Raw genomic sequence first — 72,089 nt, 5'->3', positions numbered from 1 at the left:
AGGACCACAGTCTTATGTAATACAAACATCTATCTGAATTATTCAAGTAACAAATTCAGTCATTCTTATTTACCCTTGAAGCTCATACTTTGCTCAAATCAATTAGTGCCCTTAGATAGATAATAGTCCCTTATTATTGTGGAGACATCTTCTCTCTATGACACATTGCGTTTTTAACCTCAATAAACTGTTTATTAAGTGGCAACGCAGAAAATAACCATGATTGCCTCTGGGTCAATTAGTGCTGCATTGAAGTGTCTCTCTCTGTGAAATATGGTCTGAGGAGCACAGGGCTTCTGGCCACTCCTCTTTACGTGTTTCCCCATCCTCTAGATCTTTGGAAAGTAGAGCAATTACACTCCTGGCAAAGGCTGTTTAAGACATTCACAGTCTTAAAATTGGTCTATATCTATGTAAGCAATCAGTGGATACAAAATTTGAAATTATTAAAACACCACTTCTTAGCCTCACAGTATGTAACTTGGGAAGTATCTAGAAGTCACACATCATCTAGTTTGTTTTAGAGTTAAGGCCCTCTGTTCACACCATGTATAGAATTTATCTTTAGTTATAGGTACATACATAAGAAAAAGAGATGTGTTTCAACAAGAGTATATAGTACACTGAGTTTTCTATATCAAGAAGGTGGGAATGGGAAAACAACATTGTGAGGGCTTTAAAGCTAATAGGAAAGAGAATGTAGTGTAAATTTTTATTTTTGCTTTGAATTTTTTCCTAAGCTATGTAAAATAATTAATTCATGTATTCAGTCCTTCTCTATTCATTTATTGAATTATTCAATAAATATCCAGCCATATCATATGCTGTGCTAAACTCTTCAGGACGCACGGGAAGCTTTGTATCCTAAAAATTGGTCACAATGTCTGACTCTCAAACACCTGTTCATCTCTTAGGTAGAGCTGGTATGTCACATTCTATGGAAACCAATGCAGTGTTCCTGCAAGCAAAGTGAAATGTTTCTACTGGCATGCTTTCTTATATAACTTTCAGTTTGACCTTTATTGTGTCATATTTTAATATTTATCCCATAACTTTCCTTTTTCTCATCTTAAACTCCCTGAACCTAGGGTATTTGTCTTGTTTATTGATGTACATCCAGCTCTAAGTACAGAGACATCTACATAGAACACTCTGGGGCATTTTACAGACTCAATACTTTACACCTGCATCATTGAACCTTTACAATCACTGATCGTATATACTGTGTTCCCTTCCATTGTTAGCAGTGAGTAAAATGTCTGAGAGGTATGAAATGTGACATAAGAACTTTACTGCACACAAGAGTGGAAGCAGAGAAACCACTTAAGATGTGGTTGCAATAATCTATGTGGGAAACAACGGATCAGGGCTGAAGTAATGCAGAGCCTCACCCTAATACTGGGATCCTGCCCTGAAATATTCTTCTTTAGAGCCCTCAGATCTTAGATTGAAGTAGTGAGTAATGGTCACGGGATTTATGTAGAGTTTCTTTCCAAGCATGTTCTTCTGTTTGATTCTCAATTTTTCCATACATAAAACAATCACATTAGAAAATATGACATATTTTTCCTTCTCCACCTCTTTGACCCACATTATTTAGTCAGTAATCAAAGTGTTTTGACTCCTCCAAATAATAAGTGATTTCACTCATTTCCTTTTATTTTTCTGAGAACTTCTTTAGTTTATATCATTGTACATTCTTTATATTCAGATACTTTTAATTTTTTATTTTTTTTAAATTTTTTGTATTATTTTTCAAATTCTTTTAAGTTATTACAGAGTACTGAGCAGAGTTCTGTGTGTTATGCAGTAGGTGTTTGTTGGTTATCTATTTGGAATATAGCCATGTGTACATGTCAATTCCAAACTGCCAGTCCATGCTTCCTTTGCCTCCACTGTGCCCCGCTGGAAACCATGTTTTTAAAAAACTTTATTTTTAGTACTATCTCACTTTCACCAATTTTCCCTTTCTTAATTCAAAGACAATATTTTTTTTCTGTGAACTGGATAAAATCATGCATTTTTCTCCTTAGTTCCCTTCACTGGTCTCCTTGGTCCACATGACTGTATTGTGTACCATGATAGAGACTGAAAAGCGACTAACAAACTTAATTCTCCTTCACTTCTTTTTTTTCCCCCTAGTAGCCCAGATGTGTTTCCCGTATCTCCTGCCACTTGCATGACCACATGGTTCAGTTCTTGGAGAAGAAATAAGAGAGAACACAAAATGTGGAGATTCACTCACTTACTTAAAAGAACATCTCCCGGAATATCACCCCTCCGCATTTTGGTTGGATAGCCCTGGAATGACCCCAGAAACCATGGAAGTCACCAGTGAAAAATGCCAAAGCCACCTGTCCCAGAATGATTCTTTACAGTGGAGCACCCTAATACTGGGATCCTGCACTGGAATAGTCTTCTTTAGAGCCCTCAGATCTTAGAACTGTAGGAGTTTCCTACCTTTAGTAGAGTTGAATCAAATTAGTACAGATGCATTGCTTTTTTTCTCCTCTGCATCTACATAAATTATCTAAGAAGTTTCTTCACCCTCATCCTCCACATTCCACAGGGTCACTGAATACCACATGACTGCACTCACCTGGCAACAGGTAACTGATTCAACAGCGTGTGTTATACCACACATGGTTCAACCAGACCATTCCCTGCAACTGTTTATGAACCAAGAGAAAGTGTTTCTCCCTCTGTGTCTGTACTTGTAATATTTTTTAAACCTGGGAATTGTTTTGCATCTCTCCTGCAGTACTGAATGGAGGAAAGATTGAACTCAGACCTCAGGAAGATAGAGGAGAATCAAACAGATGTGTAAACAAGTCTGTGTCTATTTTCATCTTTCTGTTTTCCGTATCAGCGAGGTAATGACTCTGACACACAGACAAGACAAACATGGGTAGTAAATTATATTTTAACATCTTATTTGTTTTACATCACAAGGTTAGAATGATCCTACAATTTCAGGAGACTGAACATTTTGAACCCAATTTACAAACTCAGAATTTTTGATGTAGTTCTTCAACAGTTTGGGCTCCTGTTTGCAAAACTTTGACATTCCTTGGCCAGTATTTATAAGCTCTTCCGTTAACAATTCTGTGGAGAATAATATTTCTTAAGTGACTGAAATATCCCAAGGACTACTCTGAGACTTAAGGATGGTGCACAGATACACACGTTGTTTCTACAGTAGGACTAATATCACAAGATTTAAAGAGAATGTAAATGTAAGTACATACGGATTTCCCAGGCAAAATAGTAAATTATATCTCACTTTGGCAAAAAATGACCACATTTCTGTTTTCTGATGTCACACATTTTATTTGACATACATTCTGTATTGTTTCAATAAAGTTATTTGTTTCAAAATTGTTTCTATAAAGCTATATATTTGCAGTAAAGCTATGTATTTGTGATAAATTTGTGCGTCCATTCATCTCTACAGGTGACATATTTTCACGTGAATTCAATTACCTTATATTGGTTTTTCTCCTGTACACCTAAGCATTTGCATTTTACGTTCCTACATTATATTGTTTATCTCTGTCCTTTGAGATGTGATTAGCTGCATGTGGGTGCATGTGGCTCTGTGTGCATGTATCATCGGGAAGAGGGAAAGTCAGAGAAGAATAGGAAAAAATAGCAAAAAGAGGATAACCTGTAGCTCCAATTTGTCTGTTAATCCCAACAGGATGAATTCAGTCAGCGAAGTATAATTTTTTCTAGCCACTTATTACAGATAACTTATGCTTAAACTTACATTAGGTGTAAATATTTCATTGTCCAAAGCTTACAGGAAATAGTGGAAATATGAATGAGGTTAGTGACTAACACATAGAGAAAAAACCCTAGCATAATAGAGCATAGTTAATAAAGCAACTGAAGTAAGAGGAAAATTGGTGGACAAGTGAATAAGCATTGGATTTTATTAAGCATTTGTCTGTATCAAATCAGGGTTGAGAGATTCACAAATGACGGGTCTAAGTCCATATATTTCACTTCAGTATTTTGGGAAATGTAACATCTGTGTTCTATTCTTTCTCTTCTAGCTCACATCCAAAATGCAAAGTACAGGACTTTCTTTGCTGAAGTTCCTCTCATTTTCTGAACAGGTATTGAGTTGAAATAAAATGCATGTTTTTCTCATAAAAACAGCTCTTGCTATTCTTCAGCTCCACAATTCATGCATCACCATATGGAAACCACTTTTGTGTTCTCCAAGTAGAAAAATAGCCCATTTCAAATAACCATTATTTTGACATCTATCACATATTTAAGAATGATTTTGTAGTGTTTTAAAGTGAACCAAACAAAAACTGTTCTCGTTACAAACACACTATCAAATTAATGTCATATAGTAGCAGACACTGTACCTGTCCACTGCAGTGAATGACAGCACCAAGTACTTATTGCATTCTTCTCAGTACTAATGTGTCTAGTCTATTTTTTCATTAGAATCCCTGATAATTTAATTGAGTCACAAAAATAAAAAGAAGACAATTTTCATAATTTAAAAGAAATGTAAAGCAGTGGAAAATTGAAGTACCTCATTGTGAAAATTCAAGACACCCTCTGAGCATATACACATTGATATCCTTTTATTTTGTTGTCCTTCAAGGGGGCTTGAGAATCATGAGGACTGGATTATAGGTTTTAATTGTGGAGTCAATCCTTTAAAGGCAGAAACTCATCTCCAAAGTAATTAAAATACAGTCACACGCAGGAGGATGGAATCAACACTAGTGGAACCTTCATCATAATGTGGTTCCTGATCTCTGTGTTATTTTTTAAAGTTTTTGTCATAGTTAAGAAAATAATTGGCTATTTAATTGCCTCTTTCTTTGTAGTTTTACCTTATTCCAAATGGCTACATAACCTACTATCAAATTATTTTCGTCCCCTGCTTGTGTGTGTGTGTGTGTGTGTACATCTCCCCTGATCCAGGTGATTGTAACTTTCAATCCAGCTCTGTTCTTGAGTGAAATAAATTAGAAGGAGAACGTAACTACTAACTACATGCTTACGGGAATATTCATTTGACAAAGTTGAACTACACTGACCACAAAGGGCCCTAGATGGTTGAGCTGGATGACAACTTTGTGACAGGTTGTGAGGTCTGCTTTGCCACATCCCTGATGACGTGACCATCACAGCTTCTATCAGGTGCAGCTTCAGCAGCAAGTGCAAGGGAACGGCCTGGGGAATTTCCCTCCACAAACTGGAAGGATGGTTATCATCTTAGCAAGCCCTGAATCTTACCAAATTCCTCCAGAATTCTACTGAGCCACTCCCATTCCACTTCCATATCAATGCTTACATTTAATATTGAGATTAACTTTAATGCATTTTAATTGGTAATTGATAGAAGATGTCCATAATCAGGATATGCATGAGCCTATGATAAAGACTGTGTCAACTTCAGCCATTAAATACTGGCTTTAGAACTAAATCTTGATTAAATTTTTCCGTAGCTGAATGCGTGTGCATGTGGCTTTGTGGGTATGAATCAGTCTGGGAAGAGAGAAAATGAGGGAAGAATAGGAAATTTTTGAGAAGAAAATAAGGGAATAGAAGAAAAGCTGTTGTAATTGGTACATTCCAACCAGACAGCAGTTTTCTACATAGAACACATTACACAAGTCCATCCTTATTCTTTCATGAATATGGTTATGTTTGCAGGGATAAAGGAAATGGATGTTGGTATGTTTACTGTTGCAACTTGAACAATGTTGCTGAATTTTGATTTAAGCATCTCCCCAGGAAATAATTCAATAAAATAAAAGTCTATTTTACATTTAAAACATTTTAACGCATGTGATATATATCATTCCCTTACAAACCATAAATGGTGAAAAAGAATGCATCAGAAAATAATATACTGATAATTACAAACAAACTACACAATGACTTTCACGTGACATTGTAACTTTTGTCTTTATATAAGTATACTTATTACTTTATTTTCCCTAACAGAAGTTCCTTTACAAACAAGCCCAATTTTTAAAAACGTTGGGGAAATATACAATAATTAGATGAAAGCCCATGGTCTTACATAAGTATGGTAAATTATATCCAATTTGATGCATGTATTAACAAAACATGATTACATAGATTACGTTGTAATGAAAATAAGCTTGATCCAGCTTTTGAACATTCAGTACACACTGTATTTATTTCAGAAAATTAACTAACCACAGAAATGAAGGAACCATTTTTCTAGTAATTACATTCCATAAAGCTTTCTTTACTTTCTTATTCCTGAGGCTATAGATCAGAGGATTCAACATGGGGATCGCCACTGTGTAGAACACAGAAGCCACTTTGTCTTGAGTCAGGGAGTAGCTGGAAGAAGGTCTCAGGTAAGTATAGATGGAGGTAGAATAGAACAGAATGATAGCTGTCAGGTGAGAGGCAGACGTTGAGAATGCTTTGTTCATCCGCTCTCCTGAACGCATAGGAAAGATGCAGACAAGATTGTAGGAGTAGGAGGTGAGAATCACCAGCAGAGTCCCAACTATATTCACACCAGCAAAAATGGACACGATGCTTTCATTCAGGTGTATGTCAGAACATGAGAGCTTAAAAGGTGGGGGGCAGTCACAGAAGAAGTGATGGATGACACTGGAACTGCAGAATGGCAAGCTGCTTACATAATGTGTGAACCACGGAGTTCAACAGTCCTGCTGCAAACCCCCTGATGCCATTTTTAGGCAGACTGTTCTGGACATGATCAAGGAGTAAAGGAGAGGGTTGCATATGGCCATGTAACAGTCATAGGCCATTAACCCAAGAAGGATGCATTCAGTTGTGCCCAAGGCTATAAAGAAGTACATCTGCAGAAAGCAGCCAGCAAAGGAGATGGTTCTCTTCTCTGATGACAAATCTGCCAGCATCCTTGGAGTGACGGTGGTTGTAAAACAAACGTCCACAAAGGACAAATTAGCCAGGAAGAAATATATGGGTGTGTGAAGTCGGAAATCAGTCCTGATTAAGAGGATCATCCCAACATTCTCCACAACTGTAAGTGTGTAAATCACAGAAAAAGGCAAAAACGGGATAACCTGTAGCTCAAGTGTATCTGCTAATCCCAACAGAATGAATTCAGTCAGTCATGTATAATTTTTTCTGGCCATTTATTACTAATATAGTATGGTTAAACTTACATTAGGTGTAAACATTTTCCCCTTTAAAGTTTACAGGAAATGGGAGAAATGCTAATGAAGTTAGTCATACTTAAAAGAAAAGAAATTAGGACAAGAGAGTACAGTATATAGAGTAACTAAAGCAAGAGGAAAATTAGTGGACAAATGAATAAGCACTGAAATTTACTAAGCAGATGTCTATGTTGTATCTGGGTTGAAGGAATTTCAAATCACTAGTCTAAGTCAACACATTTCACTTCAGTTTCTGCAAATGCAACATCTTTCTATTCTTTCTCTTCTAGCCCACAACCAAAATGCAAAATACAGCACTATCCTTGCTAAAATCGCTCCCATTCTCTGAGCAGGTATGTGAGTTTAACTCAATTGCACTTGTTTCTTCTCCTTAGGACTACTCTGTGTATTCTTCAACTCCAAAGTTCATGCATTGCCACTGGGAAATCGCTTTTATGTTTCCCATGCAGCAAAAACAGCCCATTTAAAATTATCAATATTTTGACATCTATCATATTCTTAAAAATGATTTTAATACTGTTTAAAAGTGAACCAAACAACTGTACTCATTACAAAGACACTATCAAAATGATACCAAGCAGTACCACACACTGTACCTGTCCATGGCAGAGAATTATAGCACTAAGTACTTAATAGCATCTGTCCTAGGACTAAACTGTCTAGTCTATTATGTTCTCTTTTATTAGAATCCCTAATAACCCAGTTGAGGAACAAAAATGAAAAGACAACTTTCAAGTTTTAAATGAAATGAAAAGCAGTGAAAATTGGAATAACCTCTTTGTAAAAAATTGACACACCTTGTAAATATACACACCTTGCTGCTCTTTTATTTTGCTTCCCTTAAAAGAGGTTGGGTAACCATGGGGACTGGATTATATGTTTTGACTGTGGTGTCAATCCTCTAAAGGCATGAGATCTAGTCTCAAAAATAATTAAAATAAGATCACATGTGAGTGAATGGAATTAAACATGATGTAGGTCTGGCAACCTAAGGTGATCATTGATCTTTGTGTTACTTCAGATATTTTGCCACTGTTTAAAAATTATTAATTTTATTTGGCTATTTAATTTTCTTTTTGTAGTTTTGCTTATTCCAAAAGGGTACATAGCCCACTACCACATTATTCTTCTGCGTGTGTATGTGTTTCCCCCTCCCCTTGCTTCAGTGAGTTTAACCTTCAATCCAGCTCTGTTCTTGTGTGAAAGAAATGAGAAGGGGACACTAACTTCAACCCTTTTTTAAAGAAATACTCTACCCTGAGTAAGACAATATATAAGAAAACATAACTTATTTCTTTAAGATTTCATAATTGTATAATTGCATTTGTTAAAATATTGCATGATTCTGATCTTACAAGGAGATTAAACTACAGATTTTACATATCAAATACATGTCACAAAGAGAAATAAATCCCATTGGATGTCCACATGAAGGGAGAGTCAGTTTGCACAGAGAAATAAATAAATTGTGGCAACATTTTGTGAGGTCAGTCTCCCAAGGCAATAGAAATAAAAGAAAAATAAACAAATGTGCCTAATAAAATTTATAAGCTTTTGCCAGTAAAGGAAACCATAAACAAAATTAAAAGACAACTTGTGGACTGGGTGAAAATTTTTGCAAACAATGCAACCGACAAGGGCTTATTTTCCAAAATATACAAAGAGCCCATGAAATTCAACAACGTAAAAAACAAACAATCTAATCCAAAAATGGACAGAAGACATAAATAAATATTTCTCCAAAGAGGATATACAGATTGCCAACAGGAGCATGAAAAGATGCTTAAAAATGCTAACTATTAGAGAAATATAAATCAAAACTACGAGGTATCACCTCACACCAGTCAAAATGGGCGTCATTAAAAAAATCTACAGGGACTTCCCTGGTGGCACAATGGTTAAAAATCTGCCTGTCATTGCAGGGACATGGGTTCGATTCCTGGTCCGGAAAGATCCACATGCCACGGAGCAACTAAGCCCAGGGAACATGACTACTGAGCCTGTGATCTAGAGCCTGCAAGCTGAGCCACAACTATTGAGCCTGGGCTCCACAAATATTGAAGCCCACACACCCTAGAGCCCACAAACCGCAAGAATAGTACCACCACTTGCTGCAACCCTGGTACATTGTTGATGGCAGTGTAAACTGGAACAACCACTATGGAAAAGGGTATGGAGGTATCTTAAAAACCTCAAAATAGAGTTGCCATATGATCAAGCAATTCTACTCCTGCACATATATTCAGACAAAATTATTATTTGAAAAGATACACACACCCCTATGTTCATAGCAGCACTATTTATAATAGCCAAGACAAGGAAACAAACTAAATATCCACGGACAGATGAATGTAAAGGAAGATGTGCTACATGCATACAAGAAGATGTGCTCAGCTGTATAAAAGAATGAAATGATGACATCTGCAGCAATTTGGATGGACCTAAAGATCATCATACTAAGTGAAGTAAGTCAGAATGAGGAAGACAAAAATCCTATATCACTTATAAGTGGAATCTAAAATTTGGTACAAATTAACTTATTTACAAAACAGAAACAGACTCACAAACATAGAAAACAAATTTATGGTTACCAAAGGGGACAGAGAGCTCTGGGGGGTGGGATCAATTTGGAGTTTGGGATTAGCAGATATAAACTATTGTATATAAAATAGATAACGAACAAGTTCTGACTGCATATCAGCAAAGAAATACACACACACACACACACACACCCTCCTATATATATATAACCAGCAAGGTTCTACTATAAATATATACATATATGTGGAACTATAGTCAATATCCTGTAATAAGCCATAATGGAAAAGAATAGGAAAAAGTATGTATAACTGGATTACTTTGCTGTCCATCGGAAAATAAAGCAACATAATAAATCAACTATGCTTCAATTAAAAAAAATTAGTAGCTGGTATTGGAAAAAACCTGACGACGTGTGAATTGTCAAACCTGAGTTACAGATTTTCCATGCTTTGTAGATGTTAAAGCAGGACTTAAACAACGAGACTAGATGAATCACTTCACCTAAGTATACATTCTGTTCTAGCTCATATACCATGTCCAAAAGCAGCATAAGAGGTCAGACAGTAACAGTCCAGGTTTTAAGCTGGTTTCCGCTGCTTTTAGACAAGTCAATTTTTAATGTCATTTTATTTGTTTGTAAAATGAGGATCATTTATACTATTTTTCCATAACTTTACAAGGAGGCTGTATATTCAATTGGAACAGTCTAAGGGTACTGTTCAATTAGTATCAGGGACTCCCAAGACCACATCACATATACAAGGCTGAGGAGACAAGGATTAACCCATTCCTGTCACTTGTGTCTTTGTCTTTTCACCTCTGACTTATTTAACAAGTAATTCTTTCTCCTGACTTATGAGTGTGCTCTTAATCCTTTCTTGTTTAAAATGTGTCTCAAATTTTTGGTTTGATAGTGACACTTTCACTATAATGAAATGATAAATTTTGTTTAGGCAGTAATATTCTGGCCCTATATACTGAAAGGAGATCAGCTAAAATTTAACAGGATCTAGTCTAACGTGGGGTCCTCAGATACCAGAGCCTGTGAATTTTCACGGGACCCATGGTAGTAAATATAGTGTATATGTAGGAAATGCAGTATATATAGGCATGCTTTAGAGTTGAAGAAAATATTCGGTAGGACTGGCATATTGCTTAAATTATTTTAGCAGCATTGTTTATTTTTAATGCTTTGATAATTAAACTAATTTTAATAGTGTATAGCATAATAGTGTGTGGAGACTGTAATGAGTACAAAACAAATTTTATGAAGTGATGTTTTTGAGTCTTAGGACAATTCATATCAGGAGGAGTTTTTTCAGGGCCACCATAACATCTTTGTTTCTCAGACAGTATATCACAGGGTTAAACATTGGTGTGACAATGGTGTAAAAAAGAGAAAGAAATTTGTCCATTCCTATTGAATGACTGGAATTCGGTCTTAAATATGTAATGAGTCCTGATCCAAAGAATAAAGACACAACCATGAGATGAGAAGAACAGGTGGAGAAGGCCTTGGCTCGCCCAGTGGCTGAAGTCAGCTTCAGGATGGTCTCAATTATTCTCACATAAGATCCAAGAATCAACATGAAAGGAATAGTAACAACTAGAAGAGCAATTACATAAATCAATATATCAATCATAAAAGTGTCCCCACAGGCAAGTTTAAGCACTGGTGGTACATCACAGAAAAAGTGATTCAACTGGTTAGAGCCACAGAAGGGAAGAGAGAAGACCTGGTAGGTAAAGCCTGTGTGGACTGGAATTCCACTGACCCAACAGCCAGCTGCCAGTTGGACACACAGCCTCCTGTTCATGAGGAGAGGGTAGAGTAATGGGTGGCAAATGGCCACATACCTGTCATAAGCCATTGCAGTCAAAAGCAAGCACTCAATGCTCCAAACACCAGAAAGAAATACATTTGAGCAGCACAGGCCAGAAAGGATATATTTCTTGTTTGTCTGCAAAGATCCACTAATAATCTAGGGACAGTGACTGATACATAACATATTTCCAAGGAAGAAAAGTTCCCCAGGAAAAAGTACATGGGGGTCTGAAGGGAAGGCTCTGTCTTGGTTATTATGATGATGAGGCTATTTCCCATCAGAATAATCATGTAGATGATCAAAAATACCCCAAAAAGTAATCCTTGGAGGTCAGGAATATCTGAGAAACCGAGCAAGATGAAACCCACCAATGTAGTCCTGTTCCATGGCAGGGAATTCTGTCCCCTGGATCCCATCTGTGAACAGAAGATTGAGAAGTCACTCCACTTGGCTCAGTCCAGCAGCAAAATGGGAAGTAACAGATTGATGATTTCAAATCCAGTGTCACAGGATAATCAGTATGTTTGTTTTTTATTTGTGGAAATATATTTTACATTCAATATTCTAAAATTCTACAGTGTGAAAACAGAAAACAGAAAAATCTATTCTTCCTGCTCATGTTAAAATTATGGGTATATGAAAAACACAGAAAAACAAACAATAAAAAAAGAGCACTATGTCAGGTAGCCTAGTCTCAGTCTAGGAACTTCTCTAGGTTATTTGGGACATTTTCTAACGAGAACTGCCTTTTTATTCCTGATCAATTTGGTCTGTTTTTTATTTGTAATTTTTTTCTGCCGAGAACTCTCTAAGTTGTAATTTATTTATGTGATTATTTCATGTTTGGCTTGAGGTCTCCCCTGTGAGCTGCATCTCAGGTAACCAAAGGGCAAGGTGATCAGTAAGGCTCTACTGTCAGGCCCAGTTCAGTCCAGCCTGGGCCACTCACTATGTGGGAAAGAGACTTAGACACTGACCAGAAAGAAAAGACATATGTCCTTGTTTCCATCATGCATATTCCATGTGATATAGCATAGAAATTTATAGCAGAAATAAAATAGCATGGCAAGTCTTATGTTCACCTGAATTTAGAATATCAGAGAGAGAAGATTTTGATGTAATTTGTCCTCAACCCCACAATAGCCCCCAACATTCTTAGTAATCTACTTACATTTCTAATCTGGGGCCTTTACTAGTAATTACATAATTTTAAGTCCTTTATGGAATAATTAAACAAGAATAAGGAAAAAGAACATGAGTAAAAGGATATGATCCCAGAGATCACATACCCGACACCAGACCAAATGTAAAGTTAGCCTTTGTGTACCTCTTCTTCTACCTCTAAAGAAGTATGTCTGAACATATATAATATATTGTGAACATATAAAACATTGTGAATATATGGTATGTATTATGAATATATGTACATTGTATAATATCTATCCTAATTATAGATATCTGAATAACTATCATAAAGCAAGGTGCTAAATGCAGTGTAGACTTAGCCCAAACAGCTCAATTCATAATTAAGCATTTTTGGACCAAGTAAGTGCCATCTCTCCTCCACTGTACTGGGTCCTAGACATCAGTTCTGTGATTTCCACCCAGCATCATTAATGCTAAGTAGTGACTTGTTTCACAGATTATCACCTTCTCCCAATCCATTGTCATGAGTTTTGAACTTTCTCCCTCATTCCCAAACTCCAAGTGTGTCTTCACTTGCTACAGAATACAGCCTCCCTTCCTTCTTTGAAGACCCCCTCTTCCTTCTCAGAAACCCCAAATAGATGTAGAAACTGACAATTTCTACTTTGAGTCTTTGTTCTCACTGATCTCAAACTTTTCCCTTCTTATTGCAGTGAATTCTCTTTAATTTTGTGATTCATGTTTCACAGCAAACTATAAAGGCAAAGCTTCCTCCTGGCTCATCTCTGTGTACAGCTCAGAAATGTCAAGAGAAGGGACCAAGGGCCTGAGAAGTTTTAGATTCAAATAGTATGTTGTTCAAACTCAGCCCTAGTGTGTTCCTCTAAATCTTCTCTCACACCTCTCTCTTTGGTTTTTCTGTTTTCTTCTCTTTCTTTTTTCTTTCTGTTTTTACATTTGATAATTACTTTCTTATTTTAAATCTTCTCAGTCTTTCAAGACTTTTTATCTATATATCTACAATCTAACAATCTACTACATATATACATAAATATATATATGTATATATATAGTTTTTCTTCAGGACTGACACCTTATGAAAACCAGCTGGAAGGGAATTGAATTTTCAGCCATACAGACATGTTTGACCGAATGTATCAGGCAGTAAATTCATGCATAACTTGTTACACATATTGTAGTCTATTATGGTTGAATAAAACATGTTGTTAAATACAAACTATGCTAAATACAAAAGACACAAATGGTAAGTAATATGATCTTGATTTCTGCCATTGCAGAGCTTAGCAACTAGTGGTGAAGTCAGACCTGTAAGTCAGGTAGTGCAGGACAGTGTGCAGGCTATGTAGAGAGTAAAATAAGGTGTTATCAGAGCACCAGATAAATGCTCAAGAAGAGATGCTGAACCTAAGCCTTCATAAGATCTTAGGTTAACACAGAATCATTGTTATCTTTATTTACAAAAATAGCAAAATATTTTTATAGGAGAAAAACACCCTCATGTCCTTATTCAATTGTGTATTCTGAAGATTAGTCAGGTGCTCACATGAGTGAGTGGCTTATAAATATTCCCCAACAGAAAATTGCATAAATGAAGATTTTCCACTGACCTCAGCAATCATACTATGTTTAACTAGATTCAAGTACGCACTAACCAAAGGATCGGGCCATTGAGTGATTTAACAAGGACATTACATAATTTAACTGATTTTTTTTTTTTGAATTTTGCTGATCTTTTATCCTTCCCTAGAGTAGCCTTTTCTCAATCTCAGAGAGAAAAGAATGTACAGAGTAGCATTTTGGAGGAATATTGAGTTAAAATTAACTGATAATTTTCTGCTGGGTGGGTATATACCATCAGTAATTTCTAGAGAAAAAAACACTCTAATTTACCAGGCTTTTATTTTTAGTTTTTTTTTTTTTTTTTTTTTTTTTACCCTCTCATCTGTGCCAGTCTGACAGTTGTACTTGGAATACATAGGAGAAGTAGATTTCATTATAGAAATAGAAACAAAATTAAATTTAATTGTCTAAATGAAATCCTATTTAATATCTGATAGCATCCCCAAATATAACCTTCTTTGATTATTTTCTTTTTCTGAACTTGATCTAGTCTCTCTATTAACAATTAGTGGCATGTTGGCAGTTCTAACATGGGAACTTCAGTCCTTCCTTTACCAATGTCTCTATTTTAGCAGGAACTATCATAACTATGGAAAGTAGAGAGGCTTTGTTATTTTTAACTATGTTTTTATGGTTATCAGTTTTTATACATTTATTATGGGCTAACCACTCTATTGACTTTGTGTTACCCTATTTATTGCAATCTGAATGAAATAGACTATTATTCACATTTTGCATAAAGAGCCAGAGGCATAGAGACTTTAAGTATCTTGTGCAGTGTCAAAAACTAGTATGTGACTTTGGTGATTTCAATTCATCAGTGTAATGCCAGAGTTCATATTCTTAATTAAAGCTTAATAGACTTCTTGGAATATTCAAGAGGAAATACTGTTTTGAATTTAATATTCTTAATAATATTATTAATAAAATGAAGTAATATAAACTTCTTCACAGTAGCAAATTGATTTCATGTCTATTTTACATCTCACAGACTGTTTAAAAGCAAAAGAAAATTCTTATAAACTCTGTATGTTTCAAGTTCAGAAGATTTATCTTATTAATGAATGAGATTCGATGAAAGTGCTTTTTCTTTTCTTAGGACATTCGATTCTTTTTTTTACATTTTTTTTTCTTATTAGTAATGCATGTATAGCTATACATGCAACCCCAATCTCCCAATTCATCCCACCCCACCCCAGTCCCCCCACTTTCCCCCTTTGGTGTCCATATGTTTGTTCTCTACATCTGTGTCTCTATTTGTGCCTTGCAAATGGGTTGATCTGAACAATTTTTCTAGATTCCGCATGTATGTGTTACTATACAATATTTATTTTTCTCTTTCTGACTTACTTTACTCTGTATGACAATCTCTAGGTCCATCTACGTCTCTACACGTGTCCCAATTTCATTCCTTTTTATGGCTGAGTAATAATCCATTGTATATATGTACCATCTTCTTTATCCATTCTTCTGTTGTTGGACATGTAGGTTGCTTCCATGACATGGTTATTGTAAACAGTGTTGCAATAAACATTGGGGTGCATGTGTATTTTTAAATTATGGTTTTCTCTGGGTATATGCCCAGGAGTGGGATTGCTGGGTCATATGGTAATTCCATTTTTAGTTTTTTAAGGTACCTCCATCCTGTTCTCCATAGTGGTTGTACCAATTTACTTTCCCAACAACAATGCAAGAGGGTTCCCTTTTCTCCACACTCTCTGCAGCATTTATTGCTAGTAGATTTTCTGATGGTGCCCATTCTAACTGGTGTGAGGTGATACCTCATTGTAGTTTTGATGTGCATTTCTCCAATAATTAGTGATGTTGAGCAGCTAGGACTTTTGATTCGTGAATTAAAAGAATACACTACAATAAAACAAGCAGGTTAAAATAATTACTGCTTACCTTTTTATATTATGGAGAAATCACTATGAGTTACTCTTTTACAAGGACCACGGTCTTATGTAATATAAACATCTATTTGAATTATTCAAGTAATACATTCTGCCATTCTTATTTTCCCTTGAAGCTCATACTTTGCTGAAATCAATCAGTTCACTTAGATAGATAATAGCCCCTTATTATTGTGGAGATATCTTCTCTCCGTGACACATTGCATTTTATACTCAATAAACTGTTTATCAAGTGACAACATAGAAAATAACCACGGCTCCCTCTGGGTCAATTAGTGCTGCATTGAAGTGTCTCTCTCTGTGGAATATGGTCTGAGGAGCACCAGCCTCCTAGCCACTCCTCTCTACCTATCTCCCCAACCTCTAGATCTTGGGAAAGTGAAGAAATTCCCCTCCTGGGAAAGGCTGTTTAAGACATTCACAGTCTTAAAATTGGTCAATATCTATGTATGCAATCAGTGGAATCAAAATTTGAAATTATTAAAATGCCATTTCTTAACCTCACAGTGTGTAACTTGCAAAGCATCTAGAATTCATGCATCATCTAGTTTGTTTCTGAGATAAGCCCTCTGTTCACACCATGTATAGAATTTATCTTTAGTTACAGGTACATACATAAGAAAATGAGATGAGTTTGAACAAGACTATATAGTACACTGAGTTGTCTATATCAAGCAGGTGGGAATGGGAAGAAGATATTGTGAAGGCTTTAAAACCAATAGGAAAGAGAATGTAGTGTAAATTTTTATTTTTGCTTTGAATCTTTGCTAAGCCATGTAAAGTAATTAATTCATGCATTCAGCCCATCTCTATTCACTTATCAAAGCATTCACTAAATATGCAGCCATATCAGGTGCTGTGCTATACTCTTCAGGAAGCACAGGTAGCTTTGTATCCTATAAATTGGTCACAATGTCTGACAGTCAAACACCTGTTCATCTCTCAGGTAGAGCTGGTATGTCATATCCTATGAAAAGTAACATGTTATTTCTACGAGTTAAACATATCTACTGGCATGCTTTCTTATATAACTTCCAGTTTGAACTTTATAGTGTTATATCTTAATATTTATCCCATAATTTGCCTTTCTCTCTGGTCTTAAACTCCTTGAACCTAGGGTATTTGTCTTGTTTATTGATGCACATCCAGCTCTAAGTACAGAGACATCTACATAGAACACTCTGGGGCATTTTACAGACTCAATACTTTACACCTGCATCATCGAACCTTTGCAATCACTGATCATATGTACTGTGTTCCCTTCCATTGTTAGCAGTGAGTAAAATGTCTGGAAGATATGGAATGTGACATAAGAACTTTACTGCACACAAGAGTGGAAGCAGAGAAACCACTTAAGATGTGGTTGCAAAAATCTATATGGGAAACGATGGAACAGGGCTGAAGTGGTGCATATACTGTGAGAAGTGGTCACAGGATTTATGTAGTTTCTTTCCAAGCATGTTCTTCTGTTTGATTCTCATGTTTACCATACATAAAATCAGCCACATTAGAAAATATGACATATTCACTGTTCTCCATCTTTTTTGACCTACATTATTTACACTGACTAGTCATCAAATTATTCTGACTCTTCCAAATATTAACTAATTTCACTCATTTTCTTCTATTTTTCTGGGGATTTCTTTAGTTAACACCCTTGTAGTCATTTTATATTGAAATAATTTTTATTTTTTTATTTTTATTTTTTTATGTTTTTCTACTTTTTTTCAAATATTTTCCCATCTAGGTTATTACAGAATACTGAGCAGAGTTCCCTATGCTATACAGTAGGTCCTTGTTGGTTATCTATTTTAAATATAGCAGTGTGTATATGTCAATCCCAACCTCAAAGTCTCTCTCTCCCTATCACGCTTCTCCCCTGATAACCACAATTTTCTAAAAAACTTTAGTTTCATTACTATTTCACTTTTCTCAATCTTCTCTTTCTAAATTCAAAGACAATGTTTTTTTCCGTGAAGTAGATAAAATCATGCATTTTCCTCCTTAATTCCTTTCACTGCTCTCCTTGGTCCCCATGATTGTATCATGCACCCTGTTAGAGACTGAAAAGCGATGAACAAACCCAGTTCTCCTTCGTTTTTTTTTTTCTGTAGTAGCCCAGATGTGTTTCCCATATCTCTTTCCACTTGCATGACCATGTGACTCAGTTCTTGGCAATGAAATAGGAGAGAACACAAAACGTGGAGATTTGCTCACTTGCTTAACAGAACATCTCCCAGAATATCACCCCTCCGCATTTTGGTTGGATAGCCCTGGAATGACCCCAGAAACCATGGAAGTCACCAGTGGAAAATGTCAAAGCCACCTGTCCCTGAATGATTCTTTACAGTGTTTACCCTAATACTGGGATCCTGCCCTGGAATATTCTTCTTTAGAACCCTCAGATCTTAGAATTATAGGAGTTTCCTACCTTTAATAGAGTTGAACCAAATTAGTACAGATGCATTGCTTTTCTTCTCCTCTCCCTCTGCATAAATTATCTAAGTTTCTTCACCTTCATCCCCCACATTCCACAGGGTCATTGTATAGCACCTGACTGCACTCACTTGGCAACAGGTGATTGATTCCACAGTACGTGTTATACCAAATATGGTTCAACAAGTCCATTTCCTGCAACTGTTTGAGTAAGAACCAAGAGAAAGTGTTTCTCCATTTGTGTCTGTAGTTGTATTTTTTTCTTAAACCCAGGAATTGTTTTGCATCTTTCCCTCAGTACTGTATGGACAGAAGGTTGAACTCAGACCTCAGGGAGATAGAGGAGAATCAAACAGATGTGGAAGAAAGTCCATGTCTATTTTCATCTTTCTGTTTGCTGTATCAGCAAGGTAATGACTCTGACATACAGACAACACAAACATGGCTAGTAAATTATATTTTAACATCTTACTTTTTTTACATCACAATTTAAAATGATCCTACAATTTCAGTAGGTTGAACATTTTGAGCCCAGTTTACAAACTCAGTTTTTGATCTAGCTCTTCATCAGGTCGGTCTCCTGTTTCCAAAACTTTGACATTCCTTGGCCAGTATTTGTAAGCTCTTCCGTTAACAATTCTGTGGAGAATAATATTTCTTAAGTGACTGAAATATCCCAAGGACTACTCTGAGATTTAAGGATGGTGCATGGGTACATGAATGTTTCCACAGTAGGACTAATATCACAGCATTTAAAGAGAATGTTAACATAGGTACATACCAATTTCCCAGCCAAAGCAGTAAATTATATCTTGGTTTCACGACAAATGACCACATATCTGTTTTCTTATTATTTTTTAAAATGTATTTATTTATTGACTGTGTTGGGTCTTCCTACTTTGCATGGGCTTTCTCTAGTTGCAGCGAGTGGGGGCTATTCTTCATTGAGGTGCACAGGCTTCTCATTTTGGTGGTTTCTCTTGTTTCAGAGCACGGGCTGTAGGTGCTCTGGCTTCAGCAGTTGCAGCCACAGGCTCAGTAGTTGCAGTATGCAGGCCCTAGAGTGCAGAGCCTGTGGGCTTCAGTAGTTGTGGCTCTCAGGCTCTAGAGTGCAGGCTCAGTAGTTGTGGCACACGGGCTTAATTCCTTAGTGTCAGGGATTGAACCCGTGTCCCCTGCATTGGCAGATGGATTTTTAACTGCTGTGCCACCAGGAAAGTCCTACAACTATATACTTGCAGAAGGTGGTAACACTAAACATTCAAGTGAAGTAAAAGACACGGAAAATTAGAGAAACAGGAAACAAAGGAGATAATATAGCAAAGAGACACAAAGAAACTATATTCATAAAGGGAGATTTGAATAAATATTGTCAGATTGTAAAGAAAGAGAAGGATAAAATCACACTCAATATAATATCTAAAAGTCTCTTCATGCTTCTGCAACTTAAATGTATTTTGAGTTAAAGAAAATAAATATTATGAACGTGTTTTGCATGTGTTTTGAAAAATAAGCAATAACATACAATAATTTTAAAGATATTTTTTACAAGAAATTACAGGTTAAAATAATCAAAATTTATGTAAGAATCACACATTCAATTAATTAAAAATGACCAGTATCATTAGGAGCTAAGAGCTCCCAATGTTGGAAATATTTGCAGACTTCGTAAATGAGCTCAATTAAATAGAGAAGGCTATAAAAACAAATCTGAAAATAACTGTATTTCATCCCCCACTCAATGTTTCTATTCCTAAGTTTTACTAGAAATTAAAGCATTTACTGGAAAGAGTAGAATACCAATATTTTCTAGTTAATTATTTGAATCCCATAAATACCAAGGCAGGGAAAGCAGAAAGAGACCAGCCAAAGAACAACCAGCTAGTACAGAATAATGTAGCTGAACCACTCAATGAAGGAGTGAACCTTCTCTGAGATCAACCTGATCAACCTGCTGCAGGGCCTCCAGGGCCAGACAACCACTTTGAACTGAAAGCATGGCCTAAGGGTGCACAGACAACACGTATGTGCACATGAATATTCTTCAACTACATGGACCAGAGGGCCATGGATGCTTCAGCTGGAAAACCTTTTGTGACAGGTCCTTAGGTCTGCTTTGCCACATCCCAGATGAATTGAAAATCACAGCCTCTATCAAGTGCAACTTCAGCAACAACTGCAAGGGAAGGGCCATGGGGAGTTTCCCTCCAAAAATTATGTGAGCCTGTTGTTCTAGCAAGCCCTGAACCAAGTTATTTTGCTAATAAGCCAATTCCCATTCCACCTTCATATTAATGGTTAGCTTTAATATTAAAATTAACTTTAATTTTTTTTTATTGTTAATTGATAGAAGAGTTCCATAAGCAGGAAATTCATGAGCATATTGCAAACAATATGTGTCAGTTACCCTCATTTAATATTAATATCTACCTGCTTTAGAACTATGTGTGGATTAAACTCTGCAGTAGCTGAATCTGTGTGCATGTGGCTTTTTGTGTGTGTTTATCATCTGGGAGCAAGAAAGCAAGAGAAGAATAGGAAATTTTTGAGAAAGAAAGAAAGGAATAGAAGAAAAGCTGTTGCAAGTGGTGAATTCTAATCAGCAGTTTTCTACATGGCACTCTTTTACACAAATTCATAGTTATTCTTTAATGAATATGTATGTGTTCGCAGGAATAACAGAAATAAAATATCAGGAGTTTACTGTTAAATTAAAACCATACTCCTGAATTTTGATTAAAGCATGTCCCCAGAAAATCATTCCATAAAATAAAACAAGCATCTCCTTAAAACATGTTGGCGTATGTGATATATAATGATCTCTTACAAATCATAAATGGTGAAAAATTATACATTAGAAAAAAACAACTGATAATTACAAGTACTCTACATGGCTAGTTTCATGTGACATTATCACTTTTGTCTCTAAATATCCAATCCCTTTATTTCCCTAACCACAATTACTTTAAAATAAGCACTAAATTTGACAACTCAATGTAAATATAAAATGATTAGATGAAGTTCCATAATTTCATATTCATTTGATAACAGTTTATAACTAATGGGATACATGTACTTGAGTATTAATAGAATATGATTAATTAGAAAATATTCTAATGAAAAATGGTAAACTTGATCCAGACTTTGAAACTTCAGTACTTACTCAATTCAGTTAAGAAACCTAAGCCAACAATCACAGAATAGAAGGGATCCTTTTCCTAGTATTTACATTCCATAAAGCCTTCTTTACTTCCTTATTCCTGAGGCTGTAGATCAGAGGATTCAACATGGGGATCACCACCATGTAGAACACAGAAGCCACTTTGTCCTGATTCAAGGAGTAGTTGGAAGTAGGTCTCAGATAAGTATAGATGGAGGTGGAATAGAACAGAATGATAGCTGTCAGGTGAGAGGCACATGTTGAGAATGCCTTGCGCCTCCCCTCCCCTGAATGCATATGAAAGATGGAGAAGAGAATGTAGAAGTAGGAGGTGAGAATCACCAGCAGAGCCCCCACCATATTCACACCAGCAAAAATGGAAAAGATGCTTTCATTCAGGTGTATGTCAGAACATGAGAGCTTAAAAAGTGGGGGGGGGGGGGCTGTAACAGAAAAAGTGATGGATGGCATTGGAAATGCAGAACGGCAAGCTGCTTACATAACTTGTGTTAACAATGGAGTTCAACAGTCCTGCTGCAAAAGCCCCTGCTGCCATTTTTAGGCAGACAGTCCTGGACATGATCAAGGAGTAAAGGAGAGGGTTGCATATGGCCACGTAACGGCCATAGGCCATTAACCCAAAAAGGATGCATTCAGTTTTGCCCAAGCCTATAAAGTACATCTGCAGAAAACAGCCAGCAAAGGAGATGGTTTTCTTCTCTGATTAAAAAATCTACCAGCATCTTTGGGGTGATGGTGGATGAATAACAAATGTCCACAAAGGACAGGTTAGCCAGGAAGAAATGCATGGGTGTGTGAAGTCAGGGATCAGTCCTGATTAAGGGGATCATCCCAACATTCCCCACAACTGTAAGCATGTAAATCACAGAAAAAAGCAAAAAGAGGATAACTTGTATCTCCAATGAGTCTGTTAATCCCAAGAGGATGAACTCAGTCAGTGAAGTATAATTTTTTCTAGCCATTTATTACAAATATAGTATGCTTAAGCTTACATTAGGTGTAAATATTTCACTGTCCAAATTTTACAGAAAGTAATAGAAATTTTACTGAGGTTAGTGACGTATTAGAAAAAAAGACCTAGGATAATAGAGCATGGTAAATAGAGGATCTGAATTAGGAGGAAAATAGTGGACAAATGAATAAGCATTGGAATTTGTTAAGCCATTGTCTGTATTGAACCTGGGTTGAGGGTTCCACAAATCACTGGTCTAAGTCCACATATTTCACTTCAGTTTTTTGCAAATGCAACATCTATGTTCTATTCTCTCTTCTAGCCCACATCCAAAATGCAAAGTACAAAACTGTCCCTGCTGAAGTCTCTCCCATTCTCTGCAAAGGTATGTGAGTTTAACTCAAGTGCATTATTTTCATATCAAGGTGACTCTCTATATTCTTCAGCCTCAAAATTCATGCATTGCCACCCAGAAATCACTTTTGTTTTGTCTAAGCAGCAAAAATAGCTGATTTCAAATAACCAATATTTTGACATCTGTCATATTCTTAAGAATGATTTTGTAGTTTTTAAAAGTAAACCAAACAACTGCTTTCATTACAAAGCGCACTGTCAAATTACTGCCATGTAGTAGCACACACTGTACCTGTCCACTGCAGTGAATTATATCACCAAGTACTTAATAGCATCCTTCCCAGGACTAACTTGTCTAGTCTATTATTTTCTTTTTTATTAGAATCCCTCATAATGCAATTGAAACACAAATATTTAAAAAAGACAATTTTCATATTTTAAATGAAATTAAAGCAGTGAAATTTTGAATTACCTCTTTGTAAATATTTGAGACACCTTCTGAGTATACACACATTACTGCCCTTTTATTTTGTTTTCCTTGAAGAAGTTTGGGTAACCACGGGGACTAGATTATAGATTTAATTGTTAGTCAATCCTCTAAAGGCAGAAACTCTATTCTCAAATGTAATTAAAATATGATCACATGCAGGTTGATGGAATCAAACACTATGTGGACTTGCATCATAACGTGGTTACTGATCTCTGTGTTACTTTAAAGTTTACTAAAGTTAAAAAAACTTTTAATTGGCTATTTAGTTTCCTCTTTCTTTGTAATTTTATCTTATTTCAAAAGGGTACACAAGCCACTGTCAAATTATTATTTTTCCCTTGTGTGTGTGTGTGTACACATCTTTGTGTGAATGTGTGTGTATGTAAACCTCCACTTGTCTGGGTGAATTTACCTTCATCTCAATGCCATTCTTGAGTGAAATAAATTAGAAAGAGGTCCTAACTACTAACTTCATGCCTACACGAATATTCATCTGGGCAAGGTGAACTACGTGGGTCACAAAGGGTCCTACAGGGTTGAGCTGGATGACAACTTTGTGTCAAGTCATGAGGTCTGCTTTGCCACATCTCAAATGACTTGAACATCACAGCTTCTATCAGGTGCAACTTCAGCAACAAATGTAAGGGAAGAGCCATGGGGAACTTCCCTCCAAAAACTACAAGTTTAGTTACCATCTTAGCAAGACGTGAACCCCACTCAGTTTCCTCCAGAGTTCTAAGTCACTTCCATTCCACCTCCATATTAATGCTTACCTTTAATATTCAGATTAACTTTAATGGATTTTTACTGGTGTTTGACAGAAGATTTCCCTAGGCAGGAAGCCCATGAGCCTACTATACAGAATATGTGTGGGTTTCATCCGTTAAACATTGATCCACCTGCTTTGGAACGATGCCCTGATTCAGCTCTGAGACAGCTGCACATGTGGACATGTGGCTTTCTGTATATGTGTCAGTCTGGTAGAGAGAAAGCCAAAGAAGAATAGGACATTTTTGAGACATAAAGAAGGGAATAGAAGAAAAGCTGTTTTATTTGGTGCATTCTAACCAAACAGCAGTTTTCTAAGTAGAACACTTTTAAACAAATTCATACTTATTCTTTAGTGAATATGTATGTGTTTGCCAGGATAAAGGAAATAAAAGTTGGGGAGTTTACTATTGCAATTAAAATCATGTTACTGAATTTGATTTAAGCATCTGCCCAGGAAATAATTCAATAAAATAAAATGGAAATCTATTTTGAAATTAAAACATTTGACACATGATATATAACAACTTTTACAAATCATAAATGGTGAAAAATAATGCATCAGAAAAATAAATGAAAAATTAAAAATATACTTCAAAGCTGGTTCCATGTGATATTGTAATTTTGTCCCTATATACTTAGTCCTTTATTTCCCTAATCAAAATTTCATTACAGATAAACCCTATTTTAGGGGCCCAGTGGAAATACAATGACTACATGAAAGTTCCACTCTCTTACTGAAGTTTGATAAATTATTTCTATTAGATATATGTACTCTAGTATTAACAGAAAATTATTGTATAGAAAAGGAGCTAATGAAAATGTCTGACCAACTTTTGAAATTTTAATACATGTTCTATTTAGTTTTGAAAATGAACCAAATCATCACAAAAATAAAGGAACCCTTTTCCTAGTACTTATATTCCATAAAGCTTTCTTTACATCCTTATTCCTGAGACTGTAGATCAGAGGATTCAACATGGGGATCACCACTGTGTAGAACACAGAAGCCACTTTGTCTTGAGTCAGGGAGTAGCTGGAAGTAGGTCTCAGGTAAGTATAGATGGAGGTGGAATAGAATAGAATGATAGCAGTCAGGTGAGAGGCACACGTTGAGAAAGCTTTGCGCCTCCCCTCCCCTGAATGCGTACGAAAGATGCAGAAGAGAATGTAGGAGTAGGAGGTAAGGATCACCAGCAGGCTTCCAACTATATTCACACCAGCAAAAAGTGGACAAGATGGTTTCATACAGGCGTGTGTCAGAACATGAGAGCCTAATAATTGGAGGGCAGTCACAGAAGAAGTGATGGATGACATTGGAACTGCAGAATGGGAAGCTGCTTATACAACTTGTTTGAAACATGGAGTTCAACAGTCCTGCTGCAAAAGCCCCTGCTGTCATCTTTAGGCAGACAGTCCTGGACATGATCAAGGAGTAAAGGAGAGGGTTGCATATGGCCACATAACGGTCACGGGCCATTAACCCAAAAAGGATGCATTCAGCTGTGGCCAAGGCAATAAAGAAATACATCTGCAGAAAGCAGCCAGCAAAGGAGATGGTTTTCTTCTCTGATTAAAAAATCTACCAGCATCTTTGGGGTGATGGTGGATGAATAACAAATGTCCACAAAGGACAGGTTAGCCAGGAAGAAATACATGGGTGTGTGAAGTCGGGGATCAGTCTTGATTAAGAGGATCATCCCAACATTCCCCACAACTGTAAGCGTGTAAATCACAGAAAAAAGCAAAAAGAGGATAACCTGTATCTCCAATGAGTCTGTTAATCCCAGCAGGATGAATTCAGTCAGCGAAGTACAATTTTTTCTGGCCATTTATTACAAATTTAGTATGCAGAAACTTACATTATGTGTAACTATTTCAAAACGTACTGAAAATAGTAGAAATATTAATAGCCATACATGAAAAATAAAAAAAAAACTAAGTAGAGTAACTGAAGTAAAAGGAAATTAGTGGACAAATGAATAAGCATTGGAATTTGTTAAGCCATTGTCTGTATTGAACCTGGGTTGAGGGTTCCACAAATTATTGGTCTGAGTCCACATATTTCACTTCAGTTTTCTTGCAGATGCAACACCTATGTTCTATTCTTTCTCTTCTAGCCCACATGAAAAATATGGAACTATCCTTGCTGAAGTCTCTCCCATTCTCTGAGCAGGTATTTGAGTTTAACTCAAATGCATTTTTTTTCACTTCAAGATGACTTTCTATATTCTTCAACTCCAAATTTCATGCATTGCCACTCGGAAATCACGTTTGTGTACTCCAAGCAGCAAAAATGGCTTATTTCAAATAACCAGTATTTTGACATTATTGTAGTCTTTAGAATGATTTTGCAGTGTTTTAAAGTAAACCAAACAACTATTTTCATTAAAAAGCAAGCTATCAAATTACTGCCATGTAGTAGCACACACTGTACCTGTCGACAGCAGTGAGTGACAACACCAAGTACTTAATAGCATCCTTCACAGTACTAACTTACCTAGTCTGTTACTTTCTTTTTGATTAGAATCCCTTATAACTCACCTGAAGCACAAAAATAAAAATAAAAAAAAGGAAAATTGTTGTGTTTTAAATGAAATGAAAAGCAATGAAAATTGAATTGTCTCTTTGTAAAAATTTGAGACACCTCTTGAATACATACACATTGCTGCCCTTTTATTTTGTTTTCCTTAAAGAGGGCTGAGTAACATGGCGACTAGATTACAGGTTTTAATTGTGGAATCAGTCCTCTACAGGCAGAAACTCCAGTCTCAGAAGTAATTAAATATGATCACACTCAGATGCAATCAAACACTATGTGAAACTTGCATCATTACTTTGTTACTGATCTTTGTGTTACTTTAATGTTTTCTGTCAAAATTCAAAATATATTAATTTTAATTGGTTATTTAGTTGCCTCCTTTTTGTAGCTTTAACTTGATACAAAAGGGTACATAGCACACTATCACCTTAAGAGTGTGAGTCAAAAATTATCCGCACTCTGGCTGTAGAATTTACAAAAGTTTTAATATAACCTGAATGTGGATAATTTTTGTCTCACCCTCATATTATTCTTCCCTTTGTGTGTGTGTGTGTGTTTATTCATCCCCTTTCCTGGGGGACTTTAAGCTTCAATCCAGTTCAGTTCTTGAGTGAAATAAATGAGAAGGGGACACTAACTACATCCATTGTTTAAAGAAATACTCTACCCTGAGCAAGTAAGACAATACATAAGAAAATATAACTTGTTTATGATTTCAGAATTGCATTTGTTTGTTGTAATTGTCTATGAGTCTGATCTTACAAGGAGATTAAACTACAGATTTTCCATATCAAATAGAGAAGACACAGATGAAATAAACCACATTAGGTGTCCATATGAAAGGAGAGTTTATTTGCATAGAGAAATAAATAAATCTTAGCAGCCTTTTCTTCCGTTAGTCTCCCAAGGCAATAGAAATAAAAGCAATAATAAATGAATGGGACCTAATGGAACTTAAAATCTTTTGCACAGGAAAGGAAACCATAAACGAGGTGAAAAGACAGCCTACTGACTGGGTGAAAATTTTTGTAGACAATGCAATGGACAAGGGCTTAATTTTGAAAACACAAACAGCCCATAAAACTCAATAACAAAAACAACAAAAACCCAACCCAAAATGGACAGAAGATCTAAATAGACATTTTTCCAAAAAAGACATATAGATGACCAATAGGCACATGAAAAGATCCTCAATATTGTTAATTATTAGAGAAATGCAAATCAAAACTACAATGAGTTATCACCTCACACTGGTCAGGATGGCCATCATTAAAAGTCTACAAATAATAAATGCTGGAGAGGGTGTGGAGAAAAGGGAACCATCCTACATTGTAGGTGGGGATGTAAATTAGTACAGCCACTATGGAAAAGAGTATGGAGTTTCCTTTAAAAAACTGAAGATAGAGCTGTCATATGATCCAGCAATCCACCTCCTGGGCATATATTCAGGCAAAACTATACTTTGAAAAGATACATGCATCCCTATGTTCATAGCAATAAAATTTACATTAGCCAAGACACAGAAACAACATAAATGTTCATCAACAGATGTATGGATGAAAAAGATGTGGTATATATATACAATGGAATATTAGTCATAAAGAAGAATGAAATGATGCCATTTGCAACAACATGGATGGATTTAGAGATTATCATACTAAATGAAGTAAGTCAGAAAAAGAAAAATATCATATGATATCACTTATATGTGGAATCTAAAAAACAAATGATACAAATGAACTTATTTACAAAACAGAAACAAACTCACAAACATAGAAAACAAACTTATGGTTACCAAAGGGTAAAGAGGGTGCGGGGGATAAATCTGGAGTTTGGAATTAGTAGACACAAACTACTATATATAAAATAGATAACCAACAGCTTGTACTGTATAGCACAGGCAACTATATTCAATAGCCTATAGTAAACCATAATGGAAAAGAATATGAAAAAGTATATATGTGTATGTGTGTGTGTGTATATATATATATGTAGCTCTACACCAGAAACTAACACATTTTTGTAAATATACTATATTATAAGTTTTAAAAAAATGGTATCTGGTATTGAATAAAACCTAATGACACGTGTGAATTATCAAATTAGAGTTACTGGGTTTTGTACTTGCTAAAACAGGACATAGACAGTGAGACTAGATGGATCACTTAATATAAGTATATATTCTGTTCTGGCTCATATACTTGTCCAAAAGAAGTAGAGTGAGTCAGAGTGTGACAACCCAGGTTTTAAGCTTGCTTCTGCCACTTCTAGATCAGTCTCTCTTTAATGAATCATTTTACTCATTTATAAAATGAGAATTGTTTATACTATTTTCCATAGATTTCTGAGAATGATTTATATTAGTGTGGTATAGCATAAGGGTATTTTTCAATTAGGGACTCACCAAGACCAAGTTACAAACATGAGGCTGAGAAGACAAGGATAAGAATATGCTTGGTCTGTTTGTCTTTTCATCTCTGACTTACTCAACACTTTAATTCTTTCTCCTGACTTATAAGCCTGTTCTTAATCCTTTCTTTTTTAAGTGCTTCTCTATAGGTGTTTATTTTGATAGTGGCACTTTACTATAATGAAAAGATAAATATTTGTTAGACAGTAATAGTCTGCCTGTAATGGTGGAAGGGGATCAGTTAAAGTATAATGGGATCTGGTCTAAAAGTAGGATCCTCAGATACCAGAGGAATTTTCACTGGATCCATGGGGGTAAATATATTATCTATGTAGGATAATGCAGTTTATATAGGCATGCTTTAGAGATGGAAAATATATTATGTATGGCTGGCAAATTGCTTAAATTATTTTACCTTCTTTGTTTTTTTAATGCTTAGTGAAAATTAAATTAATTTTAGTAAAGTATACAGCATAGTTCCTGACACTAAGTATTCAATAATTACTATTCACTCATATTTTAAACCTTATTAAATAAAATGATAATATAAATAAAGCAATGTAGTCAAGACTATGTGCACTGTCATGTTCAATAATTGAAATAATTAAGGCAACAAAAAATTCTAAAAAACTATATTTGAATTCCTTAAGAAATAATCAAGATAGAGTCTTTAACAGGTGAAATTTCAAATATTTATTTCTTGCTAGTTTTCGCATATCCATTATTTATTCTGGAATCTCTCTAATGTTAAAATTTAAAGATATCTTGATAATTGCTCTTTCTTCACCAGATTGCAAAACATATTGAAAAGAGAGACCAAATAGAGTCACATCAAACTATCAGTTTTATTGTTCAAAATATAAAAATCAGAGAAGAGAATTTCATTCTGTAGCTGGGTGGGTTTCAAGCTTTTGCCCCCAAACAAAGCAGACTTATCCACTCAGCTACCAGAAGTTTGAGACAATTATGAATACCTTTCACAGAGGCAGGCTTCTTAACACATAGCAGAGAACTACCCAGATTAATCCTCTCTGCAGGTAGACCTGAAGTGAGAAGAAAATGGAGACTTCCTAGGTGGTGCAGTGGTTAAGAATCCACCTGCCAATGTAGGGGACTTGGTTTGATCCCTGCACCAGGAAGATACCACATGCCGCAGAGCAACTAAGTCCATGTGTCACAGCTATTGAGCCTGAACTCTAGAGCCTGTGAGCCGCAACTCTTGAGCCCACGCACTGCAAATAATGAAGTCCATGCACCTGGAGCCCGTGCTCTGCAACAAGAGAAGCCACCACAATGAGAAGCTAGCACACCACAGTGAAGAGTGGCCCCCTACTTGCCCCAAACAGAGTAAGTCTGTGTGCAACAATGCAGATACAACACAGCCAATAAATAAATAAACAAACAAATAAATAGATAAATAAATAAACTTAAAAAAATGAAGAAAATGGACTGAGCTGAGAAGCCTAATAACTTCTCATTTATTAATCAATTAGATTAATCCCTGGATAACCGCAGGGGCCTGCAGACATTGCAGGGGATGTCCAAGATCACATTTCTGATAAAATTAAACTTTGGAATGTCTAAATTACCTCCGGGTGAAGACTACAGTTAAAAAGAGAGAGGAATGATTAGCACTCTATCACCTGCCCCATAAATGTATATTTTCCCTCAACACAAAGGGAACAGAATATTTTAGTTTCTCCCATTTCATTATAGCTGGAAAATGGTTCCATGAAAAGGTGAAGTCATGAATTTCCTTAATGGGAAGTAACAGGCATGCACAGACCTTGGATGATATCAGAAGACAAGTTATTAGCAGTAAACCCAACACTTTTTCCTCCATCATAATGTGTATCTTCATCTTGATCCCTTCTTGAGTTGATTAGTTTTTTTCCAGGCGTACAACGGGGAGACTCACAAAGTGAACAGCACAGAAAACGGTTTCAGCAGGCCTCATGGAAAACTAGATCCTCGCTTATTTCCAAGCATAACCAGAGCTCTCATAAACAACACCAAATTGGTGAATGGGTCATTTTCTACCCCTTCAGCAGTAGGCACTTATTTCTTTCTAATTCAGTATATTTCAGTTTCAGTAATGCTTTCCCTAGATTATAGGTCACCTACTGTTTGTTGTCCTTCATCTGCCCTTACTGTTCTTCTTCCACTGATTCAGGGTCTGTAATACTTACTCTCTGTTTCTGCTGCCTGTTGAATTAAATACTTATGGAATATGTGATTTTATTTTTACCTTGAGATTGGAAGTTGATTTGGGGATTTGAAATGATAGGTTCAGTTGAGTACCAGAACTCCATGATTCTGAGAAAATTCCTCTCAAGACCACTCCATAGGCTACTTGCTAGCATGGAGCTGATTGCTTTGGAATATTATATATTCCTTACTTTACAAGTTTCAGTCATATTAAAGGTAAGAAGACAAATCAGGGCAATGGATGTGTCTCTGTGTATACATATATCATGTTACCCTTTTCACTAAAGACAACAGTAGTTGTGTCAACCTCATGAATTGAGCATGTATCCTATGTGGAAATAAAGCAGAGAAAATGTGCATGTTGACCTTATCCAGTTTTTCTCAAGGCCACTTTTTAAAATGAAGCCACAAACTTCCTTCCACACTACCTTTTTCAGTTATCCCAAGCAAACACACACACACACACACACACACACACACACTGCCCATTTTGGTTTAAAAAATAGAGGCATGAAACCAGAATGACATGTTTATCCCTGTATTAAACTAAATAACAGATTATTTCATCTTCATCCCAAACTAAATCAGATTTTTTTTTTTTACTTTTTTGGGGATGACTTTCTTTCTACTTTTCCCTCTCCATTGACCTTTATTAGATTCTTATTGTTTTCAAACTACAATAATGAAACAAATTCTGAATTTCCCACCTTGCCTGTAACACTTTGCCCTATAATTTGTGCACTAATTGAAGCCTCTGGATCCCTTTGTTAACTGTTAATCTGTGTGGAACATCCTGTCTTCATTTTGTAAAGAAATTTCATTCTAATATTCACAATATTTTTCATACAAGTTCATTCTTACAAGACATAATTTAATGTTCTCCTCTAATTTCAGAGCAAAATGGGCCTCTTCACTTTCCAACACTGACCTGGATATTTGAGGAGGGATAAGAATATCCCCCAAACAAACAATAATACACAGAGGATTAAAAGGCATATTCAGTAAAAAGATAACAAGTTAAAAATAAGATTCTGGCTGAGTAAGTGGTCAAAACCAGAGAACCAAATTTAGGAAGGTTTTTCCTGCATGTTATGTTAAAGAAAATCTCTACATGAGTGATTTTGTACCTAGGTGATAAATGAGTTGGCCATTGCTGGAAAACCTCTCTTTGGCACTAACAGAACAATGGTTCTTTTCTTATAAAATAAAAGAGATTCTCCTCATACAGGCATGATGTGACAAGATGAATATACTATATTCAGAAATCAATATCCCCTACCAACATAAACGGTGGTATCCCGAATTCTGTCCTCCCTAATTCTTGTAGAAGCAAGGGTGTGGGTAGTGGCATCACACATTCATACTCCTTCCTGCAGCACTCACTGCTTTCTATCAACACAAGGAAAATCCTGTCTACATTATTTGATGATCATACAGCTGCCACCTCTTCTTGTCAGTGTGATCAAATCTATACCGACAGCTTTAGAGGATGTCATCTCCCAATAATGTCTAGTTTTCTCACTCTAGAAACCAGTTTCCAGTGTTGTCTACATAAGAGGTATTCTGCAGGTGAATAATCACAGCTTCTTGACCTGCCTTGAACATTCTGCAAGAATGATTTGGAAAGCCATCCTCAAATCAAATGCAACAATTTATTATTGATTCTTCCCATTGTTCTGTGGAGTCAGCAAAAGTAGAACTGCCATCAAGTTAATACTTTATGTCTCGAAAAATGACATAGTGTTTTCAGCTCAAGTGCTCATCTTCCAATGGGACCACCAGTACCTTGTCTGATATACTGGAGGCATGGAGGGACTGGAGATATAAAGATGAATAATATATTTTGAAACAGAAAATGTAATTAGTATTCTGCAATCCTGAGGAGCAACAACAGAAACAACCATTAATGACTGCTATGTGTTTTTCCAGAGATATCAATACCTTGAATTGAGCTTGGAATTATTTTTCTATTTAAAAATAGCAATGGACTTTATTTTATGTAATATAAAAATATGAGATCACTTAAATACAGTAATTACGATTCATAGCAAAATTGGAAAAGAACCGAAATTAGTGTGTGGAGCGTGTAATAAATAAGAGTCAAATTTCATAATGTCTTTGAGACATAAGACAATTTATTTCAGTGGGAATTTTCTCAATGCCACCATAACATCTTTGTTTCTGAGACAATATACCATGGGGTTAAACATTGGTGTGATAATGGTGTAAAAAAGAGAAAGGAATTTGCCCATTCCTATTGAATGACTGGACTTTGGTCTGAAATAAGTAATGAGTCCTGATCCAAAGAATAAAGCCACAACCATGAGATGAGAAGAACAAGTGGAGAAGGTCTTGGCTCGTCCAGTGGCTGAAGGTAGCTTCGGGATGGTCTCAATTATTCTCACATAAGATCCAAGAATCAACATGAAAGGAATAATGACAACTAAAATAGCAACCACATAAATTATCATCTCAATCATAAAAGTGTCCCCACAGGCAAGTTTAAGCACTGGAGGTATGTCACAGAAAAAGTGATTCAACTGGTTAGAGCCACAGAAGTGTAGAGAGAAGATCAGGTAGGTAAAGCCTATGTGCACTGGAATTCCACTGCCCCAACAGCCAGCTGCCAGTTGGACACACAGCCTCCTGTTCATGAGGAGAGGGTAGAGCAATGGGTGGCAAATGGCCACATACCTGTCATAAGCCATTGCAGTCAGAAGCAAGCATTCAGTGGCTCCAAACACCAGAAAGAAATACATTTGAGCAGCACAGGCCAGAAAGGATATATTTCTAGCTTGTCTGCAAAGATCCACTAATAATCTAGGGACAGTGACTGATACATAACATATTTCCAAGGAAGAAAAGTTCCCCAGGAAAAAGTACATGGGGGTCTGGAGGGAAGGCTCCATCTTGGTTATTATGATGATGAGGCTATTTCCCATCAGAATAATCATGTAGATGATCAAAAACACCCCAAAAAGTAATCCTTGAAGGTCGGGAATATCGGAAAAGCCAAGCAAGATGAAATCTACCAATGTAGTATGGTTGCACTGGAGGGGATTTTGTCCTCTGGATCCCATCTGTGAACAAAAGATTTAGAAGTCACTTCCATTCACTGGGCCCAGCAGCAAAATGGAACAAAATTAATCGATAATTTTAAATCCACTGATGTAAAATAGATATCCAAATTTTTTGTTTGTTTTGTATTTTTGGTAATACATCAAATCCAATATCCTAAAATTGCACAATATTAAAGTTGAAAATAATCCTGAGCTCTACTCTTTTGGCTCATATTACAATTATGGACATATGAATAACACAGCAAAACAGACAACAATAAAACAAGAGCAAATATGTCTGGTTCCCTATTCTGATGATAAGAGCTGCTCTAGGTAATTTGGGACATTCTCTAATGAAAAATGCTTCTCCTTCTTGATCAGTTTGGTCTCCATTTGCTTTTTAGTTGTAATTTTTTTTCTAGCCCCTTGTAATTTTCAATCCATTTATATGATTGTTTCACCTCTGATTTGATGTCTCCTATGTGAACTGCATCTCAGATAACCAAAGGGCAGATTGTTTAGTAAGCCAGATTCAGCTCAGGCCAGCATGGGCCACTCACTATCTGGGAAAGAGACTTGAACCCCAGATATAAACATAAGAACTATTTTATTTCCCTGCCTCTATCATAGAATAAAATATTCTATTTAATATATCATAGAAATTAATATTAGAAATAAAACATCATATTAGGTCACATGTTCACTTGAAATTTAGAATACAAAATAACATAAATAAAACTTGTTGTAATATGTCCTCATCCCTGCCATGGCCCTCAACAATCTTGATGACCTATATACCTATATACCAAATATTAGGCCTTTAGGAGTACTTAAATAAGGTAATAGCCTTTTGGGGTTAATTGAACAAGAAAAATAGATAATAAAATGTGCAAGAGAATTTAATATTAGAGTTTATACAACAGACACCAGACAAAATGTAAGATGTCCATTTGTATTTTTTTACCTTTGAATATGAATTTCTTAATATATGTAATATATGTATAACATATAGGTAATATATCATACACGTATAATATGTATGTAATATGTTATACATATATAACATATTGTGAATGTGTAATATATATTCTAAATATCTGTATCTGAATAAGTATCAGCACTCACAGTCCTAAATGCAATGTAGCATTACTCTAATCAACTCCTTCAATTAAGCATTTTTCACCAAATAAGTTTAGTTTCTCTTCCACCATACTGGTTCCTAGACATCATTTTTTGTGATTTTCATCCAACCTTCACTGATGCAAAACTGACCTTTTGCACATATTGCCACATGTTCCTAAATCTGCATTGTCATGCGTTTTTAAATTTTTTCCTGCATTTCCCAAATCTGCCTTTGTCTCCTACAGAATACAGCTCCTCTCTCTCTTCTTTTAAGAACTTCTCAGTTTCCCTTCCTTCTCACAAAACCCAAACAACTCAAACATTTACAGTTTCTGCTTTGTTTCTTAGTTCTCACTAATCTCAAACTCCTCCCTTCTTATTTCAGTGAATTCTCTTTAATTCAGTGATTTTTCACAGCAAACTCTAAAGACAAAAGCTCCCTCCTGCCTCATCTCTGCTTACAGTTCGGAAACATCAAGAGAAGGGACCAAGGGCCTGAGAAGTTTCAGTTCATATAATATGTTGTTCAAATTGAGTCCTAGTGTACTCCTCTAAATCTTCTCTCCCCCTCTCTGTCCTTGTGTTTTCTGGTCTCTTTTCCCTTTTTTTTCCCTCTTCTTTTCACTTTTGGGTAGCTATTTTTGCATTTCATATTGTCGCAAACTTTCAAGATTTTATATTTGTGTCTATATATATATGTATATATGTCTTATTTTTCTTCAGAACTTATACATATGAAAAGCAGCTGGAGAAATTAAATTTTCAGGGACACAGATGTTTGAATGAATGTATCAGTCAGTAAATCAATGTGCATTCTGTCATATATTGTAGTTTATCATGCATAACTACTATGTATGTTTAAAGTATGTCATATGCTATGGACACTAAGGATAAATACTATGAGCTCAGCTTCTATCCCTGCAGAGCTTAGAAACTCATGCTGACCTCAGGCAGGTGAGTCAGGGAGTGACCTAAAATGAGCAGAGTCTGTGACTCGAGGGAGTGATATTTTATCTAAAACTCTGTCAGAACTTAGGACATCAGAGAATTATTCTGTTGTTTTTACTTTTAAGCAAACACAATGAAGTTTTTTCCAGGAAAAAAATGCCCTCATGTACTCAGTTTCATATTCCAAACACTAGTCAGGTGCTTACATGGGTTAGTGGCTTATAGGTATTTCTTGACGGGCAGCTGAATGAATGCAGACTTTCCACTAGTCTCCGTAATCCCTTTCAATTTAAACAGATTCCAGTATTCACTGGCCAAGGATCTTAACACTGAGTGACTTAAAATTAACATTAGATATATACCTATACTACGTCCTTATTTAAATTATCAGAGGTTAAGTTCTCTTGTTTGAAAATATACACAGTAATAACAAGATGTAACTCAGGGAGTTGTTTTAAGGGGTAAGCAGCATCATCTATGTTAACTGCTTGATGTGAACAGGTGGTTGTAGTTCTACAGGGCATTCTTACTATGATCATCATCACACACTGTATTTATCATTATTTTAACAGATATCTTCTTTTTTTCTTTCTTTTTTGGAATTGCTTGTCTTTTATCCTGCCCTGGAGTAGGATTTTCTCAATCTAGGAGAGGAAAGAATGTACAGGGTAGTGTTTTGTCAGGAATACTGAGTTAAATTAGTAGATTACTTTATTCTGGGTGGGTACAAACCAGCAACAATATCTAGAGGAGAAAAAAAAACACTCTAACTTACAGAGATTTATTCTTAGATATTTTTTCCTCTCATCTGTGCCAGTTCTTACAGTTATACTTTGAAAACATAAGAAGACTACATGATAGAAATATAAGCAACATTAACTTAAAAGTCTAACTCAAATCCTGTTTAATATCTGAAACATCCCCAGAGATAACCTTCTTTGATAATTTTCTTTCCAGAAGTTGATCTATTCTCTCCATTGACAATTTAATGGAACACTGGCAGTTCAAACACAGGAACTAGCATAGCTATAGAGAGTATAAAGGTCTGATTATTTGAAACATTTTTTTATTGCTAACAATGTTTGAACATATTTTGTGCTAACCCTGTTAACGAATTTATCTTTGTTACCTCATTTATTGCATCTGAATGAAGTAGGTACTGCTATTATTCACATAAAGAGCCAGAGGCTTAGAGAGGTTAAGTAACTTGTCCAATGTCCAGGAGCTAGTTTGTGACTTAGGTGACTTCAAACTCAGCGGTGTATTGCCAGAGTCCATATTCCTAATCAAAATTCAGTGGGCTTCATAGAGCATGCAATGGTAAACATTATTTTGAATTTAATACTCTGAATGCTATCAATGAAACTCTTCACAACAGCAAGTTGATATAATGCCCAGTTAATATTTCATTTACTATTTTTAAAATTAATGACATTACTTACAGTTACACTCTATATATTTCAAGTTCAGAAGATTTATCTCATACATGAATCTTTTTGAAAGAAACTCTTTTTACATCTTTTGATTTTTGAGTTAAAAATATACTCTAATAAAATAAGCTTACCTTTTATTTTATAAAGAAATCACTATGTGTTGCTTTTTTACAGAAAATATTGTCTTTTGTAATATAAATGTCTGGTTTGAATGATTTAAGTAACAAATTCAGTCATAATTTGCTTAAATCAATCAGTAAAAGGGAGTAAAAAACACTCCCTTATCCACTGTGAAGACATCTCTGTCTGCATGACATGCCATGTTTTTAAACTCAATAAACTGTTTATCAAGTGGTAACTTGGAAAATAACCATTTTGTCTCTGGGTCAATTAGTGCTGCATTGAAGTTTTTCTCTCTCTATGGAATATGGTCTGAGGAGCACCAGCCACCTGGCCACTCCCCTTTACCTGTCTCCCCATCCTCTCCACCTTTGGAAAGTAAAGCAATTCCCCTATTGGGAAAGGCTGTATAAGACATTCAAAGTCTTAAATTTGGTCTATATCTGTGCATAAATTCTTTGGACATTAAATTTGCAATTATTAATGCACCTTTTTTTTTAACTTCACAGAATATAACTTGCAAACTCTTCACTGTTCATGCATCATCTAATTTGTTTATGAGTTAAGGCCCTCTGTTCATGCCATGTATATAATTTATCTTTAGTTATAGGTACATACATAAGAAAAAGTGAATTTGAACAAGGGGGTATAGTATGTTGTTTTCAAGTTTTCTATGAAATATGTCAGCATGGAAAAATGACATAAGGGCTTTAAACCTAATAGGAGGGACTTCCCTGGTGGTCCAGTGGTAAAGAATCTGTCCTGCAATGCAAGGGACATGGGTCCAATCCCTGGTCAGGAACTAAGATTCCACATGCCATGGAGAAACTAAGCACTCATGCTACAACTACTGAGCCTTTGTGCCTCAACTACTGAGCCCACACATCTCAAGTAGAGAAGAGAAAACCAGCACACCAAAACTAGAGAGAAGCCCATGCACCTCAATGAAAGATCTCATGAACCCCAACAAAGACTTCATGTGCCACAACTAATACCTGACACAGCCCAAAATATAAATTAATTAATTAATTATCTAAAAAAATCCTAATAGGAGAGAAATGGCAGAGGACATTTTTACTGTTGCTATGAATCTTTGGTAAGCTATGTAAAATATTTAATTCATGCATTCAGCCTTTCTCTATTTATTTTAGCATTCGATAAATGTCTAGCTGTATCAGGTATTGTGCTATACTCTTCAGGAGGCACAAAAGACTTTGCATCATATAAACTGGTCACGGGTTCTGACTGCCAAATACCTGTTCATCTCTTAGATGGAGCTGGTATGTCAGATGCTATGAAAATTAACCCATTATTCCTTCAGGCAAAGTTAAACATTTCTGCTGTACTGCTCTCATATTTAACATCTAGTTTGACCTTTATTATATTCTGTTTTAAAATTTGTTCCATAATTTGACTTTCTCTCTTGTCACAATTCCTTGATTCTAGGTCATTTGTCTTATTTGGTGTATATTCAACTCCAAGTATGGAACCATCTACCTAGAAAACTCTGGGGCTTTTCAAGGATTCAATAATTTACACTTCATCATTGAATCTTTCCAAGTTAGTAATCACATCTATTATGTTCTATTTTTGATCCAATGGGAATAAAGGTAACTCAGTAATCTGGATAAACGGAAATGTCTTAATATTTTTTATTATTGGGATTTATAATTGTTCTATAGGACTATTTTGTGACAAAATTTTAAAACATTGCTTTGTCTTTTTATTTTAATGGAAGAAAGCCAAATTTTTGCCATGAAGAGGAGGAAAAGTGAGTATGACCACTAACCCATGAACTGTAGGTTGTATCTAGACCAGTACTTTATACGACTTTCCTGTAAAAGTTAAAGTCTCCTAGAGTTCATTACAGATCTACTAAATCTGACTGTCAGGCACTGATGGCATGTCTATTCAAGGATAAATGGGATGAAAATTAAAAAGCTAGTGATAAAATATGTAAAGGATAACACAAAGCAAGTTGACTTTTGATTTTCTTGAGGAGACAGAAAAGCACAATAATTCTGATAATTTTTATTGTTCAATCAAGGTATTCATATAATTTGAATTTTTTAGCATCGTGATAGGAATTAGTGGAGTGGTATTTATAATGGTGTTTTTGTTTTGTTTTCTTTTGTTTCCAGCTTTATTGAAGTATGATTGACAAAATTGTAATGTAAAAATGTAAAATTGTAATATATTTAAAGTGTACAATGTGATGATCTGATATATGTATAAATTGTGAAATATTACCAAAATCAAATTAACACATCTGTCACCTCATATAGCTATCTTTTCTGTTAGAAAATTTCACATTTGCAATTCAGTGTCATTCACTATAGTCATCACAAAGTACATTAGATTCATGGAACTTATTCATTTTATAGCAGAAAGACTGTAATCCTTTGACCAACATCTCCCCCTTTCCCTCTCTCTGGCAATCAGTATTTCTACTTTCTGCTCCTATGTGTTCTATTTTTTTAATATTCTACATACAAGTGATACATGCATAATTTGTGCTTTTGTGTCTGGCTTATTTCACTTACCATCATGTCCTCCAGGTTCATTCATGTTATCATCTATGCCAGAATCTCCTTATTTTTAACACAGAATAATATCTCATTGCATATAATACATCACCTTTATCCATTCATCTGTTGACAGATACTTATGTTGTTCTCATATCTTGTTCATTGTGAATAATACTGTAATGAACATGGGAGTTCAGATATGTTTCCTTTGGATATCTACTCAGAATTGAGATTGCTAGGGTCTTCCCTGGTGGCATAGTGGTTAAGAATCTGCCTGCTAATATAGGGGACACGGGTTCGAGCCCTGGTCTGGGAAGATCCCACATGTCGCAGAGCAACTAAGCCCATGCACCACAACTACTGAAGCTGAGCTCTAGAGCCTGCGAGCCACAACTACTCAAGCCCAAGCACCTAGAGCCTGTGCTCCACAACAAGAAAAGCCACCGCAATGAGAAGCCTGCACACCATAATAAAGAGTAGCCCCTGCTCTCTGTAGTTAGAGAAAGCCCGCACACAGCAATGGAGACCCAACACAGCCAATAAATAAAATACAAATAAAAATAAATAAATTAAAAAAAGAAGAAATGAGATTGCTGGATCATATAGTAGTTTTTTTTTTTTTTTTTTTTTTTTTTTTGAGAAAACTCCATACTGTTTTCTTTAATGGCTCTACCAATTTACATTCCCACCAAGAATGTACAAGGGTTCTTTGCTATATATTCTTGCCAACTTTGTTATCTTTTGTCCTTTTGATAGTAGATATCCTACAAGGCATGAGGTGATAGCTCTTTGTGGTTTTGATTTGTAAGGCTCTGATGATTAGTGATGTTGAGCACCTTTTAATATGCCTGTTGACCATTTCTGTGTCTTCTTTGGAAAAAAATGTCTTCAAGTACTTTGCCAAGTTTTAATCTCTTTATTTATTTATTTATTTTGCTATTGAGTTGTATTAGTTTCTTATATATTTTTGGTATTAACCTCTTATAGGATATTTGGTTTGAAAAGATATATTTTCCATTTTATAGGTAGCCTTGTTATTTTGTTTATTGTTTCCTTTGCTGTGTAGAAGATTTTTAGTTTGTTGTAGTTCCACTAGCTTATCTGTGCTTTTGTTGCTTGTGCTTTTGGTTCAGATCCAAAAAATAATTGCCAAGGCCCATAATTCCAAGGAGATTTTCCCCTACATTTTCTTCTAGGTATTTTATGGTTTTAGGCTTTATGTTTAAGTCCTTACTCAATTTGAATTGATTTTTGTGTATGCTGTAAAATAGGTATCCAATTTCATTCTTTTGCATGTGGATATGCAATTTTCCCAATACCATTTATTGAAGAAACTGTCTTTTCCCCACTGAGTATTCTTGGCTCCCTTGTCAATTAATAGTTGACAATATATATGTGTTTGTTTCTGGGCTCTCAATTCTGTTCCATTTATCTATGTGTTTATGTTTATGTGAGTACCGTACTGTTTTAATAACTATAACTTTGCAGTATAGTTTGCAAGTAGAAAATGTGAGGCCTCCAGATTTGCTCTTCTTGTTGAAATTTCTTAGTTATAATGGGGTTTTACATTGCTTAAAACATAAGCATGTGCAGTGTATTTGGGTGCAAATTAATGCACAGTTTCTTTTTAAATATTTAGTAAATTACAGTTCTCAAAATAAGTTGCAATATACAATGCACTGTTGCTAATTCTGGTACTTTTTTTCTTTCTCCATTTAAAAATCCATCTATGAAACATTGAAAATCAATTTGAATCCAGCAAAGAGTGGCCTTAGGCTATAAAGAGACCTAATACTACATAACTGAACTCAGTTTTTTCACCAACCTGATCTAATGTCTACTGCATCACACAACACCTCCCCCCCAATAATTTAAAATTCCCAATTTTTAGTTTAGTTGAAAGGGCAGAGGAAATGCAAATGCAGGTTTAGAGCTTCTGTATAAATTTCACTGTATTTTTATAAACGAAGTTTTCTGTAACACTGTTTATTGATCAAATAAAGGACTCACTGCTAACTAAAATTTCATAAACACCATTAAAAATTCAAAATTGATATTATACTGAACCTTAAATTTTCAATAGTTCAAAGAGACAGTTTTTACACGAATAGCACACAATAGGTGAAACCTAACAGCAGACATCCCTAGAATACCAATGGCAAGTCCACCAAGATGCATACAAAATTACAGATAAGCATTCCTTTCACTGTTTTCTTGTGCAGGGAAAAACATTTATAGAGGAAATAGAAACTCAGCTGGTGAATTTCAGATATCATCATCATCTTCATCCTGAGAAGATCCTGCCTGGTTGGATGCACTTGCTGAAGTAGCAGCAAGCTGTGCTTGTCGGGCAGCTTGCTGCATTTGAAGCCATTCCTGTTGGGCCAATTCTGCTTGTTGCTGTCTAGCTTTTGCAAGTAATTCCTGTTTCTGTCTCAATAACTCTTCTTCAGGAATGCCAAGGTTTTCCAAACGAGAATTGGCCTTTCTTCTTTTTAATGCTACTGTCTTGCATTCTTGTAAGACTTCTTTTACTTCACTGATATAAGAGCCAAAGCCTAAACTGTCTAGTGCTTGTATGACGTGCTCTGGCGAGATGGTCTTCTTTTTCGATTTGTTGCGAATCTCATTGGCTTCAGAAGATATAATGTGAATGAATTCAGTGCAACAGTTCACCACCAGCTCCCGGGCATCTTTGGCCGCCCGGACATTGGGAGTCTCTTTGATCATCTTATTGACAGCAGCTCTGGGTATAGTGAGATCATCGTCGTTGCCAGACGAGGAAGCCATCGTACCTTCCTCTCGCACGCGCCCCGACTTTTGAAAACTCCCCAGCTCTGGTCCACTACTCCACGAAGATTTGTCAAAAGGCCGCCCTCAGAGAGCGATCCGGGTGGCGCTCTGAGAAGAGGGTGCAGAAAATTAAGGGGCGGAGGGTGGCTCGAGAGGGCGGGGGACACCCGTGTGTGTGAAAGATTTGGGCGAGGTTGGGAGCAAATGCGGGGGCTGAGGGAGGGCCGAGGATTCTTGGGACAGCACTGCTCAGCTAGGAGAGGGGAAGGCAAGGTGGTCTGGAAATCTGAGCGGTGCAGAACCCCCTTCGTGTCTCCTCTGAGGGGCGTGCACTGTCGCTTAACCGTTCCCCAACAGAGTTGAGTTACGTAGTATCTGGATTTTTTTGTCTTTTAAAATGAGTATATATACAGGCAATAAATATATATGCTCAGATAAAATATACTTGTTTAAAAAAATCTCAAAACGAGACATTCAAAAACTAGGAAGAATATGTTCAATATGTTCAACAGTAGTTGTAAAATTTAGTAGGTTATGTTTTTGTTCTTGATTTTGTTTTTGTTTTATGTAGAGGTAAAAACTAAAGTTTTGTTATGGCATAATTCATCTTGAGCTATACTATTACATTTCAAAGACTGCCCAGTTTTGAGGACTGTCATGATTCTTAGTATTTCACTCCCATAAGTGTTAATATTATTACTTGCTTAGTCCATTCATGTTTATTGGAACTTGTGAAACAGTTGCTTAGGTTCCGTTGGTTTAACTAAGGTTCATGAATATTCAAGCCTTTGCTCGAGGAAAGAAATGAAAGTTAATGAGCATGCTTGCTATAAAAGAGGGATTTTTTTGTAATTTAACTTGTAGTTATAGTTTACTTATTGTTTGTTTTTAGCATTACTTTTACAATTTCTTGACTAGATGGCCTAGAGTGTCCAATGCTTCCTTTTGGAATGGCATCATTGTCTCCATCATAATCGAGCTTTAAAAAATGATTGGTTTTTTTTTGTTTAAGAAAGTGTCATAATTGATCAACCCTATATGAAATATAGTTTCAGCCTGCTCATTAAAAGGGAAAGCTTTAATTTGGTTCTAATAAATAAAGTGTGGTAGTGATTTTTATAGGAATCTGGTGTGTTGAAGAACTGGCCTATTGTTTGGAATTTGAAAACAGAATGGAAAAGCCACTTAAGATAATATGAAGTAATCTAAATTCCTATGTCAGTTGCCAAATCATTTAAATTTGTATATTCACCAGGTCTAAAGATAGATTGTGGCTGCCAGGATTCCGATTTTAATTAAAGAGCTAAATAAGTAAAGTTTACAAGTATTAGATTTCTTAATGATATTTTGCAGTTTTAGAAAAAGTGACCTATTGTCGCACATTTATTAAATACACTTCTTCCATGCCACAAATAGATGAATCTTGCTGAATGTTTTGAGTTGAAGTTGATATTGTATCCATGAAGTGTGTTTGGACGAGATAGAAAGGACAGTTTTTTTAAGAGTTTAAGTACCAAAGGTAGTCTAGTCTAAGAAATAATAAGTTAATAAGTGTTGGCTTTTCTAACATGTACTGTAACATCCTTATACTTTCTCTTTTAAGTATATCCGTTTCTTAAGTAAACAACTTAGATATTTTTCCATACTTTTTTTTTCCTTTTTGATGCAGAGTTCAGGTTAATTAATATTTTACTGCATCTGATAATGTATTATATGTTTGAATCCTAGTGACTTTTCATTTTGACATTCTTGTGATTTTCATATGCTGTATTCTTCAAGCAATAAAATCTGATGTGTTTTATAAATTGTTTTTATATTTAATGATCTATATAGATTAATGGCATAAGATTTCTGTTGTTACCATTTTTACTAGTTTCAAGAATCTTAGGCCCAAAAGACATTTTGACCATTTGGTATATAGTACTTGACTTTCTCCTTTGTTTACTGTTATTTCAGAAGAGGTGGTTTTACTCGTATTTTTGTAATTTACAGTCCTAGGGTGCAGGCATAACAGAATCTAATTAAGCAGTGTTTTACTTTTAGCTTTCTTTTTAGCAGTTAACTATTATATTCTGTTTGTTGTTGACTATTTTTAAAATCTTTTCAAGAGAGAAACAAAATCTTTAGGGTTCTTGAGAAATAAAGTTGGTGCTTAGTATTTTCCCCACCTCCTTGAATATATGTCTTTTTCAGCAGACTGTCAGATTGATAGGTGTTGAAAAGGCATCAATTTTTAAAGTTATATATACTATACATATAGAAAAGTACATAAATAAGGGTTTTCACAAATTAAATGTATGCATTTTGCTAGCCCCCAAATCGAGAAACAGTGTTATGAACATCCCAGAAGACCTCCTTTTGCCCCTGTCTCAACACTATCTTCTTCCTTCCCAGAATTAACTTCTATTTTGACTTCTAAAATCAGTTTTGCCTGTCTTTTATTTTATGTAAATGCAGTCATACATAATATCATCTTTTTTTGCTCATCATTATATTTATGAGTATATTTCCTGATGCCACTGTAACAAAGTGTCACAGACTTAGTGATTTAAAACAACACAAGTGTATCTCTTGCAGTCCTGAAGATCAGAGGTCCAAAGTCAGTTTCATTAAGCCAAAAACAAAGTTGGTTCCTGAATCTGGAAATTGTGAGTGGATAATCTGTTTCCTTGTCTGTTTTTCAGTTTCCAGTGTCTGCCTATAATCCTTGGCTTGTGGGTTCTTCCTCCATGTTCAGAGCTTCTGCTTTTATCATCACATTATGTTCTCTTCTTTTATAGTCAAATATTCCTCTGCATCTACACTTAGGGCCCACCTGCATAATCCAGGATAATCCCTCATCAAGATCCTTAATTTAATTGCATCCACAAGGTCTCTTTTGCTATATAAAGTAACATTTACAGGTTCCAGGGCTTCAGTCCTGGATATCTTAGGAGGCTGTTTCTCAATCTACCAGAGCAAGATTCATTCATATTGTTGTATGTATTTGTAGTTCATTCATTCTCATTGCTGAATAGTATTTCATTAATTTATCTATTTTTTACATCTATATTTACATCTATATTTATTTATTTATTTATTATTTTAGGGGGGTACACCAAGTTCAATCATCTGTTTTTATACACATATCCCTGTATATACAGAATTTATCCATTCTACCATTGACGGGCACTTGCATAGTTTCTAGTTCTGGGCTATTATGAATAATGCTGTGGAAAACATTCTTTTACATGTCTTTTGGTGAGTGTATATATATGCATTTCTGTTGAATATATACCTGGGAGTGGAATTACTGGGTTGTGGGTTGTGCCTATATTCTGTGCTTAGTATGTACTGTCAGCTTTCCAAAGTGTTTGTAAGAAGACACCATTTTAATGTGTACTATAATAATGAATTACTATAACGGTCTAGTGGCCTGAGAATGTTAATGAGTTTCTTGAAATTCCTAAATTATATCAAATGAGTTATACTTGCTACAGCAGGTCCTTTATTTAGTATGATACAAGAGGAAAATAAAAGCAAAAGTATTTGTTCTTGTTATTGAAAAAAAAAAAAGAGACCTGATATGAGCAATGCAGCCACTGACAAAAAAGATGAAGAGAACAGAATCACAGACTGCACTTTTAATAAGAGAAAGTGAAATGGAGGAAGAGATAGATCACAAGATGTTTGCGAGATGTGTGCAGGAAACAATAACTTGGACAGAATCTCATCTCAGTTACTCAGACTTTAGTATTAATGTTCTCTACAGCAGTGGTCCCCAACCTTTTTGGCACCAGGGACCAGGTTTCATGGAGGACAGTTTTTCCACGGACAGTGGGAGGAGGGGCATGTTTCAGGCGGGCGGTAATGTGAGTGATGGGGGAATGGTTCCTGGGGTGATTCAGGCAGTAATGCAAGTGATGATTAGCAATGGGGAGTGATGGGGAGTGGTAGATGAATCTTCCCTCGCTAGCCAGCTGCTCACCTCCTGCCATGTGGCCTGGTTTCTAACAAGTCGTGGACCAGTACTAGTCCACAGACCAGTACCATTCCTCAGACTAGGGGTTGGGGATTGCTGTTCTACAGCAGGCCAGTGTCTTCAAAAATCCCATGTGTTTTTATTTCTCATATCATATTTACCATATTTCTCTGAACAGAACAACAGTAAGTAGCTGCTTCATTGGAGTCTAATAAGAAATTATCAGCCTTATCATTAGGGCAAAAATGTAATAAGTATTCATTTTTAAAGGGAAAAACAAAAATTAAGAAATAGGAAAACACTGCATTCTGCAGTTGTGATTTCATTTTTGGGGAAAAAAAAACTGGCAATGGCCCCTTTAAAATTAGAACACGTTTCTTCTCATTCTGCTTCTGACTCTGTTAGCACAATTCTATGAGCCCTTGTTAGTTGTCCCTGTTGGGCACTACTGTTGGAGGATAAAGCTATGTGACTACAGTCAGCCATATAAATACCTTCAGCATTTGTTCTTTAAATGTTTTGTTCGTCCCTTTTGACTAACTCTCACCCAAGCCCTCTTCTGTAACACATGATTTGGGTATAATAATTTATGACGTAAAATGAAAACTCACCTTTTATTTCACATTTTTTAATGCTACATCTTCTGTTTTGCAGCTAAATAAACTTTGTGTTTCCACATCCTCTCCAAGACTGTATGTTCTTTTCATCTTTCTGTCTTCTCTTACCAGTGTGTTAATGAATCTGACACAGACAGAACAAACATGGCTAATGGATTGTATCATATAAGTTTTTTTTACAACACAAGGTTAAAGTGATCATACAATTTCACAATTTGAAGCCCAATTTAGAAATTCAGAGTTTTTGACATAGTTTTTCAACGGGTTGGTCTCCTGTTTGCAAAACTTTGAAATTCCTTGGTGAAGATTCAACACCTCCCTCTTTAGTAACAAATCTGAGGGTAATAAGTTTTATTAAGTTGCTGAAACATCCCAAAGACTATTCTAAGACCTAAGGATGAAGTGTAGGTATATGCAGTAACTTCACAGTAGGATTAAAATCACAAAATTTAGAGAGACTCTTAAAGATAGTACATACCAACTTCCCAGTCAAAGCAGTAAATTTTATCTAGGTTAAGCAACAAATGACCACATTTCTGCTTTCTGATGCCATACATTCTATTTCAGATACATGCCATATACTTTTTATACTGCTTGTTTTAAAATTATTTCTATAAAGCTATATATTTCAATAAATCTATATATATTAATCTATGAATTTTGCACTTTTTTAAAAGAATTTTTATTGAGATACTGTTAGCAGACAATAAACTGTATATATTTAGAGTGTACAATTTGGTATCTCAATCTCCCAATTCATTCCTCCCCAACCCTCCCTGCTTTCCCCATTTGGTGTCCATATGTTTGTTCTCTACATCTGTGTATCTATTTCTGCCTTGCAAACAGGTTGATTTGTACCATTTTTCTATATTCTGCATATATGTGTTAATATACGATATGTTTTTCTCTTTCTGACTCACTTCACTCTGTACGACAGTCTCTAGGTCCATCCATGTCTAAATCTATATATTTTTAATAGTTTTTGTGCTTTCTTTTTCTACATCTTCTTAAGTCAATTCAACTACTTTATATTTTGACTTTTTTTCCATAAACCTGACCATTTGTTTTTTGTCCTCTTGACATGATATTGTTTGTCTTTGTCTTTTAAAACATTATGTATTAATGCACTGTTTTATTTTATTTCAGAAGTGTGAAGTTAAATAGGATTATTGTTTCACTTAACCTCACAACTACCATTTACCGAACTGTTGTTTACAAAATGTAAGATTTCCCATTTTTAAATAAACCAATGAAAATTATTTTTGTGCATGTTGTTAGCTTATATTTAACAAACTAAATAAAACATTATTTTTATATATTAACACCAAATTGTCCCTGCACTTTTCTTCTTCTATTTATTAATAACATCATCTTTTCTGGGGAGGGACTGTTTATTTGAATCCATGTGATTCTTGAATATTGATTATTTCATTTCTTCCATTGTTTGCTTACTTTTCCAAGTTTATGACATTCACAGGTTTTGAATAAGACAAAACATTGATAATTGTATATTTGAGGAAGGTGGTAATATTAAATATTTAAATGAAATAAAAGACTAGGAACATTAGAAAAACATAAAGTAATGCAGATAGCAAAAGGCAAAAAGCATACTACATTCATAAGGGAGGGTTTGATAAATATTGTCCGATTCTAAAGAAAGAAGGATAAAATCAAACTCAAAATAATAATTACAGACCTCAATGCTTTTGCAATCTAAATTTCTTTTGAGTTAAAGAAAAAAAAATATTTGAACATGTTTTACATAAGTGCTTTGAAAAATAAACAAAAAATATGATGATTTAAAATTAATTTTTATAAACAATTACAGGTTAAAGAAATAATCCTGATTTACATAAGAAGCACATATTCAATTAATTAAAATTAACAAATACCATTAAGTGGTAATAGCTCCCAAAGTTGGAAATGTTTGAAAACTTTGTAAATGAAAGTAATTGCATGTAAAAGAGTAGAATTAGAGACAGGAGAACAAGTCTCACAGTACGATATGTATAAAACTCAAATCTCAGAATAATTAGATTTCCTCTCCCAAACATTGTCTATTTCTAAGTTATATTAGAAATTAAAACATTTAATGAAAGGAATAGAATATTAGTACTTACTAATGAAATATTTTGATCCTGTATATGATTTCATTGAATATCCAGGACAAGAAAACCAGAAAAGTCCAGCCAACAGCAGCCAACTGGTGCAGAAGAATGTGGGTAAATCACTCAGCGAAGGCGCAAACCATCTCTGAGACCAGCCTGATCAGTATGATGCAGGGCTTCTAGGACCAGAAAACCATTTGGACCTGCGGCGTGATAGCATGACCCATGGGTGCACCAACAACACTGATGACTTCATGAGCATCTCTCTGGCGAAGGTCAACTATGTGAACCATTGAGGATATGGATGTCAGAACTGGATAGCCTTTTGTGACAAGTCATAAAGTGGGCTTTGCCACATCCCAGATGACTTAAACATCACAACTTCTGTCAGGTGCAGCTTCAGCAGCAAGAGTAAGGGAAGGACCATGAGGGATTTCCCTCCAAAAAAATTAAGTGTGGACTGTCTCCTTAGCAAGATCTGAACCCCATCCAGTTTCCTCCAGAGTTCTACTAAGCCAACTTCCTACCTATCTCCATATTAATGCTTAACTTTAACATTAAGCTACATTTTAATTGACTTTTACGGTTAATTGATAAAAGATTTCCATAAGCAGGAAATCCATGAGCCTATTATAAAGAATATGTGTCAGATTCATCCATTGAGCATTGATCTACCTGCTTTGGAACTATGCCCTGCTCAAACTCTGCAGTAGCTGAACATGTGTGCTTGTGGCTTTGTGTATATGTCTCAATCTGGGAGAGAGAAAGTGAGAAAAGAATTGGAAAATTTTGCGGAGAAGGGAAAGAATCAAAGGAGTGCTACTGTATTGGTGCATTCTAACCAGACAGCAATTTTCTTGATGACACATGTTTGCATAAACTAATGTTTATTATTTAATGAACATATATGTGTATGAGGGGAAGAAGGGAAATAAAAGGTGGAGAGTCTACTGCTACAATTAAAATTATAGTACCGAAATGTAGCTTAAGCATCTTCCCAGGAAATAATTCAAAAAGTTAAAATGGAAATCAATTTAAATTTAAAATATTTTTGATATATGTAACATAATAACCTCTTACAAATCACTAACGTTGATAAAGAATGCAAAAGGAAAAAATAAATGGATAATTACAAATAATCTGTATGGTTAGATCATGTGATATTGTGACTTTTGTCTCTAAATACTTAATACTTTTTCTTCTCTAACCAAGGCTTCATTACAAATAAGCCCTACTTTTGAAGACCCAGTGGAAATATAGAATGATTATATGAAAGTTCCAAAGTTTTATATAACTTTAGTAACTGAGCTTATACCTAATTGGATACATATACTTGAGTATAGATACAACATGATTACTTAGAGACTATTTTAATGAAAAATCATGTTTGATTCAGCTTTTGGAAATTCAATACATACTCTATTTATTCAGAAAATGAAGCCAACGATCATAGTAAACTTGAACCAGCATTTGAAAATTCATTAGTCTATATTGTTCAGAAAATTAGCCAAACAATCCCAGAAGTAAAGGAATCCTTTTCCTAGTAATTACATTTCATAGAGCCTTCTTTACTTCATTATTCCTAAGGCTGTAGATCAGAGGATTCAGCATGGGGATCACTACCATTTAGAACACAGAAGCCACTTTGTCTTGAGTCAGGGAGTAGCTGGAAGTAGGTCTCAGATAAGTATAGATGGAGGTGGAATAGAACAGAGTGATAGCTGTCAGGTGAGAGGCACATGTTGAGAATGCTTTGCGCCTCCCCTCCCCTGAATGCATACGAAAGATGCAGAAGAGAATGTAGGAGTAGAAGGTGAAAATCACCAGTAGGGCCCCAACCATATTCACACCAGGAAAAGTAGATAAGATGGTTTCATACAGGTGAGTGTCAGAACAGGAGAGCTTAAAAAGTGGAGGATTGTCACAGAAGAAGTGATGGATGACATTGGAGCTGCAGAATGGAAAGCTGCTTACATAACTGTGTGAAGCATGGAGTTTAATAGTCCTGCTGTAAAAGCCCCTCCTGTCATTTTTAGGCAGACAGTCCTGGACATGATCAAGGAGTAAAGGAGAGGGGTGTATATGGCCATGTAACAGTCATAGGCCATTAACCCAAAAAGGATGCATTCAATTGTGGCAAAGGCTATAAAGAAGTACATCTGCAAAAAGCATCCAACAAAGGAGGTGGTTTTCTTCTCTGATAGTAAATCTACCAGCATCTTTGGAGTGATGGTGGATGAATAACTAATGTCCGCGAAGGACAGGACTGCCAGGAAGAAATACATAGGTGTGTGAAGTCGGGAATCTATCTTGATTAAGAGGATCATCCCAACATTCCCCACAACTGTGAATGTGTAAATCACAGAAAAAAGCAGAAAGAGGATAATCTGTTGCTCCAGTGTGTCTGCTAATCCCAACAGGATGAACTCACTCAGCAAATTATGATTTTTTCTGGCCATTTATTACAGATATCATATGCATAAACTTGTATTCCTTGTAAGTATTCCATTGTCCAAAGTTTACAGGAAATAGTAGAGGTGTTAATGAGGTTAGTAACACATGGGAAAAAAAGAACAACTGGGATAATAGAGTAAATAGAGTGAATGTAGTAAGGGGAAAATTAGGGGCAAATGAATAAGCATTGGAATTTATTAAGCAATTGTTTGTATTGAATCTGGGTTGTAGAACTCTCAAATCACTGGTCGAAGTCCACACAGTCCATTTCAGTTTCTGAAAATGCAACATGTATGTTCTATTCTTTCTCTTCTAGCTCACATCCAAAATGCAAAGTACAGAACTATCCTTGCTGAAGTCTCTCTCATTCTCTGAACAGGTATGTGAGTTTACCTCAATTTTTTTTTTTTTTTCTCATCAAGACAGCTCTGTATACTCTTCAACACCAAAATGCATGCACTGCCATCCAGAAATCACTCTAGTGTTCTCCAAGCAGCAAAAATAGTGACCATTTCAAATAATCAATATTTTGATATCTATCATATTCTTAAGAATGATTTTGAAGTGTTTTAAAAGTAAACCAAACAGCTGTTCTCATTACAAAGCACACTATCAAATTAATGCCATGTAGTAGCACACACTGTACCTGACGATAGTAGTGAATGACAGCACCAAGTACTTAACAGTATCCTTCCCAGCATCTTACTTGTGTAGTTTATTATTTCCTTTTCCATTAGAATCCTTAATAAGGTCAGGTGAAGCTTAAAATGAAGATTTTCATTTTTATATGAAATGAAAAGCCATGAAACTTTGAATTAACTCTTCGTAAAAATTCAAGACACCTTCTGAGTATATACATACGCTGCCCTTTTATTTTGTTTTCCTTAAAGAGGGTTGGGTAACCATGTGGACTAGATTATAGGTTTTAATTGTGGAGTCAATCCTCCAAAGGCAGAAATTCCAGTCTCAAAGAAATTAAAATACGATCACATGCAGATAAACAGAATAAAAATTATGTGACATTTTGACCATAAAATGGTTTCTGATCTCTATGTTACTTTAAAGTTTTTTGTCAAAGTAAAAAAAAAAAAAAATAGGCTATTTAATTGCCTCTCTATCTGTAATTTAAGCTTTTCCAAAAAGGTACATAGCTGGGGCTTCCTAGGTGGCGCAGTGGTTAAGAATCCACCTGCCAACGCAGGGGCCACGGGCTTGATCCCTGCTCCAGGAAGATCCCACATGCCGCGGAGCAACTAAGCTCTTGAGCCACAACTATTGAGCCCATGTGCTGCAACTACTGAAGCTCATGCACCTAGAGCCCGTGCTCCGCAACAAGAGGAGCCCGTACACCAAAATGAAGAGCAGCCCCCACTCACAGAAATTAAAAAATAAAGCCCGCGCACAGCAAAAAAGACCCAACACAGCCAATAAAATAAATAAATTTATTTTTTAAAAAAGGTACATAGCCTACAAACAAATTATTATTCTTCCCTGTGTGTGTGTATGTGTGTGTGTGTGTACCCCTTCTTTTGTCTGGGTAAGTTCAACCTCCATTCTAACTCTGTTCTTGAGTAAAATGAAAATGACTACATCTGTTGTTTAAAGGAATAGTATAACTTGAGCAATTAAGACAATGGACTAAGAAAACTTAAGTTTTTAAGTTTAGGTATAGTTGATTTACAATATTATATTAATATCAAGTGTACAGCATATTGATTTCAGTGTTTCTACAGATTGTACTCTGTTTAAAATTATTACAGGATAATGGCTATACATAGTAGTTTGTATCTCGTAATCGTAAACCCCTAATTTGCCCCCTCTTTCCCTCCTCCTCTCATTTATTTTGCCTTCAGAGACAGATCCAAAAATATATTGCTGTGATATATGTCAAAGTGTGTTCTGCCTATGTTATCTTCTAGGTGTTTTATGTTTCTGGTCTTACATTTAGGTCTTTAATCCATTTTAAGTTTATTTTTGTGTGGTAATGTTCTAATCTCATTGTTTTACATGTATTTGTCTAATTTTCCCAAGCACCACTTTTTTAAGATTTTTTAAAATAAATTTGTTTATTTATTTATTATTGGCTGCACTGGGTCTCCATTGCTAGGCACAAGCTTTCTCTAGTGCTGAGCGAGCGGGCTACGCTTCATTGCTGTGCTCAGGCTTCTCCTTGAAGTGGCTTCTCTTGTTTCAGAGCATGGGCTCTAGGTTCTTGAGCTTCAGTAGTTGCAGCACGTGGGCTCAGTAGTTGTGGCACATGGGCTTAGTTGCTCTGCAGCATGTGGGATCTTCTGGGACCAGGGATTGAACCTGTGTCCCCTGTATTGGCAGGTGGATTCTTAACCACTGTGCCACCAGGAAAGTGCCCCGCACCACTTGTTGAAAAGACTGTTTTTTCTCCAGTGCATATTCTTGCCTCCTTTGTCTCACTTAATTGACCATAGTTTCCTGGGTTTATTTCTGGGCTCTCTCTTCTGTTCAGTTGATTTATGTGTCTTTTGTTGTCCAAGTACCATGATGTTTTAATTACTGTAGCTTCATAGTATAGTCTGAAGTCTGGGAAGATGACATCTCCAGCTCCTAAAATTTATATGAAAACAAAAGCCCCAAATTGCCAAAGCAATCGAGAAATAAGAACACAACTATTTTTATGATTTGAGAATTGCGTTGGCTTGTGAAATTGTCTGATTCTAATCTTACAAGGAGACGAACTTACAGATTTTCCAGATCTAAATACACTGGTAAACATGGTGATATAAATCACGTTGATGTTCAAATCATGGAGCCTATTTGCATAGGGGAACTTATTATGCATCAAGTAGTATATTAAACTTTTCTATTTAAATTCTCAGTTAATTCTCTACACCAGTCTTTGAGGTTTACATTATTATTTTACATATTTTTCAGATGAGACAAGCAAAATTTAAAGCTATTAAAAGACTTTGCAATAGACAAACTTTGTAAGTTAGAAAGTGGAAATATCAACTTTGTTGACCTGAAATAGACTGTCAGGTAGTTCTCCAGCAAAGCTGGATTTATTTGGGATATGCAGAGAATTCCAATTCTGGCTCTGCAACCATGGTGAGCCACCTGCCAGTTCCCACAAGGCAAAGGAAAGAGAACCATTTTATAAAGAGAAATGAAATTTGGGAGGGCATTTAAAAAAAAACAAAGGGTCGATGATTTTCATTGGCTGATTCCTTGTCAGGAAAGAAGAGGAGTCTTCTTCCTTTGGGGCTCTGCTATAATCAGAGGGCATGAGAGCCCCCCATTCAGATTTCCAAACTCCAACTAAGGTTTCCATTTATTAACTTTTTACAACTTGCACACAGTCGTCAACAGAAAGAATTCCTACTCATGTCAAGTTCCATTTTATCTTAGTCACTTAGGTTCAAAACATGAGGGTGAGTCAAAAATTATCTGCACTCTGGCTGTAGAATTTAAGTTTTAGAAAAGACAAATACATCTTTTTTTGACACAATCACCTTGCTTTTCAATACACTTTGTCCATCTGTCAACCAGCTTTCATATTCCCTCATGAAAAAAATGTTTTAGGCTGAGCTGTGAACCACTGTCTTCACTTCTTCATCAGAATTGAATCTTTGTCCTCATAGGGCTGCTTTCAGTGGACCAAACAGGTGAAAGTCTGATGAAGCAAGATCAGGGCTATAGAAAGGATACTTTAACACCTCAAAATGAAGTTTTTGCAGAGTGTTGGCAGTGTGGGCAGAAGTGTGTGGATGTATACATCCTCAGATCACAAAATTGAATCACTGCATGCTCTTCTTCTTTCATCCAAATCACATGTGGGACATCCAGTTTTGCTTGCACCACACTTACAAATGAACTGATGTAACATGTTTGGGCCTGCACAGCAGTGACTGGGGAGACAGTAGTGTTGAACAGAAATTGCTAATAAGACAGTGGGGCCAGTTTAAAGGTAACTGGAGTGTGGATAATTTTTGACACATCCACGTATATATGTGTGTGTGTGTATATCTTCCAGCAAATTCAATTGTCAGAATAAGTTAGAGTAGTTCTGCATCTAATGATCTATAACATCATGCAAGATATGGCTTGAAAGCTTGACTTGTAAAGATCTTTTCATTACGCCATTAAAAACTATGCCCTGATTGAAACCTATGAAATACACTATATTTATTTGCTAATGTGCTAAATTTAACTGACAATTTAAGAAATGGTAATGCTTAAAAATAATTTGTAATTGGACAATCAAAAATATGAGTTAAGAGAAACAGGAGAAGAATCAGTGTCGCGAGTTATCACGGAAGAAAGAGAACAAGAGATTGCTATGAAAAAGAAAAGATTAATATTATTAAACCTTAAAAAAACTAGAAACTTTTAAATGCTATAATACTAATAACAGATTTCCACCTCCACTTCAAGGCAGAGGCAGGATCAGGATGGCAGAGTAGGAAGACCCTGATCTCTACTCCTCCCAGGAACACATCGTAACTACATCGTAACTACAGCTACATATGGAACAACTATCTCTGAGAATGACCTGAAGACTAGCAGAATTCCACTGAGGATATCAATAACCACATTGAGAGGACGGGAGGATAATTTAGTAGGGACATACACCCCTGGTGGGTGACTCAGAAGAGGAAGGGGATATCACAGGCTCAGGGATCTCCCCTAAAGAGCAAGGGGATCCAGCCTCACATTTCTCACCACAGCTCTGCTGTCCTGCACCAGGAACACAAGCCCCCTTGGCTTGTTTTGATAGTGAGTGTTACTGGAGGGCTCTGGAAACCAAGAATCCGTTCTTGAAGAGCATGCGCAAAGACTTGCTGGCTCCCAGCTAAACTTTCAAGTCAAAATCAATTCACCATATATTCACAAGGGGCACCCAGGATTTTACTGTAGTAAATGAAATTCAGTTACATAACACTTGTAAAATTATACCATATATGCACAAATTCCTTTTTAACACACACACAAACCTAATAATACAGCCATGATTTTCTTAACGCTTTTGGCAATTTTATATCTTACTCTAGATGAATGAAGATACCCATATTTACTAATATTGTCATGCTGGTTAGGTAATATGATGTATAACCAGAAAACTTAAAGTAGGGTTTGACTCAATCATCTTTTACCCAAATCTGGATTACAGTTATATAGGTAACTAATCATCTTCCATTTTCTAAGACAATCTTGAATAATTGTAATTTTATTTATTTTTAAGATATGTAAGTGTTTAATATTTGACCCTGATGGAATAGTAGGGTATGTATGTGTACTTTTTTTTTTTTAAAGAGGGTTCTTTATTTTTTTTTATTTTCATTTTATTTATTTATTGGCCACAGGGCATGGGGAATCTCAGCTTCCTGAGCAGAGACTGAAGCTATGATCCCTGCATTGAAAACAGAGTTTTAACCAGTGGACTGACAGGGAAGTCCCTTTAGGTATACTTCTCAACAAATGATAAAAGCCTTGTGAGATTGATGGGAATCTTAAAACTGCGTTTGACAGAAACGTATTATTTCATGTTATCTAGATCATTAAACTCTCAAAAATATCTGCAGTAATTAAAAGCAGGCAGGATTTTGTGACTGTTTCTCTCAGAGTCATTTCAGTGTTTCCTAGAAAACCAGCGGCCTTTTATTCCATCTACACCTTTCTCCACCAGAAGGCTGAATCTTTCTCTAGGTTCCAAAGTCTTCAGGTTTTGGGCAATTTAGCCCTCTCCTAAACAGGTGACCCAAATCCAGACTTAGGCATCTGAGCTCATAATATTTGTTCTTCAATGGTATGGTCACACACACAAACAGATCCCACGGAAAACATAACATGTTTTTAGATAGGGCTGTCTTCTGGAGTGCAAACTTACTGCATCCCTTGCAGTTTTCCCATGTCTCCACAGAATAAGGAGGAGGTGAGGGAGCTATGTCTCCTTTTCAACACGTCTGGCTTGTAAACTTTCCCCAAATCCTGATCCTTACCCCAAAATAAACAGTGCGGGTTTTGCCTTTACCTTCCTCACTGCAATAGCTAAATGAAGTAACCGTGATTCCTATGACTTTGTCAGACTAAGGAGAACATCTTCTGGGATCATTACCTTAATGAAAGTGTAATATTCATAGGTGCAAACATCACTGTCCTGCCACCAATGACTCCTCTTGTGATAATACAGGAAAAAGAGAAAACAGCATAGGCTACTGCAGTAGTAGAAAATTTTAAAATGCTTATTTAGGCTTAAAGTCCAGCTGGAAAAATTACCTTGACAATAACTGATGTTCTTGGTATTTCTCTTACAATGTATTTGTTCACATTATATACAAATAAATATTTTAAGGGCTAAATATTGAACTTACTAGAATTATTTTTCACAAAGGAAGGGACCATGAAATATATTTTGGGATAAAGGCATCAGATGCCTTTCCTGCTGATAGCTTTCTCTTCAGTGCCATCACTGACTTGCTTTATGCTAAATCTAATGGACTTATTTTATTCTTTAATTTGATAATATCACAGAAGAATTTTACACATCTCTGAAAACTTCTTTCTATGTATGTATACATTTATATATTTATTTTTTCTTTCTGATTATCTTATGAGGTAATATAGAAATTGCATATTAACTTGCACAAGAGATAAACTCTCATATTTTAATAATTATCTTTTGATTAGGTTATAAATTGAGTACTCATCAAAAGGACATTAAAGTTTATGATATGTAGGGTTAGTTCTATGTTATCACATGTCACTAACTCAATTATGACCAAAAGAAAGTCCATGAAAAATGAGTTTAAATGAATAACTTTAAATGAGCTATCTATCTTTGTTAATCACTGAGTTATCTGATAAAGATGATACTCAGTTTTGTCATTTCAGTTTTCCACATATCTTGATATTATTAGATAAAATTGTCATATACTATTCAATTAAACATTTTTAATGACTTCAACATCAAGGATAGAATGAAATCCCTAATTACAAAAAGCTACTCAATTGTATTCATAATACTTTTTAATAACAGAATATCATTTTCAGTTACTTGTTTATATTTTTCTCATTTTTACTTTTCTAATAATTTTTTTAGAGCACAAATCTTTATAATGATTGGCCAGGCTATAGAACAGTGTCTGTCTTACAGTACAGTCATTAAATATTTGTGGGTAAATGAATAGACTTGATTATATTTTAAAATGTAAATTTTAAAATATTTAAGTCAGTTTTTAAATGATTGGATTAATGACTCTACTTCTTAGATTGTGAATATTTTAATGCATGTCATTTATCTGAGGATTAACCTGTGTACTAATATTTTACTCTAATAAGTTTATTTGAATTAATAAGGCAAATACATGCAATAAATTGTAAATTAAGAATGTAGGAAAAACAGGGCCTTTATTTAGTCATTTCTGTTGCTAAATTCTGTGTGCAGACATTTATTTCAATATTAGAGAATGAAAAATATTAAATAGCTGTTATGTCTACTGATTTCTCTTGAGAGTCAATAAGAAATAACCTAATTAAGAAATATTCTGATGTTAAGCCCTATATTTTCCCCAATGCAAAATGTAGTAATTAACAATTTTCAAAGGGATTAATTACACTAAAGTAAAAAAATGTTAGGAAAGAGTCCTCATTTCTTTACAATTTATTCACCAATTATCTCTCAGGATAATCATTGCTTATGGTACTTATCCCTTCAGTAATAATTGCTCTGTATACTTTTTAAATTTAAGCTAAAAAATGCACTAAAGATTATTGTTAATGAGACCCATGGGGCATTCACTTTGCATGATTAGGGTTAGTCTGTCTCAGAAGGTGGCAGCATTAGTACGGCAAATTTGTGGATTAAAAAGGTGAAATTAAGCAGAACTGGTAGCCGCTGACCGAGCCTGCTGCTGTCTCGCTACTGCTTTGGCTTCCCGGCTCCCCCCCGGAAGGAGAGGGCGGCCCGGCCGTGGATGGTCAGATAGCTTCTACCTCCCGCCGCCCATCCCTGGCCCCAACCAGCACGGAGCGGACGGCTGCAGCGGCGGCAGCAGGCGAGGAGGAAGACGGCGGGACGGTTGCCGGCCTGTGGGGTGGACTGTGGCACGGGGTATACAAAGCTAGGATATGCTGGAAATACGGAACCACAGTTTATCATCCCTTCCTGTATTGCTGTTAAGGAGTCAGCAAAAGTGGGTGATCAAGCTCAGAGGAGGGTGATGGAAGGTGTTGATGACCTAGACTTCTTCATTGGTGATGAAGCAATAGAAAAACCTACATATGCAACAAAGTGGCCAATCCGCCATGGTGTAGTTGAAGATTGGGACTTGATGGAAAGGTTTATGGAACAAGTGATCTTTAAATATTTAAGGGCGGAACCTGAAGACCATTATTTTCTTTTGACTGAACCTCCACTGAATACTCCAGAAAACACGGAATATACTGCTGAAATAATGTTTGAGTCCTTCAATGTTCCGGGCTTGTACATTGCTGTACAGGCTGCTCTTGCCTTAGCTGCATCCTGGACCTCCAGGCAAGTAGGAGAACGGACGTTGACCGGTGCGGTAGTAGACAGTGGAGACGGTGTCACTCATGTCATCCCTGTGGCTGAAAGGTATGTGATTGGCAGCTGTATTAAGCACATTCCAATTGCAGGACGAGATATAACATATTTTATTCAGCAATTGCTGAGAGACCGAGAAGTAGGAATTCCTCCAGAGCAATCCTTGGAAACTGCTAAGGCAGTAAAGGAGCGCTATAGTTATGTCTGCCCAGATTTAGTAAAATAATTTAACAAGTATGATACAGATGGATCAAAGTGGATTAAACAGTATACTGGAATCAATGCTATCTCAAAGAAAGAATTTTCCATTGATGTTGGATATGAGAGATTCTTGGGACCTGAATTTTTTTTTCATCCAGAGTTTGCTAATCCAGATTTTACTCAGCCTATCTCAGAAGTTGTAGATGAAGTAATTCAGAATTTTCCTATTGATGTCAGATGTCCGCTCTGCAAGAATATCGTCCTCTCTGGAGGTTCAACCATGTTCAGGGACTTTGGACATCGCCTGCAAAGAGATTTGAAAAGAACTGTAGATGCCAGGCTGAAATTAAGTGAGGAATTGAGCGGTGGTAGATTGAAGCCAAAACCTATTGATGTACAAGTCATTACACACCACATGCAGCGATATGCCGTTCGGTTTGGAGGATCCATGCTGGCTTCCACACCTGAGTTCTACCAAGTGTGCCACACCAAAAATGATTATGAAGAAATTAGACCTAGCATTTGTCTTCACAATCCAGTGTTTGGAGTAATGTCGTAAAATTGGCTTCATAGTTATTGGGGTTAGGGAGGTGGGGAAGAAATAATCTTTCTGATTACCTGTTTTGTCTGGATGGCTGGTTTTGAGGTTTTAAACCTGACTTGAAATAATAAGACCAAACATAATTATACAGGAATATTTTAATAAGTATATCAACATGCGAATGTAGAGGAGAGCCAAAATGATTATGTTTTTCTTTAGAATGAATATTTGAATCTTATGTGTAACAAAAAGAAGTGGGTTTTAGTTCTTTCTGTGCCCTGGTATTTTGTATATTATTGAATTATCCAAGATTTGATGGGATTTATCGGTATGTAGATAGCTCTATAATGCTTGAATTGTACACTTCGAAGTGTGCAATGCAAAAGCTTGTTTATATTTCATACTTTTTATACTTTGAGGAAAAAAAAGTCAAAGAAAAACTAGTATTTGAGGGAAAAAAAGTGACCAAGTAAAGGATAAATACAAAAAATAGCCTATGAGACTTGGCGTACACACACACTCATGGGATTCCAGTTATTACGAAGTGCTTCCATCCTCCTGTGCCCCCAATGGTTTTCTTTGCAAGTGCTTTTGGAACTAAGAAGCTAGTATCTTGGATGAACCGATGCCTGCTAGTGCTTTCTGATTACTCGCATTCTGTTTCTTGCTTTAAAGGAAAAGTAAAGCTAAGATTGTTGGACTAAAAAAAAAAAAAAAAAGGTGAAATTAAAACACTTTCCAAAATATTGGACAGTTACCTTTAATGTCATATCTTTTTTCACAATTTAATAGTTAAAATTTATAATTTATTTGCTTGAATTTTTTCCAAAAGATTTACCATTGCAAATAAGTTTTCCTCCGCTCTTCCTTTATCAATAATGATACATGGCAAGCTAGTTGAATAGCATTTGGAGGTTCAAACACAATTTTAATTAGTACTTGAGATTGAATTGACATCTTATGATCAAAATTAATAAACAGAAGTTTAGTGCTACTCACTTTAGAATTATGTAAAAGAAAATGATGTCCAATGTTGCCAATTCTAGGTAACAATTCACTGGAGGGTGCAGCTAGCAGAAGATACTCCAAAACAATAAAAAACAAAATTTTAAGATGTGTAAGGAATAGACTCATATAAAAGTGTAAAATGTCAAATTATGGGAATTAGTAAAATAGTTTGGGTTGCTAAATATACAATCAATATTTGATCTGAAAATTTGATCATTTTCTCATCACTGCAGAATATTTAGAACCTAACTTCTAAAAGGATAGTATTTATATTATACAAGGTCCTTAGGAAAATAGATCCAACAATCAAAACTTTTACGGAGAAAACTATACAAAATCATTAAAAGGTTTTCAATAAACAGTATAAGTAAAAAGTGACACCAAGTTTATGAGAATGACAATATTTTAAAGGCATACAAGTTTTACAAAATTGGTCTGTAAATACAATTCCAATTTTTTTTTAATATTCTAAAAGTGGCAAGCTCTTTGTAAAGTTTTGGTGCAATAATGCAGAACAAAAAGATCAAGCCATTCCTGTAGAAGTATGTAGCAGATTTCAATGCCATTATATAAAAGAAAATTTACCAATAGACTGATGATCACAGTAGAGGGTCCAGAAGCAGATCCACACATAAATGAAGATTTGATATATCATAGGACATCACTAAAAGAAATGGAGAATATATGTTAAACAAATCTAAATTCAAAAAAGAAAACATCCCCACCTAATGCAATGGACAAAAAAATAACTCCAGATGTGTTAAAGATTCAAATATCTTTCACCTCCATTATGATGGCAAAATACATTAAATATCTGACTGTAACAAGCATTACCAAGGATGTAGAACCTAAGATCAGATGTGCTGATCTTGAAAATATAAATATGAAACAGAAATTTAGAAAATATTTTGTTATATTTTAAAGCTGAACATATATGTACTCTGTATCCAATCAATGTCACATCTAGGGATGGACCTAGATAAATTCTGTACATGTCCACTGAGTGACACGTAAAGTAACATTCACATCAGCATTGGTCATGATAAAAGGAAATTAAGAACTGAATTGACACATTAAGGAAAAATAATACTGTACAATTTTGAAATTAAATACAGGGATACATATGAGCATGGGAGAATGTTAGAAACAATATCAAAGAAAATCGCAAGCAAGATAGAAGATAAAATATATGACATCATATTTATAATATTCCAAGATAAAAATATATTTATTAAAAATATAGTTTTAGGGATATGGATAAATTTTACTTTTAAAATTGAAAGCTAGGGAATAATAAAAATACAGGAGTATTTTATTATTTTCTAATTGAGGTATATTTGATTTGCAATATTATATTAGTTTCAAGTGTACAAAATAGTGATTCAAAAATTTTGTTGGATTATACCCCATTTAAAGTTATTATAAAATATTGGATATATTCCCTTGCTGTATAATATATTCTTGTAGCTTATTTAGTTTGTATCTTTTAATCCCCTACCTTTGTTTTTCCCCTTCCTCCTTCCCTCTTCCCACTGGTAACCACTAGTTTGTTCTCTTTATCTCTGAGTCCATTTCTGTTTTGTTATATTGCTTCGTTTTATGTTTTTAGATCTCACAAATAAGTGATAACATACAGTATTTGTCTTTGTCTGATTTATTTCACTAAGCATAAGACCCTGCAGGTCCATACATGTTATTGCAAATGGCAAATTTTCATTCTTTTCTATAGTTAAGTACTATTCAATTGTGTATACATACCATATCTTTTTTATCCATTTATCTGTTGATGGACATTTAGTTTGCTTCCATACCTTGGCTATAGGAAATAGTGCTGATATGGACACTCAGGTGTATGAATCTTTTTGAATTAGTGTTTTTGTTTTCTTCAGATATAAACCCAGGATTGGAGTTCATGGGTCATATGGTAACTCTATTTTCAGTGTTTTGAGGAACCTTCATACTGTTTTCCACAGTGGCTGCACCAATTTACATTGGCACCAACAGTGCACAAGGGATCCCCTTTTTCCACATACTCACCAACATTTGCAATTTATTGTTTTTTTGATGATAACCATTCTGGCAGGTCTGAGCTGATATATTATTCTGGTTGTAATTGTCAGGGAAGCAGGATAATGCAGGTGATCATAGAGAACTGATTTCTGCAGTACTGTTTTTGTTTTTTTTTATTTAACTCAGGAGGTAAAGTTTTATATATTCATTTATTTTGTTTTCTAATTTGCATATTTTTTAGAATAAAATTTCATATTTTATGTAATACAAAAATAAGAAAACATAAAATCTTAATTAAAGAAAAAAGAAAGAAAAATGCTTGAGGAACTGTTTCAAATTTAGCACTTGTTTCAGAGGTGCCCAAGACCACTGTCAGGTTCAGTGATTTACTAGAAGGAAGGCCTTACAAAACTCAGAAAAGCTGTTATATGTATGGTTATGGTTCACTACAGCTACAGATATAGACTGAAATTAGCAAAAGAAAAAGGTGTATAAAACATTGTCAAGGAGAACCAGGCATGAGCTTCTTATGTCCTCTCCTGGTGGGTCACACAGACAACTTAATTCTCCCAGCAATGTTGTCTGCCAGCTGTTAGGAAGTATTGTCAACCAGAAAAGCTTAATCAAGTCTTGGTGTCCAGGGTTTTGTTAGGGGTCAGTTCATAGGCATGGAGAGTCCACAACACTGTCCTTAGTTACTTCATCTAGAATTGCCCCACCCCAGAGTTAAAACTGATTGTGTTACAGCCTAGTTCAAAGCCCCAAGTGTACAAAAAAATCAGGCATTCACCATTAACCACAGAATTAGCATAAACTGTTTGTTATGGACCCCAGGATACAAATATGCTCTTATTAGACAGACTATTCCAAGATTTCAGAGATTGTCTGCCAGGAGCCAGTAAGGGCTAGTCTTGAAGACCTTTGGAATATGCAGAGCTTGGGCAGGCCAGGATAATTGAGTTAACCCTTTACTACACAGTACTAATATAAATAACATGGTGAAAATGATTCATCAATAATTGTAATTCTGGTCTTTAGTTTTGCCAGTACAGAAAATGATTAACTCTTCAAAATAAGAGTTAATTATTCCTTATGAATTTTATCATCTGAGTCCCTTTGTTTATACCCACTATTCCAAGTATGGTCCTCTTACAGTATGAGCCATAGTGCCCTCTATGAAGCTTTTAATGTGTATAATACTTTCTCCACCTCCTTACCCCACAAATGAAAAACATACCTCCCAGATTTTTATTTTATTTTATTTTATGTTATTTTATTTTATTATTTTATTTTATTTTTTGGCAGGGAAAACAAAGAACTTTCAGCATTTTGTCTCTAAATATGTATAGCTCACGCTCTGGGGAAAAAAATACACAATTAGTTTGCCTCTCATTGTCCCACAAAGAATACAAATATCCACAATGTTGAAAATAGAGTCTAAAATGGACAACTAGAAATATCAGGGATCTGGATGCATTGTTTCTGAGTCCAGTCACATGGGACATGTCAGGATATCCTCTGAAAGAGAAAGCATACTTTTCTAAACTTGTTTCCTCCTACACAAAAGATACAATTGATTCACTTGCCTGGACACTGGAAACTAAACGACATTGTAAATCAACTATCCTCCAATAAAATTAAAAAAAAAAAAGTCTCAATAAGCTGCTTTCAGTTTTGGAGGCTACATCTTCTATATGAGTGAGTGCACTTTTGACCCACACAGTGGATCCTCTTAAAGATTGACACTTTGTGTAGGATGGGTAGCCATCAAGGGCTCTTTAGACAGCAGTGCAAGCAGTTCTATACTTAGTCTTCCTCCTATGGCAGTCCCAAAATTCACTCTGGCACATCAAGATGCTGTATGTAGTAGCAGAAGTCTTTATAGATTTTTAAATAGATCACATTTTTATTCAGCAAATTTACCCTTTTAATTTTGAGAAATAAGCATTTTGTTGCTACTGGGTTCTTGTTGAGATAGAACACCTGGCCACTTGACATCAGGTTATTGCGTGTCCTACATTCTCTATTATGACATAGAGTTATAGAGTCTCTGTAGTGATAAAGTCCGGCAATCTATCAGGAACTTAACTATTTCATGGAATTTGTATGTGTGTCTGGGCCTGAGCAAATTCTAAAGATGCAAATAATTTTCAGAAGAACTCCTCTTCCTTTCCCAACACAGTGTGAGACCTAGGAACCTCTCTGTGACTAGCTAAAAGAGTTAAAAAAAATCAAAAACACAAAACAATGAGTCTGATTAATAGCTGGCCCCTCATGCTGTAGTGGTTACAGCAAAGAACCGGTTGCTACAGTATGACTACTCCAGACTAAGCATTTCTAAAAAATATTGATTATTGGGGAATGTAATCAATAAATAGAGGTTCCAGAAATAAACACTTTTGTCTATGTTGCTTGGTGAGAGAGATCTATTTTGGTTTGGCCAGGAAATCAGGACCTGAAGGAATACAATCGGTAGGGAAGGGGAAGTTCAAGGAGGTTGTTTGTGTCAATAGATGGACTTCCTGGTATGGCTCAGTGTTCAATCTATGGCATCCTGATAAAACTGTTGCTTCCTACTCTGTGACTCTAGGCTTAGCCCCTTTAGAGACTTGTATGTGGGAGAGCATTTCCTCTAATGTAGCAATGGTGACTCCATGGAATTTGGTGATGTCACAATACCTTTTCAGGCACCATGACTTAGGACTGAGGCTCAGGAAACATTTCTTCTTCCAGCTCCCTAGAAAATAAAGCTTGGATATGTGTATTACTCTAGGCTAATCAAAAATTCCATTCCTGAATGTGTCTTTTTGTTTGTTTGTTTGTTTAAAGTGCAACAAAGTGAGAGATTACACGTTAGCAATGCAAGTGGCTGGCAGTTGTCACATATGAAGCTAACTCTTCCTATGATGAGATCCTCTCTCTTGTTTTACATCCTTTGCTTCCTGTCCATTTTCTCAACTAGTTCTCCAGGATCCCTACATATTCTACAAGTTATTCAATATTCTTTGAGCAAATTTATTTTGTGCTTTAAGTAAGGAAAGCTGTTTTACTGCTGTCTTCACTGTGTGTAAAATACAATTGCATACTTAAAGTGAAGGATAACCTCCGTGTTTTATAGCATACACATTTTTTTTTATAAAACAGAAATTTTACAATTACATTTTATTTTATTTTATTATTGTTTCTTACTTATTTTTAAAGCTCTTTATTGGAATATAATTGCTTTACACTCTTGTGCCAGTTTTTGAGGTACACCAAAGTGAATCAGCTGTATTTATACACATATCCCTATATCCCCTACCTTCCGTGACTCCCTCCCAACTTCCCTACCCTGGCCCTTTAATTCATCACCCATCATCGAGTTTATCTCCCTATGATATGCAGCAACTTCCCACTAGCTATCAAGTTTACATTTGGTAGAGTACATATGTCCGTTGTTACTTCTCCTTTCTAATTTCAAATTCTGTTGATTTGTGTCTTCTCCCTTTTTTTCCTGAGGAGTGTGGCTAATGGTTTACCAATTTTGTTTATTTTCTCAGAGAATCAGCTTTTAAATTTATTGATCTTTGCTATTGTTTCCTTCATTTCTTTTTTGTTTATTTCTGATCTGATCTTTATGATTTCTTTCCTTCTGCTCACTTTGGGACTTTTTGGTTCTTTCTCTAATTGTTTTAGGTGTAAGATTAGGTAATTTATTTGAGATTTTTCTTGTTTCTTAACATAGGACAGTGTTGCTATAAACTTCCCTCTTAGAACTGCTTTTGCTGTATCCCATAGGTTTTGGTTTGTTGTGTTTTCTTTGTCATTTGTTTCTAGATATTTTTTGATTTCCTCTTTGATTTCTTCAGCGATTCCTTGGTTGTTTAATAGTGTATTGTTTAGCCTCCATGTGTTTGTATTTTTTGCAGTTTTTTTCATGTAATTGATTTCTAGTCTCATGGCATTGTGGCTGGAGAGGATGCTTGATACGATTTCAATTTTCTTGAATATACCAAGGCTTGATTTGTGACCCAAGATGTGATCTATGCTGGAGAAAGTTCTCTGTGCACTTGAGAAGAAACTGTATTCTGTAGTTTTTGGATGGAATGTCCTATAAATATCAATTAAGTTGAGATGGTCTAATGTGTCATTTAAAGCTTGTGTGTTCTTATTTATTTTCTGTTTGGATGATCTGTCCATTGGTGTAAATGGGGTGTTGAAGTCTCCTACTATTATTGTGTTACTGTTGATTTCACCTTTTACGGCTGTTAGCATTTGCTTTATATATTGAGGTGCTCCTATGTTGGGTGCATAGATATTTACATTTGTTATATCTTCTTGGATTGATCCCTTGATAATTATTTAGTGTCCTTTCTTGTCTCTTATAATAGTCTTTACTTTAAAGTCTAGTTTGCCTGATATGAGTATTGCTACTCCAGCTTTCTTTTGATTTCCATGGGCATGGAATATCTTTTTCCATCCCATTACTTTCAGTCTGTGTGTGTCCCTAGGTCTGAAGTGGGTTTCCTGTAGACAGCATATATAAAGGTCTTGTTTTTTTATCCATTCAGTGTCTAGTTTGTGTCTTTTGGTTGGTGCATATTGTCCATTTACTTTCAAGGTAATTATCAATATGTATGTTTCTATTACTATTTTCTTAATTGTTTTGGGTTTGTTTTTTAGGTCTTTTCCTTCTCTTGTGTTTCCTGCTTAGAAAAGTTCCTTCAGGAATTGTTGTAAAGCTGGTTTGGTTATGCTAAATTCTCTTAACTTTTGCTTGCTGGTAAAGCTTTTGATTTTCCTGTTGAATCTGAATGAGATTCTTGCTGGGTAGAGTATTCTTGGCTGTAGGTTTTTCTCTTTCAAGACTTTAAGTATATCTTGCCATTCCCTTCTGGACTTCAGAGTTTCTGCAGAAAGATCAGCTGTTATCCTTATTGGTTTTCCCTTACATGTTATTTGTTGCTTTTCTCTTGCTGCTTTAAATATTTTTTGTGTTTAATTTTCATTAGTTTGATTAACATGTGCCTTGGTGTGTTTCTCCTTGGGCTATTCTGTATGGGAGGCTCTGTGCTGCTTGGACTTGATTAATTATTTCCTTTCCCATTTGGGGAAGTTTTCCACTATAACCTCTTCAAATATTTTCTCAGACCCTTTCTTTTGTTCTTCTTCTGGGATGCCTATGATTCGAATGTTGGTGTGCTTAATGTTGTCACCATGGTCTCTGAGACTGTCTTCCATTCTTTTTATTCTTTTTTCTTTTTCCTGCTCTGTGGCAGTTGTTTCCACCATTCTATCTTCCAACTCAGTCATTCCTCTGCCTCAGTTTCTCTGCTGTTTATACCATCTAGAGTATTTTTAATTTCAGTGATTGTGTTGTTCATTACTGTTTGTTTGCACTTTAATTCTTCTAGGTCCTTATTAAATGTTTCTCATATTTTCTCTATTTTGTTATTGAGATTTTGGATCATCTTTACTATCATTACTCTGAATTCTTTTTCAGGCAATTTTCCTGTTTCCTCTTCATTTATTTGGTCTTGTGGGTTTTTACCTTGCTCCTTTGCCTGCAAGGTGTTTCTTTATTTTCTCATTTTGTCTAATTTATAGGATTTGCTGTCTCCTTTCCCTATGCTGCCTAGTAGTAATTCCTCTTGTTTTTGCTCTCTGCCCCTTGTGGTGGGACTAGTCCAGTGTCTTGAATAGGCTTCCTTGTTGGAGGCGCTGCTGCCTGCTTTCTGGTGTGTGACTCTGGGCATTTTCTCTCTGAGAAGCAGAGCCATGTTAGGTAGTGCTTTTTGGGGTTATCTATGAGCTTAATATGGCTTTAGGTAGTCTGCGTGTTGATGGGTGTGTTTGTTTTCCTGTCTTATTTGTAGTTTTGTGTGACATACCCAGCAATGGCAGTTGCAGACAGTTGAGCAAAGCCAGGTCTTAGACTCTGATAGAGGGCTCTTTGAGAATGCTCTGCAGTTAATCTTTCCTGTGGTTGAGGACTCTTTAGTGGTCTAGCTTCCTGGTATCAGTGCTCCCTCCCCAGAGTCTCTGACTTGACTTCTGGTTGTGTAATCCAGACTTCAGAGGTCACAAGTCCAAGCTTGCTCTGCTCGCAGCATGACAGGCCAATGAATCAGAGATTTAAAATCAGCAGGTTCAGTTGAAAGCTTGGTGGAAGCTGACTGAAGAAATTCTCATTTTAGTACTGGCTTTCAATTTTGGAAGCTAAGTCCCTTGCAAGCTGAAGATGCAGGAAAGCTAGTGATATATTTCCAGTCCAAGACCAAAGTCCAAAGCCCTGAGAACAGTTCTGAAGGAAAGAGAGGATGGATGTCCTGGTTCCAACAGGCAGTGAATTCTACAATTACATTTTTAAATACAACTAAGGAATCACTATTCATTTTTAAATTGTTTTTATTTTTTTAGCTATTTCTTTTTACTGAACTCATAGGTTTAATAACACTTTTGGCAATTTGTCTCATTGAAAATATTTAAGCTGTATTATTTTCAGCTCTTATTTTTCATACATATTGCTATTTGATTTAGGAAAGATAAACTTTTTTATAAATACATGGATCTTCCATCTGTTAAATAAGACATTATTCTTACAGCAGCAAAGCTCAATCTTCCCACCAGAATTAGGAAGGAGCCATTGTTTGCAGTAAGTCTGGCATCCTGTACTTATCCATTCTCCATTCTGTCCATCTTAGGGGTCATAAGATTATATGCCATTGTTCATTATTTAAAGGAAGTTAAAATCCAGAATTGCATTTTTAATTATTAAGAAATACTGCTGTAAATACTGCTATAGTTATTTTTTAAAAAAAGAGTTCAGTCTGCTAAAGAATGGACTGTCTATACATGCATTATCTCAATTTTCATAAGAATTTGATGAGGCAGGCAATTAATATTTATCACCTTAAAATATTTAAAAACATTTAAAAAGTAGCTCAAAGTCTCAGTTGTGAAATGGCAAATCTGACATTCAAATCCAGGTTGACTAAGTCATGAGCTCTTACATCTTACCATGAAAGGCATATTTCCTTCTAATGACTCAGAATATTGAGAAACAAACTAAAATGAGG

The 72,089-nt window shown here is 35.5% G+C and overlaps 2 protein-coding genes and 6 pseudogenes across 2 annotated transcripts; 1 reads left to right on the top strand and 7 right to left on the bottom strand.

Annotated features, from left to right (window-relative positions):
- Positions 1-6,179: 6,179 nt before the first annotated feature.
- Positions 6,180-7,142, bottom strand: LOC130848533 (olfactory receptor 5F1-like; annotated as a pseudogene).
- A 3,881-nt stretch (positions 7,143-11,023) lies between these two features.
- On the bottom strand, positions 11,024-11,967 carry LOC130848532 (olfactory receptor 10AG1-like; annotated as a pseudogene).
- A 9,913-nt stretch (positions 11,968-21,880) lies between these two features.
- Positions 21,881-22,662, bottom strand: LOC130848531 (olfactory receptor 5F1-like; annotated as a pseudogene).
- Positions 22,663-25,317: 2,655 nt separating this feature from the next.
- On the bottom strand, positions 25,318-26,264 carry LOC130849976 (olfactory receptor 5F1-like; annotated as a pseudogene).
- A 7,463-nt stretch (positions 26,265-33,727) lies between these two features.
- LOC130850387 (olfactory receptor 10AG1-like) lies at positions 33,728-34,672 on the bottom strand. The gene has a single exon (XM_057729901.1). The coding sequence runs from the start codon at positions 34,670-34,672 to the stop codon at positions 33,728-33,730; it is 945 nt and encodes a 314-aa protein (XP_057585884.1).
- Positions 34,673-43,067: 8,395 nt separating this feature from the next.
- On the bottom strand, positions 43,068-43,592 carry LOC130850284 (protein Dr1-like). Its single transcript, XM_057729721.1, has one exon. The coding sequence runs from the start codon at positions 43,590-43,592 to the stop codon at positions 43,068-43,070; it is 525 nt and encodes a 174-aa protein (XP_057585704.1).
- An 8,192-nt stretch (positions 43,593-51,784) lies between these two features.
- Positions 51,785-52,740, bottom strand: LOC130850435 (olfactory receptor 5F1-like; annotated as a pseudogene).
- Positions 52,741-60,703: 7,963 nt separating this feature from the next.
- Positions 60,704-62,528, top strand: LOC130847843 (actin-related protein 3-like; annotated as a pseudogene).
- The last annotated feature ends 9,561 nt before the right edge of the window (positions 62,529-72,089 follow it).

Source organism: Hippopotamus amphibius, chromosome 3 (genome assembly GCF_030028045.1).
Source record: "Hippopotamus amphibius kiboko isolate mHipAmp2 chromosome 3, mHipAmp2.hap2, whole genome shotgun sequence".
Lineage (NCBI taxonomy): Eukaryota > Metazoa > Chordata > Mammalia > Artiodactyla > Hippopotamidae > Hippopotamus > Hippopotamus amphibius.
The sequence above is the reverse complement of the archived record's forward strand: the minus strand, read 5'-3'. Positions and strand labels throughout refer to the sequence as shown.

Excerpts from the sequence above, each read along its gene's own strand:
- LOC130850387 (XM_057729901.1), bottom strand. The coding sequence starts at position 34,672 with ATGGGATCCAGAGGACAAAATCCCCTCCAGTGCAACCATACTACATTG.
- LOC130850284 (XM_057729721.1), bottom strand. The coding sequence starts at position 43,592 with ATGGCTTCCTCGTCTGGCAACGACGATGATCTCACTATACCCAGAGCT.